This window comes from Camelus dromedarius, chromosome X, assembly GCF_036321535.1.
Source record: "Camelus dromedarius isolate mCamDro1 chromosome X, mCamDro1.pat, whole genome shotgun sequence".
In the NCBI taxonomy this organism is placed as follows: domain Eukaryota; kingdom Metazoa; phylum Chordata; class Mammalia; order Artiodactyla; family Camelidae; genus Camelus; species Camelus dromedarius.
In genome coordinates, this window is record NC_087472.1 from 14,269,857 (window position 1) to 14,330,575 (window position 60,719).

Genomic DNA, 60,719 nt, shown 5'->3' on the forward strand with positions numbered 1-60,719 from the left:
AAACCATTGGAAGACTCTCTCATTCTATGATTTAGAATAGATTCAACCTACCTCTTAAGGCTCATTCGTTGCCAGAAGCAAGCTTTCACATAACTGAGGATGGTTCCTCTTTAGTTTGACTAAAATGTGACACTATGACGCTTTTTCCTTCTTTTTTTTTCTTTTCCTTTTTCTCTCTTTCCCCTCCTTTTCCTCTCTTAATCTGGTTATTGTCTACAAGAGTTTCATTAGTAGATGTTCTAAGGTGACTTGATTGGGCGTATACTGTGTAACATTCTAGCCTTTGAAGAATGATAACTGAGTTAGTGGATCCACCAAGACTGAGTTCTAGTTCCTCTTCATATTTGAGAAATGCTAAAGGTTTATGTTTAAAAATATCTTCAGAATATGAAAGAGTCTTCACATTGCTTGATGGAGCCCAAGGATCTCTAGAAGTGAGGACACAATATGTTGAATTTGCCATCAAGGAAGCAGCAAGGTGGGTGTAAAAGGAACGCTCCGATGTTTTTAAGGAGTTGGGCCCAGTGCAGTGCTGGGGTAGAGGGGTGGGTACAGGCCCTGCCTTATGTTTCTCAGACTGTGGTCCTTCATGAGAGTTAGTGCCATCTTCACAGTTACTTAGGCTGATATTAGCTGCCTGTCTCATTCCTTGAAGCTCAAGGGGACTTCTCTTCACGCCAGAGTTTGATTGGGCCTTCAACCTCGGTTGACTCTCTTTGTATTTACTGGATTGCCTCTTGCCATCAGCACCCATTTTTTAATTCTTTTCTAAAATGAAGCTCCTCTTTCTATTCCCTGCAGCGCTCCTGCATGATGGTTTCTTTGCATGTCTTTCGGTTAATGACTTGTCTCTTTATTTTCAGATTTAAAAGAGCAGACTTAATTAAGCACCTTGAAAAGCTACTAGAACAAAAAGATTCTGAGCGTTTTCTCAACAAAGGTGATTGCACCCCAAAGATATAATCCTGTTATCACCATGATCAATAAGAAATAATGACCAGATTGCTGTCTTCTAGAATGGAATGGAGTGTTGCTAAAGCCTGTTAGCATGTGCTACTTAACAAAATTGTCTCCAGAGGCTAAGTAAAAGCATTAGAACTTTAACGTTATACATTTCTGTTAGTAAAACTGGGCATTTGCCCTAAGCATTTAATTTGTTGTTTGTCTTTCCAGCTGAGGTGGGAGATGTTATTAAGTCATCAGGTAAATACTATTACAGTTCTGGTTTCTTCAGCATGTCACCATGTCTAGCTGGTATTTATTTCTGCATCCTTTTGCTGTCTATTTCTTAGTCCTCCCCCGAGGCAGCAGCTTGGCTGGTTTTGGTGCTTGACCTGAGGCATGACTCCAACCTTAATTTACCGAAGGGCCTGGACCATCAGCTGTCCTCTCTGAATTGAGTTGTTGTTTCTTGTTAACTCTAATCACAAGACATGAGAGTACTAAGAAGAGCCCTAGGTGTTCCACACATATTCCTCCTTGGGCCCTGTGTAGTTGCAACCCAGTTTCCTTTGAAGGTAGGTTCCATCACTCCATACCATAGAGGAACCCCATTTTGACTGAGAGGGATGAGCATCCAGGGTAGTCAGCTGGCAGTTTCAACTTGCATTTCAGTGGAGTCATTGTTTGGTCCCATGTTGAAAACATTTCTCCACTGGCAATGAGGACTGGTAGTCTAGCCTATCCTAAAATTGTGGGGATGGGGAATTTTGTGGGGGACGATTTTGCTACTCAGTACCTAGGAGTAATATTGAGGGGAGGTCTTCACGTTGTCACCATTTCATTGCTGAAGACAAGCGCTGTGGCTACTGTAGAAATAGTTTCACATATCGGACCCTAAGAAAGAACATTGCTACTTCCTAGGTTATGTTGCCCCCACCCCACAAGGCACTGCCACCAGGGTAGGACTGTAACTGAGGTTTCAGAAGATTTCACAGTTCAGTTGAACCAGCCACTTCAGGGTGACTTGTAAAATGAGGACATGATAAGACCAGTGAAATCCATGAGCATGAGCTCTGAGAAATAAGTTCCCTGCTTATAAGCAATGCTGTGTGGATCATGATGTTGGTGAGGCACTTTCTAAGTCCATAAATATTGGTTTTTTAAAGTGTACTGTGGGTGAGAAGGAAAAGCCATATCCAGAATAAGTGTCTATTCCAGTGCAAACCAAGAGCTGCCCTCTCCCTGATTATTTTTGAAGCAGACCAAAATAGTCAAGCTGCCAACTGACCACTCGGGGTTACGGTGCCATATCAGGTGCTCGGTGTTGGTCTGGGCTGCTAGCACATTGAACAGTCAGCTGTTTGTGTAGCAAGATCAGTCTTGGTGAGTGGAAGTTCATGTTTATGGCCCCTGCATTATCTGCATCCCTGCCTCCATGACCGTGATGTAGCATTACTGCTTGGGAAGTGGAGGGGTGCACCTAAGGAGGCATAAGGGTGGTCCTGGGAGCTCAGACTGGGCTCAGCTGAGACAGCAAGCAAATGGGACCTCAGTCCTATAGCCTTAAGAACCTAGACCTGCCAATAACCTGAAAGAGCTTGGAAACAGTTTCTGTCTCTGAGTCTCCAGTCAGTGACCCAGCATAAGCAACACCTTGACTTCAACTTTGTGAGACCTTCTGGAGAGAAACCAATCAAACCTGCCTGGACTTCTGACCTCCAGAACTGTTTGATAATACATTTGTACTGTTTGAAGCTGCTAAATTTATGTAAATTGGTGTGCAGCAATTAGAACTCTAATACACAGGTGGTGCCTGCATATTGTGAAGTAATAACTGAAAACTAAGCACGATGTTCTTTTTTTCCAGTCAAAACTAGACACAGGAACCCCTCCCCCCCCCCGCAACAAGGCCATCGGTACCGAATCAGAGAATTTTCTCTTGTTCTGGGTCCCTCAAGCAAGCAGGTTTCCATGTCACTTGTCAGTGGGCATCGCATGACCGTGAGTTCTATGTTATGATCAGCACCTGAAGTAAGATGTGATGATTTATTGCTGACCTTCCCAGCTGATACTAACTGGTAGGGAAAAAGCACTTGCCCAATCAATACTGCACACCAGGTGGAATGGGGATGCTTTGATTGGTAAAACAGCAAAACCACACGTAGAACAGCAGCTGAAATTCAAATAATCTTGTGGTTAGGATTATTATAATCAACTGTGACTCTCCCAGATCTGTCTGATTCTGTTTGGACAAATAGGTAAGTTGAAAGAGATGTCATAAAATCACCACCCTGCATCTTGCAGATTCTTGATGGCGCCACAATCTCTCCCGCTCCTCCTGAATGAAATGTTGTTTTTGGTTTACTATATTTCTAGGTAGGTGATTCTAGTGGCTTCTCCTTGGCCTTTCCTAAGGCCTATTTCATGACAGCCCTCATTTTACAAGTCAGAGAACCACTGCAGGAGTTTTGTCATTTTTCTGAATATGTCTATACAGTTATGCATTCTGAATCGAAGGAAATAAGCAGAGGGTGGATTCAGGGGCCAAGCACTGAGATGGACATGAGGTAAAACCACATTGATCCCATGACTTCCGTAAGTCCAAACATCGGTGTCAGGTCAGAAGCAGTATCAGATAATCTCTTAGAATTCTGATGACTTAAAGTTCTACCATTACACATCACCCATGTAATTGGTCACAGGTCTGTTTGGAGAGGGCTGGGACAATGATATTTGTTAGTGTAGCATGGCCCTTCCTCAGGGGCAAGCCACAGTCATTTCTGATCAACCACCACAGAGCTCCCCACAGATGCCTGGGCTCCCCTTGGAAAGCAGCGTACCACAGTCTTGGTGAAAGTCATGTTCTCTGGACCTCCCCAGGTGAGTGAACACATATTATGTGATCAGTTCACCCTAATGTTCCAAATTCCTTAAGCCGTTGGACGTCTTCCTCTGCAGTACTGCATTCCTCCTTAAGTCCTTTGGGACTTTTTCAGCCTACTAACTGCAGTGGAATGAGTGTTCATGCACTCCCCAGATAAATGTCAAAACCTTAATGCCCAATATGATATTATTAGGAGGTGGCACCTTTGGGAAGTGATTGGGTCACGAGGGTGGGGCCCTCTTGAATGGAATTAGTGGCCTTATAAATGAGACCCTGGAGAGTGCCCTGCCCCCTTCCAACACATGAGAACATAGTAAGAAGTAGGCCTTCTATGTACCAGAAGCTGGGCTCTCACCAGACACGAAAGCTCCTGCTGCCTTGATCTTGGACTTCCCAGAATTCAGAACTGTGATGAATTAATGTTTGTTGTTTAACTCACCAGCCTATAGTATTTTGTTAGAGCATCTTGAACGGACTAAGGCACCAACCTGGCAAACTCTGAGAGGCTTGTCTAACTCCTTTAATCCAGAGTCTCAGCTTAATGAGCCCCAGTCAAAAATTTGGTCTGATTCAATTATATTTTCCTTTTACCTCCGCACCTCACTGTAAAGAACCATTTCCACATGAATTCCTCAGAATTTGGTCCATACGCATTTAAAAAATTTTGTACTTCCTTTGGTCAATTTTGTGCCTCTGCCAAGGTCATACTTTACTTCATACTTTGTGGCCTGTGGGCATTTGAGGCTTGTTATGGGATTTTGAAGAAAAGAGAGGTGGTGGATGCAGCTTCTGAGGAAGATCAGCAGCGCCCCGCAAGGCTGCTCCTTGAGGCCAGACTATCACTGATTGCTCAGGCAAAGAATAAATAACCCCCTCAGAAGGAAGTTTTGCTTCTACTGGCAAATCACCTCACAGAATTTAGGGGTTCAAAGTACCCAGCTTCATCAGTCCGCATCTGTGTCCCACTTCACTTTTCAGGATCTCGTCATCTCCTAATGAATGCCCTAACATAAGCAGAAGAGATCTTGAGAATTTGAGGATTCCACTTGCGTTGTCGTTCAGCCGATCACAGCATTCGACTTCGGATTTGGCTTTCCCACATCTTGGCCCTGGGGCTACAGGAGATAATAGTAACCAGTTCGTAGAAGCTCTCAGGTCCTTTACGTAGATCTTGAAAAGGGACCTTGTGGACCCGAGCACATGATTTTCTTCCCTCAGTTCTCCAGCAGATTTAGAAGCAGCCAATCATCTCCATTACATTCCTTATTTTGACTAAAATGGTCACAGGTAGCATCACTTGTGCTCACTCATACCCTTGCCTTTTATAGGGACTTGATTAATCATCAGTATCCAAACGTGGGAATTTGAGAAACGCCTTTGCTACTTCTCACAATGGACTACCATTTCCCTTTAAAAATTGGGATAAAAGTCACTAATGGCTTTAAATCTAATCTGATTAAAAAAGGAATTCCAAAACACAGAACAATCTCAGAGAACTCATCTTTAATATTTATTCTCTAGAACCTCTTCCAGTACCAAAATCTATCAGTCAGGCTCCAGCTAGAGAAGGAGAACCAGTAGGAGCTAGGTGTGTCTCTGTACACACACGCGCGCGCACGCGCACACACACACGGATGCACGCACGTGTGCGTGTTGCACAGATGTGTCACAGAGAACCAGCTTTGTGCAATGGTAGGAGCTCATTCAGCCATCTCTGTAAGACTTGTCTCCTCATCTGATGCTGAAGCAGCTCAGACATTCTGGGAGAAAGGATCACAACCAGGCTGCAACCCACATACATGAGCTGGAACCCCCACATAGATATAATTAAAATGTAGCTCTCCTGTGACTACCAAAGTCACGGTACCATCCACTCACTTTCCTCCTCTTCACGTCAACCTCTTTTCAGTGCACTTACATTACCTGATAGGAGCTCTGGTTGGCTGGTGTCTTTGTCTCCCAACTAGAAGGTAAGATCCATGAGAAAGCATTTGGTTCACTGTGATTTCACACCGAGATAAGCGCCTGACACTTTGAAAGTTTCTAATAAACGTTGAGTGAGCTATTTTTATTTTATTTTATTTTATTTTATTTTATTTTATTTTATTTTCAATATATATTTTTATTGAAGTATAGTCAGTTTACAATGTTGTGTCAGTTTCTGGTGTACAGCACAATGCCTCAGTCATACATGAATATACGTATATTCGTTTTCATGTTCTTTTTCACCGTAAGCTACTACAAGGTATCGAATATAGTTCCCTATGCTATATAGAAGAAACTTGTTGTTTATCTATTTTATATATAGTAGTTAGTATCTGCAAATCTCAAACTCCCAATTTATCCCTTCCCAGCCCCTCTCCCCCGGTAACCATAAGTTTGTTTTCTATGTCCGTGAGTCTGTTTCTGTTTTGTAAATAGGTTCGTTTATCTTTTGTTTTTTATGTTTTTAGATTCCACATATAAGTGATACCATATGGTATTTTTCTGGTTTGATAATTTTCTTTTGTATTAGCTTGGTTTCTTTTTGGTTTTTGTGACTCTGTTGTATGCTGAATGAGCTTTTTTTAAATCCTCGCAATGAGCCCAGGAGGTCGATGCTGTCACAACTCTCAGTTGAGAGAAGAGGATGTGGAAAGACTAAGAGGCTAGGGAAGTAGCCCAGGGCACGAGCACATCAGGGCCTACCTGGAGCAAAGACTCACGGCCCGGTCTGTCTTGAAGCCCAGGTTTCTCCCACTCCTCTGGTGCTGCCCTCAGACTCTGCGGCCTTAGGCTCCCCCAGCCCGCAGTCTCCCACTGGTCCCTGTTTGTCACGTGGCCCTGGATCCAGAACATGCTCAACTCATTTGCTCTTCCTGACAGGTCCTCCTAGGTCTCCTCTCAATCTGCCTCAGCTCATCATATTTTTTTAATGTAGCAAACAAAACAAAACAAAAACCCAAAACCCAAAAAACTGTAATGTTAAATTTGCCACGTGACCATCTTCAAGTGTACAGGTCGGTCGCATTTAAGTACATTCACTTTGTTGTGCAACTAATCGCTAGAGCTTTTTCATCTGCCACTCTGAAACCCTATACCCACTAAATGTTAATTCCCTCTGCCCCTCCCCCCAGCCCCTGATAACCACTTTTCTACATTCTGTTTCTAGGATTTTGACTACTTTAAATCCTTCAAATGAGTGGAATCATACAGTGTTTGTCCTTTTGTGAAGAGCTCGTTCAATTTTGCCTAAGGTCTTCGAGGTTCATTCATGTTGTAGCATGTGATACAATTTCCTTCATTTTGCGGCTACATGATACTCCATTGTAGACAGAGAGGTGATATCACCAATTTGGCGATGTAGGGGAGATACCAGCCTCTGTGCCCCGACAGAGATCAACAATTAGACGGCTATCCATGAGTGAAAACAGCTCTGGGGAGTCCACTTAGGACCTTCAGCAACACAGTGGTACAAAAACCCGAGACAATCACAGAGGAAGAGAAGGAAGAACAGCTTCACTGTACTTGCGTCATCCCACACCCCTCACCCCCAGCTGCCATTGCTCAGCACCAAGAGGGAACTTCCCAGCTAGAAAGAGTTCCCTTCACCGGGAAAGGGAGAGTGGGCTGAGGGACCAGCTTCTCCCCCCCCCCCACCTTTCGGGGCAGTGCACAAGGGTCTCAATTTGGTTTCACCCCACCCAAACCCACTCTACTCAGGATGCGGAGAAAAGAGATGAACCTCGAGGGCATTATGGTAAGTGAAATAAGTCAGATGGAGAAACACAAATACTAAAATGATATCACTTTTATGTGGAAACTCAAAAAGCTGAACACATAGGAACAGAGTAGAGTCTTGGTTACTGGGAGCTGGGGGTGGGAGAAATGGGGAGATGCTGGTCAAAGGGTACAAACTTCCAGTTATAAGATGAATAAGTTCTGGGGATGTAATGCACAGCATGGTGACTATAGTTAATAAAACTGTGTTGTTGACTTGAAAGTCGTTAAAAGCATAGATCTGAAGTGTTCTAACCACAAAAAAGGAATAGTAATTATGCGACACGATGGAGGTGTTGGCTAACGCTATGGTGGTCATCATTTTGCAATATATGAGTGGATCAAATCAACATGCTGTACACCTCAAACTTATACAATGTTATATGTCAATTGTATCTCAATAAATTTGGGGCAAAATAGTCCGTTGTATGTCTACACCATTTCCTTTACTCATTCATCCGTCAATGGACGTTTGGTTTGTTTTGATGTCTTGGCTATTGTGAATAACACTGTGATGAACATGGTTGTGCAGACATCTCTTTGATGTCTGTGATTCTCTTTTATTCTTTCTGATTTATACCCAGAAGTGGGATTTCCGGGTCGTATGGTAATTCTTTTGTTTTGTTTTGTTTTGTTTTGTTTTGTTTTAAGGAAACTCCATACTATTTTCCATAATGGCGACACCATTTTACTTTCCCGTCAACAGTGCACAAGGGCTCCAATTCCTCCCATCTTTGCCAACGCTTGTTGTTTTCTGTTCTTTCAGTAGTGGCCATTCTAACGAGTGTGAGGTGATAGGTAATGTGGCTTGGATTTGCATTCCTCTTATGCATCAGAGAACATGCACGTGGAAACTTGTCAACATTACAGGAGTCATTCAGTTACAAATTTGAAAAAAAAAAAATCCAGGTACTGAAAATGGATGAATTCCTATCATTGACATTATTGCCATCAAATCCAGAGCAAACTAAAGAACCTTCTTTGAATTGTGAGGAAAAAAGGAAGGGAAATACTAGGTATTTCAGAAAGTAGTGAAAATGAGTGTGAGAGAGTAAGAAGGGACCGTGTAAAACAAATTGTAAAAATACTCCATTGTTGCTGTCAATTTCAATAAAATAAAAATGATTTACTTAGGATGTTAACCAGACCAAGAACAGCATACAGCTTTTGGAGAATCTATTCCATATGACAATTGAAGATTTTAAATAAGACAAGTGTATAAGAAAATTACATAACGAAGAGTTGATTTATCTCGAGTTTGTGGAAAATTACAACAACTCATTGAAGGCAGGACATCTAATGGCAATGGCCCAGACCTTTCAGCAATCAAGGTTTGACCATCCTTCAAGGCAAAGAACCATGACCAGCTGAGGGGCGGTCTCCGGGCAAAGGGAATAAGAAATGGGTAGTGAAAGAAGGCAGTTATAAATACCGGCTACAACCATGTGACCTGCAGCCAAGACTGTGATATTATTTAGAATGATGAGTTAATAACCTCCCCCTCCTCGGGTAAGAGGACGAACAAACAAAGAAACAACAAGCTATACTTTCACGGGAAATTCTTAGGGCAACAGCCCCGCTTTTACTGACAAGAGAACCATAAAAATGAAAGGCTCCACTGCTTTTTTTTCTTAGCCTCTAGAAGGCAATTTTCTTGACTCCGACATTTTTAGGAAGCTTCAGCAAAATCTCATTCCATCCTGCAGCACAGAAAGTGTGTCTGCTTCTCATCCATCTTTGCAACACAATTATCTGTTTTTCTTGTGATTAACTCCGTTGCCAAGACGGTCGGATTCTACTTTTTCTAGGAACTTCTCAAGTTGCTGAATTAAGACTCCTCTTTTAAACCTGAAAATAAAGAGGCATTTAATTAACCAGAAGATATCTAAAGCCTCGATAATGTGTAAGGCATACTAGTGGGTACAAAACAGAGCTTACGACCTACTTGGGAATAGAAAGTGTATCCTAAGGGGAAGATACGGTCTAACAAAATACCAAGAGTGTCAGCTGAGGGCCAGGCCCGCCCCAGACTGTGGTGAGCTTAGAAGGCTCCATGGGCTTGGCAAAATGAATTAGAGTAAAATAATACCAACCTAAATGCCTATGGAAATAGCGCGAGCTATGACTGAGGGCCAGGGCTTGGGGAAAGCAAGGCCTGTTCCTGCCCCTGTTCAGCACTGGGCACAATTACATTCAAAACAAAATTAGAGAGTTCTTTTTTACACTCACCTTGTAGCTTCCTTGATGGTAAATTCAACAAATTGTTTCTTGACCTCAAGAGGTCCTTGCACTCCTTCAAGCAAAGTGAAAATTCTTTCATACTCTGAAGATATTAAAAAAAAAATCAGCATTTGTAAAAAGATGAGGCTGGTATAGAACTCAATCTTAGCGCATCTACTAGCTCAGTAATTATTCTTCGTGAATGTTGCATCGTGTTTCTGTTTTGAATGCTTAAGTCACAACACCTGCACATCACTACTAAGGAAACTACCATAAACATTAACCACGCCCCCCCCCCAAATTAAGAGGTATATTAGGAATTTTTAGACAAAGTAAAGAAAAACCACCCTAAATTATGTAAAAACCCAATTCTGTCAAAGGATGAGTTTAAAAGGTGGGCTCAGTTTATTCTAAATCATACAAAAAAGAGCGACTTCCCGTGGTTTTATTAATAGACATTCTTTCACTACTTACTTTGTCCAAACCTCCGAACTTCTTTCATTAATTGATATTTTATATCATCATTAATTTTCTGTGCCATAGCAGGACTTATTTGCAATGTATGTGGCACAGTTCCCGTTGAAGGCATTACTGTGGCTTTTGAATCACCTACGGAGACACTGCAGGTTTGGGTTCCTCTTTCAGCTGTATTACTACCAGGTTTGTCAGTTAGGTCATCTTTGCTGAGACTAGTGAAGTCATCAGACACAGAATCAAATTGCTTGGGTGGAAGATCATCTGCTGCCATATTCATAAGCTCTGGTGCAGCAGATTTTGGCAAGAAGCCATTAGGTGGGGTTTGATTATTTTCTGTCTTCTCCTCGTGGACATCGTGAGTGACAGTAGCACCTGGAAACCAAATTAAGAGATTGAACTCTGAGTTAGATGCATTTTATCACCATCACAGAGACATCCCTGTGTTCTGCAGTTCTGAAGAAATTATTTCAGAAAGCACGAGGATGTACCAGGTATCAGATCCCACAAATAAGGCTGAGACAAGATCATACAATAAACCACTTTTTCTCTCTTGGCACTATCAATACATACAGAAATGTAGTTGGATAGTTCAACTAATAAGAATACATTCACAGAGCCCTGATACTTATGACTGAATGTCTCCTCAATGCCCTTTACAAGTTGAAAAGCTAAAAGTCTCATTCGATGTCAAGATGTCTGATATTCACACTCCATCACCAGAAATCCCTGTCAGTACAGGATCCTCCTCGTCCATCTTTTGTGTCTCAGAAGAGTGAAATTCTTTTTACTCCCAAGTCTGGCAGCTCTCCTTCACTTCCTCCTCCTCCTCTGTGCCAGGCACCGTGCCAGGAGCTGGGGAGCAGGAGCCAACAGGACCGAGAGAAACCATCCTCACCCTTCTGGAACCTACATGCTCGTGGGGATGCCAGGCAGTAAGTGTGCCATGATCCCACAGAACAATTACAGTGTGAACTCATGTTAGGGAAGAAGCAGGCAGGCATGGGACAGAGAGGAGGGGAGGGAGCCCCAGAGGACCACGTGGTCGGGGAGGGCCTTCTGATTCTCAGGGGGTGTCCTGTGGGCAGAGCCTGGAGGAGGAGAGAGAGCCAGCCTGTGCACACGCAGAGCAAGAGCTCCGGGCCGCGGCAAGGGCAAGCGCGGGGCCCCGGGGAGGGGACTGGCCAGCGACCAGAGAGTAAAGGACAGAGGCAGAGAGAGCAGGGAGGAGACGACAGGACACGTGTTAGGAGAGGACGGCGGGGCCAGGTCTCGCAGAGCTTGGAGACCAGCGTCGGGAGTTCAGATTGTGCTCTGAGTGCCCAGGAAAGGTGATGATGTGTTTTCCAGATGAACGTGGCATGATCTGATTTCTGTGTCAGCATGATCACTCCAGCTGCAGGGTTAGACAGTGAGGGTCAGACCCCTGGCCAGAATGGGAATCAGACAGATCAGATAAGAAGCTATTATCGTATCTGGGTGAAAGATCATGTCAGAGTGGACTGGAGGGATAGAGAAAAATGGTGAGATTCAGGAATTTTTACAGTAGTACTTACAGGGGAAATGGCAAGGAAAAGCAGAAAAAAAGAATGAAAGGGGGGTTACCGATATGAGAAGAAAGCCAGCAGATCGCGGAGTATGGGAATCCAAGAAAGTTTCCATGAAGGAGGGAGTGAACAACTGTGTCAAACATGGCTGAGACATCAATGGCAACCTCAACCAAAACTGGTGTCCTTGATGAGAACAACTCCCGCAAAGTGGAGGAGGCAGAATCCAGACCCTGCTGGGTAAGGTCATGAAGAGGAGGTGAGAATAGTCATTCTTACTATCTTCCACGGACATGGATAGGGCCCCGGAATGGGATTCTCCCTCTTCGTCCTGTTTCATTGGCAGCAGGCCCATGCTCGGCTTTTCCTCAGATAAAGAGGGACTCTCGGGTTCTCCACAAAGTTCCATTTGGTTTTCAGGCCCTACAGCAAACTCCTCTGCTTCGTCACTCATCACTTCCTGAGAAACATCAATGAACACGTTCCATTCACAGCAAAACTCCATCAATCACAAAATTGCAAATATTTTCTGTATGTCTATACAACCAAGAATTTGAATCGCTAATTTGAGTTTTAACCACGGTCCAAAATTTACCATACTTCAACAAATACTCTCTTCAGGAAAAGCAACTTAATTTTAATCCGTCTATTTTATTATTTTTAAAAAAGAAGCTAACACGCAAGATGTCGTCCAAAGCCAAACATGGTGTAACCATGAGTAACCAGGATTCTTGGGGAACGGGCAACACTCAGCAACAAAAAAGTGGATTACTTCTTTGAAGGAGGAGAAACCAATTTGTGTCAACTCTTTTTTTTGTTTTTAAATATCTTGGGTTTTTTTTAATTGATTTTTCTGGTTTTTTTTTTTTTTTTTGTATTTTCGGGGGGGTGGTGGAAGTTATTAGGTTTATTTATTTAATTTTTTTTTCTGTAATAGAGGTATTGGGGATTGAGCCCAGGGCCTCATGCATGCTAAGCATGGGCTCTACCACTTGAGCTATACCCTTCCCCCCACCCCCAACATTTGTGTCAACTCTTGTTAGGAGAAATAATTCCTTTCCTTGGTCCTCATTTTAAAAGGCCAACATAAACCTGAGAATCTCACAGGGACAGCTGAAGAAAGGACAACTATCGGCCTTTATCCTAACATCTCTCCTGAACTGAGACCCAGTAATCCTAAACCAAAGAGTACTCAAATACAGTAGTATATAAAAGGGATATACATCCTGTCTTGATGAGATACACTGCAGGAAGGCAAGATTGGTTTAAAATTTTAAACTCAATGGTTTAACATTCAGAAATCAATGTAATGCATCACTTAACAACAACGACAACAAACCAAGGGAAAACCTTATGATCACTTTTATAGATGGGTTACATTTCAACAATTAGTCATGAAGAAAACTATCAGCGATTTGGAATAGACAGCAACTTCCTTAATCTGATAAAGTGTATCTACCAAAAAAAAAAAAAAAAACTATAGCAAACATCATACTTAACAGTGAAATAGCAAACATTTTCCCCTGCGTTCGGACAAAACGGCGTCCACTAGCCATTCAGCCATGTACTGATGGTTCTGAAAGTGCAGCAGCACCAGGAAATTATAATCGTTGTAAAGTCTAGCCTGGAAAGGCAAACGTAAAACCGTCATTATTCACAGACGGCGTTACATAGAATATGCAAAAGAAGAAAAAATCATTAGCGTTAATAAGTGAACTTAATCAAGTTATTAGTTATAATAAAAACCGCTTTGTGGCCATCATCATTACCACTTTTCTTTTTCTGCATAACAGCAACAAGTAATTAGAATGCAAAAACGTAAATGCCATTGAAAATAGTATCAAAAACGTCAAATATCTAAATCTAATGAAACAGTGCTAGAGCACAACCCGAAAACTGTAAAACATCACTGAGAGAAATTAAAGACCTCAGTAAACGGGGAGAAATACTTTCTGCATGGATTGAAAGATTTGTTATTGAGTCATTATTGTCACTTCTCCCCCAAATGATCTCTACTAATCCCATTTAAAATCCCACTATGTTACATTTTTTGTGAAAATTGACAAGCTGGTGGTAAAAACAAACAAACAAACAAAAAAAACAACAAAAAAAAGTGCATGGAAATTAAAGGGCTTAGGATAGCCAAGATGGTCTTTAAGGAAAAGAACAAAGCTGGAGGACATATACTACCAAATTTGAAGATTTACTCCAAAAGCATTCTAAATAAAACAGTGTGGAAATGGAGCAAGGATGGGCAAATACACCAATGGAAGAGGACAGAGAATCTAGAAACAAATCTGGAAATAGGGAAACAGCTGGATTTATGACACAAGGTCCCCTGCAAACCACTGTGGAGAAGATAGTGGTTTTAATAAGTCCACTTGATATGTACACAGGAAAAAAATAAACCTTGCTTCTTACCTCACCCCATTCCACAAAAATTTATTAGAGATGAATGGGAGATCTGTTAGAAAACTTAGGATATTACCCTCATGGCTTTAAGATAGGCAAAGTTGTTTTTTTTGTTTGTTTGTTTGTTTGTTTTTTGAGGGTAAAAAAGCACTAACCAAAAAATCACAGATTGTCTAATTAGACCTAATTACATTTGAAACTTCTGTTTATCAAAAAGACACTATTAAGAGGGTGAAAAAGCAAAACAGGTATGTAGAAGATACTCAGAACGTTATAGGTATGTAAATTGTATCAACATTTATATATTTAATTATTCATATACTCATATATATCTATATATGATTAATATACATGATGTGTATAAATACTTGTGCATACTTATCTATGTATACACGTATCTCCAAAAATCAGTGGACTCCAGAATATATGCAGAACTATAAGCCAGTTTTAAAATTCCAGTATAACTGAATCACTATGCTGTACACCAGAAACTAACACAACATCGAAAAGCAACTATACTTCAATAAAAGTTACACACATCCTAGTAAAATAAGAGCAAGAGACCTGAAAAGGCACTTCATGTAAGACATACTCAAATGGCCAATTCATATCTTCATTAATCAGCAGAGAAATGCAAGTTTCGTCATAATGAGAGGTCCCTGCACACCCGCCAGAGCGGCTGAAACGACAGGCTGCCTGTACAGCAAGTGTGTGTATGTGGTACAACTGGAACACTCACCCACTGCAGGTTGAACCCAGATCTCCACCCAGAAGCTCAAGGACGTAGCTGAAAAGTTGGCTAGAAATCTCTCAAGGCTGAGATAAAGAAATCAAGAAAACACACACACACAAACTGAGCAATCTGGTTTGAGCTGAAGCTACGCAATTCTTGGAGCTATAGGAAGCATGAACTAATGGGGCGTTTCTTTAAGGTGCTGCTGTTTCAACAGCTCAGCCTTGACTTCTCTCTGCAAAGAGTGTAAACTGCCCTTGTTTGTGTCACGAGGGGCACAGTTTCAGTATGACCCTGTGCAGGGGAGGAGGCACGTTCCCCCAAAAGGTAACAACAGACCAAAACAACAGACATCAACCTTGCTAGGGAAGAAAAAGCACATCCCCATGTATTGGTTGGCTATGGCTACTTCTCCTTTACTGAACTACTGAACTGCTTCTTCTTTAAATGCTCCTGACTTTCTCAACTACTATGTTCCTCTCATATTTAGTTATATCTTTTTATAGATTGAGAACATATACCCCCTATCTTTAATATTCATTGTAAATCCTTCCCCCAGCTTGCTGCAAGCTACTTGGTATTCTTCTTAAAAATTAGTTTTTGCTTGTGTCAGCCAGGGCCTGTTTAAGACAGTTGGAATGAAATAAACCTAACACAGGAAGTAAGGAAAGAAGTTAAAAGTAAGGCAAGACAACACACCTTTCCCTATGAATGTTAAAATTAAATGATAGTTAGGAGTTATTATGGTCAAGATGACAAGAAAACGTGCCTTCATACACACTTCTAAAATTGCTGCAATTTTTCTGGAGATGACTAGTTCATGATTTCTTCCCATGTGATACTATTTCTACTAATAGAAATGAATTTCATAAATGCTTATATATAAATATTATATTATATATAAGGATTTATAAAATTGAAAATCACAAATAAATTGAATGCTTAACAACACAGAAGTGAATAAATATCATTATATAGCTATATGATTAAATACTTTGCAACCATTTAAACACAAGATTTAGAATAACATCAACTAGAGAAAAGGCTTCTGACATAAGTTACCAAAAAAGGTAACAACTTCTAAGATAAGTAGTATGATTTCAATTAGGGGTAAGAAGCATATTTTTGCGTGTAAAAAAAACTGCTGAATGCCCAGCAGTTTCAGTCCTGGGTATATATCTTAAGAAAAAGCAAAAACACTAATTTGAAAAGATACATGCACTCCAATGTTAAGAGCAGCATTATTTACAAGTGCCAAGATACGGAAGCAACCTCGGTTCATCAACAGATGAATGGATAAATGAGGTGTGTGTGTGTGTGTGTGTGTGTGTGTGTGTGTGTGTGTGTGTGTGTGATGGAATACTACTCAGTCACAAAGAAGGAAATCTTGCCACTTGCAGCAACATGGATGGACCTGGAGGGTATTATGCTAAGTGAAATAGCTCAGACAAAGACAAATACTGTGTGATATCACTTATATGTGCAATGTAAAAACTACAACAAACTAGTAAATTGAGAAGAAAAAAAAAACAGATTCATTGATGACGAGAACAAACTAGTGGTTACCAGTGGGGAGGGGGAAGGGGGAGGAGCAATATAGGGGTAGGGGGTTAAGTGGTACAGACTATTATGTATAAAATAAGCTACAACGATATATTGTATGACACAAGAAACATAGCCAATATTCTATAACAACTGTAAATGGAGTATAATCTTTAAAAACCATGAGTCACTATATTGTATACCTGTAACATACATAATATTGTACGTCAACTATATGCAAATCTTTTTAAAAGCAGAGATAAAAACCAAACTGCTAAAAGGAAAGATAACAATAGGTGGAATGTTTTATGGTTTTCCATTTGTAATTACGAAATTTTATTTTTTTCACAGTACAGAAAAGTTTTATTTTAAAAATCAGAATAAAATTATGTAACTAAAAGAAAAAGAAAATACTCAGAGAAGTCTAAGATAAAAAAACCTCACTACCCCGAGGCTGAGGCAGAGCATCCAAGAAACAGCACCCCCTCCCCTGCCAGCAATATGCCTTAGAACTCCCAACTAAGACACCCCCTAAAGGCTGGGACGGACAACACCAAGAAGAATCCACCCCCTAAGGTGGACACAGAGCCCAAAGAAGCGTCCTCAGCCATGGCTTAGATAGAGGACCCAAGAACCAGGAGCCACCCCTACATAAGCAGGCTAAAGTGCCCAAGAAAACGTCCCCATCTCGGACTAAGAAAGAGCACTCAAGACAGAATCTCTGTCCTGGGCAGGGACCAATTTCCCAAGGAACAGTATCAGCTGCCCCAGATCACAGAGGGAGCCTCAACAAAGAGCTCAAACCTCCAGTGCTGAGAAAGCACCCAGAGGAAAGTTCTCTCCCCTGACAGCTGAGCCAGACCATCCCAAGGTCCACCTCGCCTCACAGCATCCGAGGAACAGCACCCCCTCGGGGGCGACAGCACCAATTCTAAGTCCTCTGAGGACAGAGACAGCGCTGCCACTAAGAGTCCCCACTCACGACGAGTGCATCACCAGAAAAGCTGCCCCATCAGAATGGAGACAGAGGGTCCAAGGACAAGTGCCCCCCGCCCCATGCTGAGCTGGGCGCCCGGGAGAGGCTCTCACAGCTGAGGGAGAGCCCTCAAGGGAGAGGCACCTGCAGCCCTGGGGTAACGCACCCAGGAAATGTCCCCTCCCAGGGCTCCGATGGACGCCAAGAAGCACCCCTCACCCTCAAGCCTGCGATGCGCCCCCACCCCCACCCCCACCCCCACCCCCCCCCGAGGAAGTGACCCGTCACCGGTGGGGGAAGAATCACACAGGAAAACCCTCCCAGACCTGAGCTGGAGCACCAAGGGCAGTCTGTCCCCAACACGGCTGAGGTAAGGCAGCCGAGGAACGGCCACCCCTGGGCTGGGACCAGCCCCCAAGGCAGCGTCTCCTCAGAGCTGAGGGGTCCCTCAGGACGGGCTCCACCCTGGGTGGAGAACACCCGGGGACAGACCCCTTCCAGGGCAGCGAGGCAGCCCGGGGAAGAGATCCACGCTCCAAGGGTCAACCCTGACCCTGATGGAGGAGCCTGGAAGAAACTCACGAAATGGTGGTAAACACATGCTGCTCCACACGTGGATCCTTCTAGAATGTGCCCTGGGCAGCTGCTGGAAATATGCCTTCTAGGGAGCCTGGGAGTGAACTATACGGCGAAGTGTCTCACCACAAGCTGATGTTTCACTGCCCGAGAAGGCTCCAAGGAAGCCGCTGGCCACAGCTGCCGCCGGCACCCACCCTGCGCCACCGGGCACTGGAGACGCTGCAGCCTAGACAGGCTTCCGCCTCTGGAGCCTCTGGGCCAGCCCCCCAGAGCCCGGAGCCCGCTTCCCCCAGCACTGCCTCTGGCGCCCTCTACAGGCTGACTCCTGTGCCCACTTCTGCAAGAAGAAAAAAAAATTAAAGGGACCAGAACAATTCTCACAGATCAGGCCAAAAGGGTGACTTTGAAGCTGAGAGCTAAAAAATCCGAAACTGGCTCACTATATTGACAGCCAAAGAGGGAATTTATAGCATCAAAAGTGCAACAGATACTCATGTGGAGAAAGTAAAAGCATTTGTTAAGACAGGTGTCTACCAGAAACCTACAGTGCACATTATTCCTACGGGAGAAACATTAGACGTATTCCATGTAAAATCGCAGCAAGACAAGATTGCCACTGTCACCCCTTCTCTTCAACACTGCACCACAGGATTCCTGCCTTGTACCCTGAGGTAGTGAATAGGGCTGTTCACACACAGTGAGCTCTCAGACTGTTGAAATATGGACAAGCCGTGAGAATAGTGCATTTCAAGGAGTTGCCAAGCGTGTTAAATGTGACAATTGTCTGGGCATAGAGATCACTGGAGAGCTTCAGTCAGTTCTGTCCCCACCACTGGCTGACAGGCTGCTGGTGTTCCCAGCTACTCCAGATGTGAGGTCATGGGTTTCGAGGCTACCATGGAGCTGAGGCTGGGGGAAGGGGGGGATAGTGAAAGTTACATCCTCCCAGAACTCACTGGTCCTATTGTGGTCTGGCCACTGTTTTTGAATAAATGCTCTTCACGTTGTTGCAAAACTTTTGATAACTTACAGAGTTTGCAAAATATTTTTTTGTCACAATATGTGCCCGTGTCCTCATCGTTCTTCTGCAAGAGGGGATTTTCACAGGCCCTGACTTCAATCCAGAAGTGCCTCTTCATATATGCTCTGTTTTAAACTGAGTGTACATCCAATGAATCAGACTGTGTAAATCGTGCATACTGTTTCTCTTTTTGTTCTGGAAGCTGATATAGGCATTTCCTGCGTACTGTGAAGGCAGCCTGTCATCCAGGCCTCATGTGTTGCTTCTCTAGCCAACTGGATATAGTGAAATCCAGTGACGATGTGGGTGCAGACTCAGAAGGTGTATGTGTTTTTTATTTCGTGCAACAAATAACCCCAAATTTAGTGGCTTAAAAGTTACCCCAAATTCAGTGGCTTAAAGCAACACCCATCTCTTATTTCACAGTTCTATAGCTCAGAATCTGGATGGCTTTGACTCAGTTCTATGCTTCAGGTCTTCAGAGGTCAAAATCAAGATTTTAGCCAAGTTGTGTTCTTACACAAGCAGATGGAAAGATTGGTTCTCGGACTGGAAGAATTAGTATTATTGAAACGACCATACTAGTCAAGGCAATCTACAGATTCAATGCAATCTCTGTCAAAATACCAATGGCATTTTTCACAGAGCTAGGACAAATAATTTTAAAATTTGTATGGAAATACAAAAGACCCCAAATAGCCAAACCAATCTTGAAAAAGAAGAACAGAGCTGGAGGAATCATGCTTCCTGACTTCAGGCTATACTACAAAGCTACAGTAATCAAAACGGTATGATACTGGCACAAAAACAGACACCGAGATCAATGCAACAGAATAGAAAGCCCAGAACTAAAGCCATGCACTTATGGTCAATTAATCTAGGACAAAGGAGGCAAGAATATACAATGGACAAAAGATGGTCTCTTCAATAAGTGGTGCTGGGAAAACTGGACAGCTACATGTAAATGAATGAAATGAGAACATTCTCTAGCATCATGTACAGAAATAAACTCAAAATGGTTTAAAGACCTAAAATGTAAGACTGGAAACCATAAAACTCATAGAGGAAAACATAGGCAGAACACTCTTTGACATAAGTTGTAGCAGTATATTTTTCTGGATCTGTCTCCTAAAGCAAAGGAAACAAAAGCAAAAATACACAAAGGGCCCTCTTTAAACTTAAAAGGTTTTGCACAACAAAGTAAACCACCGACAAAACGAGAAGACAACTTACTGAATGGCAGAAAATATTTGCAAATGATATGAGGCATTCATATCCAAAATATATAAACAGTTCATACAACTCAGATTCCAAAAAAAAAAAAAAAAAATCCAATTAAAAACTGGGCAGAAGACCTGAGTGGACATTCTTCCAAAGACTACATGCAGATGACCAATAGGCACATGAAAAGAAGCTCAGCATCACTAATCATCAGGGAAATGCAAATCAAAACTACAATGAGATATCGCCTCACACCTGTCAGAATGGCTATCATCAAAAAGAACACAAATAACAAGTGTTGTGAGGATGTGGAAAAAAGAGGACCCTGGTACACTGCTGGTGGGAATGTAAATTAATGCAGCCACTGTGGAAAACAGTACAGAGGCTTCTCAAAAAACTAAAACTACAACTACCATATGACCCAGCAACTCCACTCTTGGGTATATACCTGAAAAAAAAAACGTTATTAAAAAAAAATGCACCTCAACATTCATAGAATCATTATTTACGATTGCCAAGATATGGAAGCAACTTCTGTCCATCGACAGATGAATGGATAAAGAAGATGTGGTGTGTATATGCAAGGGATATATTGTATATACGCACATGTACCCAGCCATAAAAAAGAATGAAACAATGCCATTTGCAACAACATGGATGGACTTGAAGGGTATAATGCTAAGTGGAGTAAGTCAGACAGAGAAAGACAAATACTGTATGATATCACTTATATGTGGAATCAAAAAATACAACCAACTAGTGACTATTACAAAAAAGAAGCAGGCTCACAGTTATAAAGAACAAAGTAGTGTTTACCAGTGGGGAGAAGGAAGAGGGGAGGCGTAATATAGGGGTAGGGGAGTGGGAGTTACAAACTCTTGGGTATAGTATTGGGTGTACGATTGTACAACACAAGGAATATAGCCAATGGTCTATAGTAACTATAAGTGGATTATGACCTTTAAAACTTGTGAATCACTATATTGTACACCTGTAACTTATATATCATAGTACGTCAACTATACTTCAATTTAAATAAGTATAATCTGCAAAAAGAAAAAAAAGAAAAAGAAAAAGATTGTAGCCAAGCCGTGGGCTCACCTGGAAGATCTGGGGTGGGATGCTCTTTCCAATTCATTCGGATTGTCAGCAGAACCCAAGTGCTTGCCGGATAGGACTGAAGTCCCGGGTTTCCCTCAACTCTAGAGGCCACTCTCAGGCCCTTTCCAGGCGGTCCTCTCCACCTCCAAGCCAGCAGTGGCACAGCGACTTCTCCGAGCACTTCCTCGCTGCCTCATCCGCCTGTGCTAACAGCTGGAGAAAACTCAGCTTTAAAGGCTCATGAGAGGAGGTTTGGCGCCCCCATTAATCCCACTTTGTGAAGGTCGAATGGTTAGGAATCTTAGTTACATCAGCAAACTCACTTTTGTCCTGTAATATGATGGGGGTAACACCATAGGGCTAAGGTCATGGGAACCTTTAATCTTAAAACTCTCGCAAGCAAGAGGGAGAAATTAACGGAGCAGGAGCCAGAGCCATGGGTGTGGAGCCAATTCCTCATGCAGAGTACCTGTGGCTTCAGGGCCTGCTTGAGTCCAGTCTCGTCCATACCAGCTCCGTTGGACAGGAGGTGCTTCTGCACATACCCTCCGCTGTGACTTGGTGGATCAGAAAACACTCAGGTTAGGACCGGCAGCTCAGGTGGCATGGCGACTGGGTGCCCCAAGGTCCAGCATTCAGTCTGTACGAAGGCCCAGCCATAAGCCAAGTGTTTCTCAAAAGAACCAGAATGACATTTATGTCTCTAGGAATGAGTACCAGTTCAGAGTGGGGTCCTATCATCGTAGAGAAATAGGATTATTTCTCTTCCCCACTGTACAGCCACCCTCATAAAAAGTTACATGCCCCTTTGGGTAAGAATGGGAGAAAGATTAACAATATAATTTTTCAGTGTAGAAGTGACCATCCTCAAGAAGCCTCCTCTTCACACATGAGTTCTTGGATCTCTAATCAAGGCAAGCCTGGGATTTGATTGTTTCAGGGACTCTGAGCCACAGTGCAAGATAGGAGTGTGTCTGAAATTCAGGAGCTCCTGTAGGTGACCTCTCGGTACTCCCATGTCCGCTGATTAAAGTCAGTGGAAACTACCACTACACCAATCTGACTGGTTCGGGGCTACTAGTGGCCATGAACCCCAAGAGTGAAAGGTTGGGCCACCCCGTCAGGAAAAGGACAATCACCAGGGAAACGGCTTGTGAGGGTTAGAGGATGTGGAAGGGGTAGCGGAAGAAGCAACCACATAACCATATGCAGAAACAAGGACTGTAATGATTACGAGTATTAGTTCTTTATTTTTGTACGAATTGATTCACAGATAGATTTACCAAATCATTTTGGTTTTGATACCCTCTCAGCCCCTTATTTTCCAACACAAGATGTGTTATTAGTTAACTTTATTTTTTGGTATTTAAGATACAGGATATTAAACTGGGTTATGAATCAGGTAGAAGAATGAACAAGACTTAAGGAAATATAGGACTTTGTGCTCCCTTTCAGAGGAGGGTTAGTGTTTTTTGGTTGTAGGTGGGAGAGATGGACCATGCTGGGCAGAATGATGACTTTGGTATTGTCTCTATTTAGTGATTAAGGATGGTTTAAAGAGATGATCATGGGTGACTCACATTATGGACGCTGGCACTTCCTGCGTGTTTCTGGTCAGAAGGTGCCACAGGGAGATTCTGGGAGGCTGGAGAGTTTGGTGGAAGAGATGCAGCCACCATTTTGCAGCTCCCACACGCTGTCGCTAATCTGCAAATCCACCTTTTGGCATGAAGCAGCAGCTGGGCCTACAATTTCTCTACTTTCTCCTGGATTATCCCTCAAGTTCTCTATTTTTTGGGCCAGTTGTTTATATTTAGCTCCAGGAAGTAAGGCCTCGGTTTCTGCAGATATGCTTGTCAACAAGATCAGACGCAGCAAGAATTGGGATGTATTTGTCTGTCCTTATCAGGTTCCAGGTCATGTTTGTGGGTTTTAGTCCGTTAGCTTTCTTGCCTACCTCAGTTGAGGTGACAGCACACTTATGGAGACTTCTTAACCACGTTCCACAGTCACAGAACGAAGGCCAGTTTCTTGTAACAGCAGCAGTGGCAACAACATATACATCACTTACTTTGTCTGCATCTCTAGTTGACTGGTATAGGCAGGAGGATGACTAAACCTTATTAAGCCTCATCATACCAACTACTTCTAGAATTTGGTACTTTCCCCCGTGCTGATATATTGTAGATAGGAACTCTTGATTTCTGTCTTTTATAACGTCCTTCTTGTTCAGTTCAACATTTCCAAATCAAGCATAAATACCATCACTGATTGCCAGCATCTCAGTCAGTTCCATCAGCTATAACAGAATACCATAGACTCAGGGACTTAAAAACAACAGGAATTTATTTCTCACAGTTCTGGAGGGTGGAAGTCTGAGATCAGGGTGCCAGCAGGGTTGAGTTCTGGTGAGGACCCTATTCCAGATTAGACTGCTCACTTGTTGGATCTTCACATGGCAAAAAGAGCATGAGAGGACTTTCTGGGGCCTCTTTTATAAGGGCACTAATCTCATTCATGAGGGCTCCACCCTCGTGACCTAATCACTTTCAAAAGGCCACATCTCCTAACACCATCTCATTGGGGTTTAGGATTTCAACTTCAATTTTGGGGCCACACAAACATTCAGTCTACTGCAGGAAGTGAATTTTTTAGACTTTATATTTTCAGAACAGTTTTCAGTTCACAGCAAAATTGAGAAGGTACAGAGATTTCCCATATATTCCTTGCTCCCCACATGCATAGCCTCCACCACAGAGTGGCACATTTGTTACAACTGGTGAACCTACATTAACACATATACTTTATCAATTTCAAAAAAAAAAAAGCCCAGCTGGGATTTTGTAGTAATTGTATTATATCTGTAGATCAATTGCAAGAGTATTGCCAACTTAACAACTTTTCCAATCAATGAACATGGGAATTTTTCCCGTTTGTCTTCTTTACATTTTTTCTGTAATGTGTAGTTTTCAGTGTACATGCTTTGTACTTCTTTTGATAAATTTGTTTACAACTAAATTTTATGTTTTTAAATGCCATTGTAAATGAGATTGTTTTTAAATTTAATTTTCTGACTGATTATTGCCAGTAATTTGTGAATATCGTATCCTGCATCTTTGCTGAGCTTGTTTATTAGTTTGGATATATTTTTAGTGGATTCCTTAGGATTGGCTTGTACAAAATCATGTTATGTGTAAATAATGATAGTGATTATTCTTCCTTTCTAAAATGGATGCATTTTATTATGATTTCCTGGCTAATTTTCCCTGCTAGAACTTTCAGTGCAATATTGAATTGAAGTGTTGAGAACAGACTCCTTGCCTTACTTTCCAATGAGGGGGAAAGCATACAGTCTTTCATATCATAGTTTACATATTTCATACCAATGTTGGTCTGGGGGCTTTGTAGCTGCCTGTTACCAGGTTGAGGAAGTACCCTTTTATTCCAAGTTTATTGAGTATTTTTATCATGAAAAGATTTTGATTTTGTCAAATGCTTCTTCTGTATCCATTGACATAATAATATGATTTTTTCTTGTCCTTTCTTTTGGTAATATGATATATTAGATTAATTAATTTTCAGATAATAATTCAAACTTTCATTCCTGGGATAAATCCTTCTTGGTTTTGGTACATAATCCTTTTATTTCTTTACAACCCTTTTAATATGTAGCTGGATTTGGTTTGTAAATATTGTGTTAAATTTTTTTCATCTATATTCAAATGTTTATAAAACATCTTTACTCCATTTTGTTGATTTTAAGTGGGATCATCTGTCTATTAACTTGAGAAGATTTCAGGGCTGGACGCAGACCTGAAATTATATACCAAGTTTTGTGTGTAAGGTGGCTTTCTTGGGAAGAAAGTTTGTAGATTTAATCAAATTATCCAAAGAGGTTAATGTCCACTACCTAAAGTTCTCTGAGAAGAGAATACTATGGAGTCTAGACTCTTCCAAGTAGGGAACAAGTATGGTATTTTAGTTGGAATGGTGCTATAAGGGCGGTCAGCCCATTCTCAAACCTGGCTTGAGGCATAAGGGAGTCGTTCTAGACCTAGTGGTTTGAGCCTATAGGCAGTAGTGATGATGAACTGAGAAATGATTTGATGAAGGCAGATGATTCTAGATCTTAGAACATGATATAGATCCTACATACGAGATTCTAAACTCTATTTGGTGCCATGGTATATGTTGCTAACATAGTCTGTGATCATGTCCTCCCTAGAGGATCATACATTTGAGCTGTATAGCATCAGTTTCTTTTCCAGTGATTCTCCATTTTCTCATCAGAATGTTCTACTCACACAAATAGTTACCCATGAGGAATATCTGAAGACGTTGGCTTCTCTACCTCAAGAGATTAATCCAGGTCAACATAGAAGGATTTATACTGTTAACTATCTGTTTAAAAATGATAAGGAGGTAGGACAACTACTTCTATTCCTGCCCAAACTGTGATATTTTTAGCATAATTATTTTCTTCTTCAAAGGGTGAATATAAATCTCAGGCTTTACTTTTAAAAGGTAAAAAGATGTATTTAAAAGATAAAATATGACATAGAGATTCTTGTGTAAGCAGAAAGTGGGAGCCTCCTGATTCAAGAATGTGTTAGTTGAACAGAGATAATAGTTGTTGTTTGTTGGACGAGGATTTGGTGTTTAAAATGATCACATTTAATGCTCACAACTGTTTCATGGATGAGTATTACTATCTGTCCTTTAATAAGAAGAAATCAAGGCTGACAGGGGCCAAATGCTTTGCCCTGGGTGACACAGCTGATAAGAGATAGAGCCAGGACTTGAATCCACATCTTCCTGGCTTCAGAGTCTTTATTCTACTCCACTCTGTCCAGTAACACCCTTAATATCGAGATTACAGTCTCACCCTCTGTTTCTGTTATTCAAGCCACTAGTGCCCTATCTAAACAATGACTGTTTCTCTTGAAAAGTGAAGTAGTAGGTGATGTTGCCATAATTGGATTGTCCTCATGGACATCCTATGTGAGAGTGTGTTGTGTGTGAGACACATACTGACTTGACCATTAAGTCATGAAGACAAAGGGTGTTATGTCTGCACTCATGGAGATCATTGGGATAAAGACGCTGAACATGCAACAATCTCTTCTGTAACAAAACTGGACTTAGAGTTATTCCACTTCACTCCAAAACTCTTCAATTAATTGGAGTTTTTCTTGATTTTCTATGCCTTAGTTTCCTCATTTTTAACAATGGAGATAATAATCACACCTAACTCATAAGGATTAGTGAAGGATTGAGTTAATACATGTAAAGAATTTAAAACAGTACCTGGGGCAGGGGATATAGCTCAGTGGTAGAGCACATGCTGAGCATGCTTGAGGTCCTGAGTTAAATGTCCCACACCTCCATTTAAAAAAAAGACGTGAAACAAAAAGGGAAAAACTACCAAAAAAAAAAAAAAGTACCTGGTAGAGAGTAAATGCTCAATGGCAAAGTTTCTGCCCATTCTGGACTCCTCTCTTATGGGAAATGCAAATGGTTTGGGAAAATATTTATCACAACTGCATTCAGACAATGCATAAGCATATTCTTGGGTTATCCTTTAATGAAAACCACCTTTAGCTAACCTATTACACCCTTCAACTTAATGTTTTATCTGCCACCAACACTGAAAAGAATTTCCTACACCTGCCTAGCTCCAAAGATGGTATGTCTGAATCTCCATAAGGTTAGGGGTAGATTTAAAGCACAAAATGACAAAAAAAAAAAAAAAAAAGATGTTTCCTTTCTTTTCCTCCCCTAACAAGGGCTGAAGCAAAATGATGTGTATTTCTCCAAAGAGATAACCATGTGTTTACCACTTTGGTTAATGAGAACTACTCACTCCCCAGATTTCTTAGTAATCAGGGTTGTACCTTATTTGGCTTTGGATAACACCTTGTATTTTACCTTCTCCTTATTTCACTTAGACTTGATTTAAATTGGACTGCATTTTCTGAGTACAGAGTGTGTGTTGAGTGATGGTAAATCTTCGACCCATGATTAAGACGTCTTTTAATGATATAAATGTATGGCTGTATATGCATAGGAAGACTGTGATTTTTCCAATGATTTGACTTTGTCTTTAATGGGATATGTTCACTGATGTTTTTCAGCAAACAAGCAATGATGGAGCAGGTCAGTCTGCAGCAGGGCATCAAAAACAAATGAAACATCCTGGAGAGCCCAAGAGCTGCTCATCACCTAAGAGAAGGCGAAGTATGTCACCATGGTTAAGCAAACAGGAAGGGGAGGGGGAACCCCATCTCTAGGGTTCAGCCATGTCAAAGGAAGCTTATAGTTATGCCCTTGAAGGATGGACAGATGTGAGCATGTTTCCAAGTAGAGGGGCAAGGCTCTATTTAGGTCCAATCATTCGGAGTTGCTGCAAGAGTCCAAATAAAAAGGTTCCTAAGGCAGAAGGAGATGATGGGCTCAACAAGACGATGGGTCGGCTCCCATCCTGCCTGTCTTCACACTCTGTTCGTGCTCTAGCCCAGCGCAGGCTGGCTGCTTCTCATTGTACTTCAGTGAGCCTGTTAGCGTCAAGGTGACCAGTATTTGCTGCACTTTGGCATTAATTTCTCAGCAGCATGTGATACAGCTGTTTCACTTCCTCTTTGATGGAAAACTTTTAGGGTCCCGAGACACCACATTCTCCTGGATTCCTGGCCCCTTGCTAGTGACTCATTTTCTGTCTCCCTTTTCTGTTCTTTTGTTTTGTTTTGTTTTTTCCTTTTCTTTCCTGCTTCTAGGTATTGCAGGGACCCAAAGCTGGATATTGGGCCCTTTTCTCTTCAATCCACTATCTCTCAAGATGATCCCATGCAGTCTTAGGGCTTTAACTATGATTCACACTACCAGAACTCTCACCTTTATACCTCTAGACCGCAACATGCTCCTGAACTTCAGATTCACATACAACTGCTTACATGGTATCTCCAATGGGTATCTACTACTTATCTAAAATTCCACTGGTTCTACATGTTTGATCTTCTGACATTTCCCTCTCCAAAGATGCTCTACTTTCAGCCTTCTCGATCTCAGCTAGTAACACCATCCATCAGGTGTAACATACATAAGGGTGTAATAACTTGCTGTCCACGGGGGGACATGGGAAGCTTTAGAAGCCCCAGTACTTAAAGTCTGCAGATACGTATAGTATAAGTTGTCTCACCATGACCTAATTCAAGGTACCAGTGTGACGTCACTGAAACAGAATCAGGAAAGGTTGGTCACAATCCATTCTTGCAAGCAGTGGCCTAGTACCTGCACACACTTGGTACTATTACCTGCCCAGTAGTTCAGGTTAAGACACCCAGATTCATTCGTGATTCCTCATATTTTCCTTTTGTTATTGTCTGACTTCCCATCCCTTAGCAAGTCCAGCTATTTGATGCCCCATATAAAACCTGCATCCCACCATTTCTCTCCATTACTCTATCATCATGTCACAAAGTTACTACTATAGCTTCTTAGCTTACATCTCTATTTTCCCACTTGTCCCGGTCTAGCCCATTTTCTGCCCTGTAGTCAGAGTGATGAAGTTGACACAGAAATCAGATCATGCCACGTTCATCTGGAAAACACATCATCACCTTTCCTGGGCACTCAGAGCACAATCTGAACTCCCGACGCTGGTCTCCAAGCTCTGCGAGACCTGGCCCCGCCGTCCTCTCCTAACACGTGTCCTGTCGTCTCCTCCCTGCTCTCTCTGCCTCTGTCCTTTACTCTCTGGTCGCTGGCCAGTCCCCTCCCCGGGGCCCCGCGCTTGCCCTTGCCGCGGCCCGGAGCTCTTGCTCTGCGTGTGCACAGGCTGGCTCTCTCTCCTCCTCCAGGCTCTGCCCACAGGACACCCCCTGAGAATCAGAAGGCCCTCCCCGACCACGTGGTCCTCTGGGGCTCCCTCCCCTCCTCTCTGTCCCATGCCTGCCTGCTTCTTCCCTAACATGAGTTCACACTGTAATTGTTCTGTGGGATCATGGCACACTTACTGCCTGGCATCCCCACGAGCATGTAGGTTCCAGAAGGGTGAGGATGGTTTCTCTCGGTCCTGTTGGCTCCTGCTCCCCAGCTCCTGGCACGGTGCCTGGCACAGAGGAGGAGGAGGAAGTGAAGGAGAGCTGCCAGACTTGGGAGTGAAAAGAATTTCACTCTTCTGAGACACAAAAGATGGACGAGGAGGATCCTGTACTGACAGGGATTTCTGGTGATGGAGTGTGAATATCAGACATCTTGACATCGAATGAGACTTTTAGCTTTTCAACTTGTAAAGGGCATTGAGGAGACATTCAGTCATAAGTATCAGGGCTCTGTGAATGTATTCTTATTAGTTGAACTATCCAACTACATTTCTGTATGTATTGATAGTGCCAAGAGAGAAAAAGTGGTTTATTGTATGATCTTGTCTCAGCCTTATTTGTGGGATCTGATACCTGGTACATCCTTGTGCTTTCTGAAATAATTTCTTCAGAACTGCAGAACACAGGGATGTCTCTGTGATGGTGATAAAATGCATCTAACTCAGAGTTCAATCTCTTAATTTGGTTTCCAGGTGCTACTGTCACTCACGATGTCCACGAGGAGAAGACAGAAAATAATCAAACCCCACCTAATGGCTTCTTGCCAAAATCTGCTGCACCAGAGCTTATGAATATGGCAGCAGATGATCTTCCACCCAAGCAATTTGATTCTGTGTCTGATGACTTCACTAGTCTCAGCAAAGATGACCTAACTGACAAACCTGGTAGTAATACAGCTGAAAGAGGAACCCAAACCTGCAGTGTCTCCGTAGGTGATTCAAAAGCCACAGTAATGTCTTCAACGGGAACTGTGCCACATACATTGCAAATAAGTCCTGCTATGGCACAGAAAATTAATGATGATATAAAATATCAATTAATGAAAGAAGTTCGGAGGTTTGGACGAAGTAAGTAGTGAAAGAATGTCTATTAATAAAACCACGGGAAGTCGCTCTTTTTTGTATGATTTAGAATAAACTGAGCCCACCTTTTAAACTCATCCTTTGACAGAATTGGGTTTTTATATAATTTAGGGTGGTTTTTCTTTACTTTGTCTAAAAATTCCTAATATACCTCTTAATTTGGGGGGGGGCGTGGTTAATGTTTATGGCAGTTTCCTTAGTAGTGATGTGCAGGTGTTGTGACTTAAGCATTCAAAACAGAAACACGATGCAACATTCACGAAGAATAATTACTGAGCTAGTAGATGCGCTAAGATTGAGTTCTATACCAGCCTCATCTTTTTACAAATGCTGATTTTTTTTTAATATCTTCAGAGTATGAAAGAATTTTCACTTTGCTTGAAGGAGTGCAAGGACCTCTTGAGGTCAAGAAACAATTTGTTGAATTTACCATCAAGGAAGCTACAAGGTGAGTGTAAAAAAGAACTCTCTAATTTTGTTTTGAATGTAATTGTGCCCAGTGCTGAACAGGGGCAGGAACAGGCCTTGCTTTCCCCAAGCCCTGGCCCTCAGTCATAGCTCGCGCTATTTCCATAGGCATTTAGGTTGGTATTATTTTACTCTAATTCATTTTGCCAAGCCCATGGAGCCTTCTAAGCTCACCACAGTCTGGGGCGGGCCTGGCCCTCAGCTGACACTCTTGGTATTTTGTTAGACCGTATCTTCCCCTTAGGATACACTTTCTATTCCCAAGTAGGTCGTAAGCTCTGTTTTGTACCCACTAGTATGCCTTACACATTATCGAGGCTTTAGATATCTTCTGGTTAATTAAATGCCTCTTTATTTTCAGGTTTAAAAGAGGAGTCTTAATTCAGCAACTTGAGAAGTTCCTAGAAAAAGTAGAATCCGACCGTCTTGGCAACGGAGTTAATCACAAGAAAAACAGATAATTGTGTTGCAAAGATGGATGAGAAGCAGACACACTTTCTGTGCTGCAGGATGGAATGAGATTTTGCTGAAGCTTCCTAAAAATGTCGGAGTCAAGAAAATTGCCTTCTAGAGGCTAAGAAAAAAAAGCAGTGGAGCCTTTCATTTTTATGGTTCTCTTGTCAGTAAAAGCGGGGCTGTTGCCCTAAGAATTTCCCGTGAAAGTATAGCTTGTTGTTTCTTTGTTTGTTCGTCCTCTTACCCGAGGAGGGGGAGGTTATTAACTCATCATTCTAAATAATATCACAGTCTTGGCTGCAGGTCACATGGTTGTAGCCGGTATTTATAACTGCCTTCTTTCACTACCCATTTCTTATTCCCTTTGCCCGGAGACCGCCCCTCAGCTGGTCATGGTTCTTTGCCTTGAAGGATGGTCAAACCTTGATTGCTGAAAGGTCTGGGCCATTGCCATTAGATGTCCTGCCTTCAATGAGTTGTTGTAATTTTCCACAAACTCGAGATAAATCAACTCTTCGTTATGTAATTTTCTTATACACTTGTCTTATTTAAAATCTTCAATTGTCATATGGAATAGATTCTCCAAAAGCTGTATGCTGTTCTTGGTCTGGTTAACATCCTAAGTAAATCATTTTTATTTTATTGAAATTGACAGCAACAATGGAGTATTTTTACAATTTGTTTTACACGGTCCCTTCTTACTCTCTCACACTCATTTTCACTACTTTCTGAAATACCTAGTATTTCCCTTCCTTTTTTCCTCACAATTCAAAGAAGGTTCTTTAGTTTGCTCTGGATTTGATGGCAATAATGTCAATGATAGGAATTCATCCATTTTCAGTACCTGGATTTTTTTTTTTTCAAATTTGTAACTGAATGACTCCTGTAATGTTGACAAGTTTCCACGTGCATGTTCTCTGATGCATAAGAGGAATGCAAATCCAAGCCACATTACCTATCACCTCACACTCGTTAGAATGGCCACTACTGAAAGAACAGAAAACAACAAGCGTTGGCAAAGATGGGAGGAATTGGAGCCCTTGTGCACTGTTGACGGGAAAGTAAAATGGTGTCGCCATTATGGAAAATAGTATGGAGTTTCCTTAAAACAAAACAAAACAAAACAAAACAAAACAAAAGAATTACCATACGACCCGGAAATCCCACTTCTGGGTATAAATCAGAAAGAATAAAAGAGAATCACAGACATCAAAGAGATGTCTGCACAACCATGTTCATCACAGTGTTATTCACAATAGCCAAGACATCAAAACAAACCAAACGTCCATTGACGGATGAATGAGTAAAGGAAATGGTGTAGACATACAACGGACTATTTTGCCCCAAATTTATTGAGATACAATTGACATATAACATTGTATAAGTTTGAGGTGTACAGCATGTTGATTTGATCCACTCATATATTGCAAAATGATGACCACCATAGCGTTAGCCAACACCTCCATCGTGTCGCATAATTACTATTCCTTTTTTGTGGTTAGAACACTTCAGATCTATGCTTTTAACGACTTTCAAGTCAACAACACAGTTTTATTAACTATAGTCACCATGCTGTGCATTACATCCCCAGAACTTATTCATCTTATAACTGGAAGTTTGTACCCTTTGACCAGCATCTCCCCATTTCTCCCACCCCCAGCTCCCAGTAACCAAGACTCTACTCTGTTCCTATGTGTTCAGCTTTTTGAGTTTCCACATAAAAGTGATATCATTTTAGTATTTGTGTTTCTCCATCTGACTTATTTCACTTACCATAATGCCCTCGAGGTTCATCTCTTTTCTCCGCATCCTGAGTAGAGTGGGTTTGGGTGGGGTGAAACCAAATTGAGACCCTTGTGCACTGCCCCGAAAGGTGGGGGGGGGGGGGAGAAGCTGGTCCCTCAGCCCACTCTCCCTTTCCCGGTGAAGGGAACTCTTTCTAGCTGGGAAGTTCCCTCTTGGTGCTGAGCAATGGCAGCTGGGGGTGAGGGGTGTGGGATGACGCAAGTACAGTGAAGCTGTTCTTCCTTCTCTTCCTCTGTGATTGTCTCGGGTTTTTGTACCACTGTGTTGCTGAAGGTCCTAAGTGGACTCCCCAGAGCTGTTTTCACTCATGGATAGCCGTCTAATTGTTGATCTCTGTCGGGGCACAGAGGCTGGTATCTCCCCTACATCGCCAAATTGGTGATATCACCTCTCTGTCTACAATGGAGTATCATGTAGCCGCAAAATGAAGGAAATTGTATCACATGCTACAACATGAATGAACCTCGAAGACCTTAGGCAAAATTGAACGAGCTCTTCACAAAAGGACAAACACTGTATGATTCCACTCATTTGAAGGATTTAAAGTAGTCAAAATCCTAGAAACAGAATGTAGAAAAGTGGTTATCAGGGGCTGGGGGGAAGGGCAGAGGGAATTAACATTTAGTGGGTATAGGGTTTCAGAGTGGCAGATGAAAAAGCTCTAGCGATTAGTTGCACAACAAAGTGAATGTACTTAAATGCGACCGACCTGTACACTTGAAGATGGTCACGTGGCAAATTTAACATTACAGTTTTTTGGGTTTTGGGTTTTTGTTTTGTTTTGTTTGCTACATTAAAAAAATATGATGAGCTGAGGCAGATTGAGAGGAGACCTAGGAGGACCTGTCAGGAAGAGCAAATGAGTTGAGCATGTTCTGGATCCAGGGCCACATGACAAACAGGGACCAGTGGGAGACTGCGGGCTGGGGGAGCCTAAGGCCGCAGAGTCTGAGGGCAGCACCAGAGGAGTGGGAGAAACCTGGGCTTCAAGACAGACCGGGCCGTGAGTCTTTGCTCCAGGTAGGCCCTGATGTGCTCGTGCCCTGGGCTACTTCCCTAGCCTCTTAGTCTTTCCACATCCTCTTCTCTCAACTGAGAGTTGTGACAGCATCGACCTCCTGGGCTCATTGCGAGGATTTAAAAAAAGCTCATTCAGCATACAACAGAGTCACAAAAACCAAAAAGAAACCAAGCTAATACAAAAGAAAATTATCAAACCAGAAAAATACCATACGGTATCACTTATATGTGGAATCTAAAAACATAAAAAACAAAAGATAAACGAACCTATTTACAAAACAGAAACAGACTCACGGACATAGAAAACAAACTTATGGTTACCGGGGGAGAGGGGCTGGGAAGGGATAAATTGGGAGTTTGAGATGTGCAGATACTAACTACTATATATAAAATAGATAAACAACAAGTTTCTTCTATATAGCATAGGGAACTATATTCGATACGATACCTTGTAGTAGCTTACGGTGAAAAAGAACATGAAAACGAATATACGTATATTCATGTATGACTGAGGCATTGTGCTGTACACCAGAAACTGACACAACATTGTAAACTGACTATACTTCAATAAAAATATATATTGAAAATAAAATAAAATAAAAATAGCTCACTCAACGTTTATTAGAAACTTTCAAAGTGTCAGGCGCTTATCTCGGTGTGAAATCACAGTGAACCAAATGCTTTCTCATGGATCTTACCTTCTAGTTGGGAGACAAAGACACCAGCCAACCAGAGCTCCTATCAGGTAATGTAAGTGCACTGAAAAGAGGTTGACGTGAAGAGGAGGAAAGTGAGTGGATGGTACCGTGACTTTGGTAGTCACAGGAGAGCTACATTTTAATTATATCTATGTGGGGGTTCCAGCTCATGTATGTGGGTTGCAGCCTGGTTGTGATCCTTTCTCCCAGAATGTCTGAGCTGCTTCAGCATCAGATGAGGAGACAAGTCTTACAGAGATGGCTGAATGAGCTCCTACCATTGCACAAAGCCGGTTCTCTGTGACACATCCGTGCAACACGCACACGTGCGTGCATCCGTGTGTGTGTGCGCGTGCGCGCGCGTGTGTGTACAGAGACACACCTAGCTCCTACTGGTTCTCCTTCTCTAGCTGGAGCCTGACTGATAGATTTTGGTACTGGAAGAGGTTCTAGAGAATAAATATTAAAGATGAGTTCTCTGAGATTGTTCTGTGTTTTGGAATTCCTTTTTTAATCAGATTAGATTTAAAGCCATTAGTGACTTTTATCCCAATTTTTAAAGGGAAATGGTAGTCCATTGTGAGAAGTAGCAAAGGCGTTTCTCAAATTCCCACGTTTGGATACTGATGATTAATCAAGTCCCTATAAAAGGCAAGGGTATGAGTGAGCACAAGTGATGCTACCTGTGACCATTTTAGTCAAAATAAGGAATGTAATGGAGATGATTGGCTGCTTCTAAATCTGCTGGAGAACTGAGGGAAGAAAATCATGTGCTCGGGTCCACAAGGTCCCTTTTCAAGATCTACGTAAAGGACCTGAGAGCTTCTACGAACTGGTTACTATTATCTCCTGTAGCCCCAGGGCCAAGATGTGGGAAAGCCAAATCCGAAGTCGAATGCTGTGATCGGCTGAACGACAACGCAAGTGGAATCCTCAAATTCTCAAGATCTCTTCTGCTTATGTTAGGGCACTCATTAGGAGATGACGAGATCCTGAAAAGTGAAGTGGGACACAGATGCGGACTGATGAAGCTGGGTACTTTGAACCCCTAAATTCTGTGAGGTGATTTGCCAGTAGAAGCAAAACTTCCTTCTGAGGGGGTTATTTATTCTTTGCCTGAGCAATCAGTGATAGTCTGGCCTCAAGGAGCAGCCTTGCGGGGCGCTGCTGATCTTCCTCAGAAGCTGCATCCACCACCTCTCTTTTCTTCAAAATCCCATAACAAGCCTCAAATGCCCACAGGCCACAAAGTATGAAGTAAAGTATGACCTTGGCAGAGGCACAAAATTGACCAAAGGAAGTACAAAATTTTTTAAATGCGTATGGACCAAATTCTGAGGAATTCATGTGGAAATGGTTCTTTACAGTGAGGTGCGGAGGTAAAAGGAAAATATAATTGAATCAGACCAAATTTTTGACTGGGGCTCATTAAGCTGAGACTCTGGATTAAAGGAGTTAGACAAGCCTCTCAGAGTTTGCCAGGTTGGTGCCTTAGTCCGTTCAAGATGCTCTAACAAAATACTATAGGCTGGTGAGTTAAACAACAAACATTAATTCATCACAGTTCTGAATTCTGGGAAGTCCAAGATCAAGGCAGCAGGAGCTTTCGTGTCTGGTGAGAGCCCAGCTTCTGGTACATAGAAGGCCTACTTCTTACTATGTTCTCATGTGTTGGAAGGGGGCAGGGCACTCTCCAGGGTCTCATTTATAAGGCCACTAATTCCATTCAAGAGGGCCCCACCCTCGTGACCCAATCACTTCCCAAAGGTGCCACCTCCTAATAATATCATATTGGGCATTAAGGTTTTGACATTTATCTGGGGAGTGCATGAACACTCATTCCACTGCAGTTAGTAGGCTGAAAAAGTCCCAAAGGACTTAAGGAGGAATGCAGTACTGCAGAGGAAGACGTCCAACGGCTTAAGGAATTTGGAACATTAGGGTGAACTGATCACATAATATGTGTTCACTCACCTGGGGAGGTCCAGAGAACATGACTTTCACCAAGACTGTGGTACGCTGCTTTCCAAGGGGAGCCCAGGCATCTGTGGGGAGCTCTGTGGTGGTTGATCAGAAATGACTGTGGCTTGCCCCTGAGGAAGGGCCATGCTACACTAACAAATATCATTGTCCCAGCCCTCTCCAAACAGACCTGTGACCAATTACATGGGTGATGTGTAATGGTAGAACTTTAAGTCATCAGAATTCTAAGAGATTATCTGATACTGCTTCTGACCTGACACCGATGTTTGGACTTACGGAAGTCATGGGATCAATGTGGTTTTACCTCATGTCCATCTCAGTGCTTGGCCCCTGAATCCACCCTCTGCTTATTTCCTTCGATTCAGAATGCATAACTGTATAGACATATTCAGAAAAATGACAAAACTCCTGCAGTGGTTCTCTGACTTGTAAAATGAGGGCTGTCATGAAATAGGCCTTAGGAAAGGCCAAGGAGAAGCCACTAGAATCACCTACCTAGAAATATAGTAAACCAAAAACAACATTTCATTCAGGAGGAGCGGGAGAGATTGTGGCGCCATCAAGAATCTGCAAGATGCAGGGTGGTGATTTTATGACATCTCTTTCAACTTACCTATTTGTCCAAACAGAATCAGACAGATCTGGGAGAGTCACAGTTGATTATAATAATCCTAACCACAAGATTATTTGAATTTCAGCTGCTGTTCTACGTGTGGTTTTGCTGTTTTACCAATCAAAGCATCCCCATTCCACCTGGTGTGCAGTATTGATTGGGCAAGTGCTTTTTCCCTACCAGTTAGTATCAGCTGGGAAGGTCAGCAATAAATCATCACATCTTACTTCAGGTGCTGATCATAACATAGAACTCACGGTCATGCGATGCCCACTGACAAGTGACATGGAAACCTGCTTGCTTGAGGGACCCAGAACAAGAGAAAATTCTCTGATTCGGTACCGATGGCCTTGTTGCGGGGGGGGGGAGGGGTTCCTGTGTCTAGTTTTGACTGGAAAAAAAGAACATCGTGCTTAGTTTTCAGTTATTACTTCACAATATGCAGGCACCACCTGTGTATTAGAGTTCTAATTGCTGCACACCAATTTACATAAATTTAGCAGCTTCAAACAGTACAAATGTATTATCAAACAGTTCTGGAGGTCAGAAGTCCAGGCAGGTTTGATTGGTTTCTCTCCAGAAGGTCTCACAAAGTTGAAGTCAAGGTGTTGCTTATGCTGGGTCACTGACTGGAGACTCAGAGACAGAAACTGTTTCCAAGCTCTTTCAGGTTATTGGCAGGTCTAGGTTCTTAAGGCTATAGGACTGAGGTCCCATTTGCTTGCTGTCTCAGCTGAGCCCAGTCTGAGCTCCCAGGACCACCCTTATGCCTCCTTAGGTGCACCCCTCCACTTCCCAAGCAGTAATGCTACATCACGGTCATGGAGGCAGGGATGCAGATAATGCAGGGGCCATAAACATGAACTTCCACTCACCAAGACTGATCTTGCTACACAAACAGCTGACTGTTCAATGTGCTAGCAGCCCAGACCAACACCGAGCACCTGATATGGCACCGTAACCCCGAGTGGTCAGTTGGCAGCTTGACTATTTTGGTCTGCTTCAAAAATAATCAGGGAGAGGGCAGCTCTTGGTTTGCACTGGAATAGACACTTATTCTGGATATGGCTTTTCCTTCTCACCCACAGTACACTTTAAAAAACCAATATTTATGGACTTAGAAAGTGCCTCACCAACATCATGATCCACACAGCATTGCTTATAAGCAGGGAACTTATTTCTCAGAGCTCATGCTCATGGATTTCACTGGTCTTATCATGTCCTCATTTTACAAGTCACCCTGAAGTGGCTGGTTCAACTGAACTGTGAAATCTTCTGAAACCTCAGTTACAGTCCTACCCTGGTGGCAGTGCCTTGTGGGGTGGGGGCAACATAACCTAGGAAGTAGCAATGTTCTTTCTTAGGGTCCGATATGTGAAACTATTTCTACAGTAGCCACAGCGCTTGTCTTCAGCAATGAAATGGTGACAACGTGAAGACCTCCCCTCAATATTACTCCTAGGTACTGAGTAGCAAAATCGTCCCCCACAAAATTCCCCATCCCCACAATTTTAGGATAGGCTAGACTACCAGTCCTCATTGCCAGTGGAGAAATGTTTTCAACATGGGACCAAACAATGACTCCACTGAAATGCAAGTTGAAACTGCCAGCTGACTACCCTGGATGCTCATCCCTCTCAGTCAAAATGGGGTTCCTCTATGGTATGGAGTGATGGAACCTACCTTCAAAGGAAACTGGGTTGCAACTACACAGGGCCCAAGGAGGAATATGTGTGGAACACCTAGGGCTCTTCTTAGTACTCTCATGTCTTGTGATTAGAGTTAACAAGAAACAACAACTCAATTCAGAGAGGACAGCTGATGGTCCAGGCCCTTCGGTAAATTAAGGTTGGAGTCATGCCTCAGGTCAAGCACCAAAACCAGCCAAGCTGCTGCCTCGGGGGAGGACTAAGAAATAGACAGCAAAAGGATGCAGAAATAAATACCAGCTAGACATGGTGACATGCTGAAGAAACCAGAACTGTAATAGTATTTACCTGATGACTTAATAACATCTCCCACCTCAGCTGGAAAGACAAACAACAAATTAAATGCTTAGGGCAAATGCCCAGTTTTACTAACAGAAATGTATAACGTTAAAGTTCTAATGCTTTTACTTAGCCTCTGGAGACAATTTTGTTAAGTAGCACATGCTAACAGGCTTTAGCAACACTCCATTCCATTCTAGAAGACAGCAATCTGGTCATTATTTCTTATTGATCATGGTGATAACAGGATTATATCTTTGGGGTGCAATCACCTTTGTTGAGAAAACGCTCAGAATCTTTTTGTTCTAGTAGCTTTTCAAGGTGCTTAATTAAGTCTGCTCTTTTAAATCTGAAAATAAAGAGACAAGTCATTAACCGAAAGACATGCAAAGAAACCATCATGCAGGAGCGCTGCAGGGAATAGAAAGAGGAGCTTCATTTTAGAAAAGAATTAAAAAATGGGTGCTGATGGCAAGAGGCAATCCAGTAAATACAAAGAGAGTCAACCGAGGTTGAAGGCCCAATCAAACTCTGGCGTGAAGAGAAGTCCCCTTGAGCTTCAAGGAATGAGACAGGCAGCTAATATCAGCCTAAGTAACTGTGAAGATGGCACTAACTCTCATGAAGGACCACAGTCTGAGAAACATAAGGCAGGGCCTGTACCCACCCCTCTACCCCAGCACTGCACTGGGCCCAACTCCTTAAAAACATCGGAGCGTTCCTTTTACACCCACCTTGCTGCTTCCTTGATGGCAAATTCAACATATTGTGTCCTCACTTCTAGAGATCCTTGGGCTCCATCAAGCAATGTGAAGACTCTTTCATATTCTGAAGATATTTTTAAACATAAACCTTTAGCATTTCTCAAATATGAAGAGGAACTAGAACTCAGTCTTGGTGGATCCACTAACTCAGTTATCATTCTTCAAAGGCTAGAATGTTACACAGTATACGCCCAATCAAGTCACCTTAGAACATCTACTAATGAAACTCTTGTAGACAATAACCAGATTAAGAGAGGAAAAGGAGGGGAAAGAGAGAAAAAGGAAAAGAAAAAAAAAGAAGGAAAAAGCGTCATAGTGTCACATTTTAGTCAAACTAAAGAGGAACCATCCTCAGTTATGTGAAAGCTTGCTTCTGGCAACGAATGAGCCTTAAGAGGTAGGTTGAATCTATTCTAAATCATAGAATGAGAGAGTCTTCCAATGGTTTAATTGATGGAAATTGTTATTCTGCTTACTTCGTCCAAACTGTCGAATTTCCTTCATTAACTGATGTTTTATATCAGCATTCATTTCCACTGGACGTAATGGCAGTTTTTTTGGCATCATTCCCAGCACAGACGTTGCCATGACTTTTGGGTCATCTGCAGAGAGATAGCTCGTAATGATTACTCCTACAAGGGCATTACTGCCAGCTTTTGAATCACTCCATCCTTGCCAAGGCTGCTTAAGTCACTGGACAGAGAATCCAATTGGTCAGGTGGAATACCATCTCCTGCCATATTCATAAGCTCTGGTGGAGCAGATTTTCATAAGAAGGACTCACATGGGGTGTGACCAATTTCCTTCCTCTCCTCATGGATATTGTGAATGACAGGGCCTTCTGGGAACCTACTCTAGAGATTGAGCTGCAATTAGGTATCTTACATCAAGCCTACATGGACATCCTCAGTTTCTAAAGCCGTTTATTTCATAGTAGGAGGATATGCCAGAGAGAACCCTCAGAATTGAAAATTTCTCAGGGGGAGTCAGAGAATAGGTGGAAAATGGGCAAACGAAATACTTAACAATTTGAATTCGTATTGAGAAAGAAGTAAGCGGGCATGGGACAGAGAGGAGGGGAGGGAGCCCCAGAGGACCACGTGGTCGGGGAGGGCCTTCTGATTCTCAGGGGGTGTCCTGTGGGCAGAGCCTGGAGGAGGAGAGAGAGCCAGCCTGTGCACACGCAGAGCAAGAGCTCCGGGCCGCGGCAAGGGCAAGCGCGGGGCCCCGGGGAGGGGACTGGCCAGCGACCAGAGAGTAAAGGACAGAGGCAGAGAGAGCAGGGAGGAGACGACAGGACACGTGTTAGGAGAGGACGGCGGGGCCAGGTCTCGCAGAGCTTGGAGACCAGCGTCGGGAGTTCAGATTGTGCTCTGAGTGCCCAGGAAAGGTGATGATGTGTTTTCCAGATGAACGTGGCATGATCTGATTTCTGTGTCAGCATGATCACTCCAGCTGCAGGGTTAGACAGTGAGGGTCAGACCCCTGGCCAGAATGGGAATCAGACAGATCAGATAAGAAGCTATTATCGTATCTGGGTGAAAGATCATGTCAGAGTGGACTGGAGGGATAGAGAAAAATGGTGAGATTCAGGAATTTTTACAGTAGTACTTACAGGGGAAATGGCAAGGAAAAGCAGAAAAAAAGAATGAAAGGGGGGTTACCGATATGAGAAGAAAGCCAGCAGATCGCGGAGTATGGGAATCCAAGAAAGTTTCCATGAAGGAGGGAGTGAACAACTGTGTCAAACATGGCTGAGACATCAATGGCAACCTCAACCAAAACTGGTGTCCTTGATGAGAACAACTCCCGCAAAGTGGAGGAGGCAGAATCCAGACCCTGCTGGGTAAGGTCATGAAGAGGAGGTGAGAATAGTCATTCTTACTATCTTCCACGGACATGGATAGGGCCCCGGAATGGGATTCTCCCTCTTCGTCCTGTTTCATTGGCAGCAGGCCCATGCTCGGCTTTTCCTCAGATAAAGAGGGACTCTCGGGTTCTCCACAAAGTTCCATTTGGTTTTCAGGCCCTACAGCAAACTCCTCTGCTTCGTCACTCATCACTTCCTGAGAAACATCAATGAACACGTTCCATTCACAGCAAAACTCCATCAATCACAAAATTGCAAATATTTTCTGTATGTCTATACAACCAAGAATTTGAATCGCTAATTTGAGTTTTAACCACGGTCCAAAATTTACCATACTTCAACAAATACTCTCTTCAGGAAAAGCAACTTAATTTTAATCCGTCTATTTTATTATTTTTAAAAAAGAAGCTAACACGCAAGATGTCGTCCAAAGCCAAACATGGTGTAACCATGAGTAACCAGGATTCTTGGGGAACGGGCAACACTCAGCAACAAAAAAGTGGATTACTTCTTTGAAGGAGGAGAAACCAATTTGTGTCAACTCTTTTTTTTGTTTTTAAATATCTTGGGTTTTTTTTAATTGATTTTTCTGGTTTTTTTTTTTTTTTTTGTATTTTCGGGGGGGTGGTGGAAGTTATTAGGTTTATTTATTTAATTTTTTTTTCTGTAATAGAGGTATTGGGGATTGAGCCCAGGGCCTCATGCATGCTAAGCATGGGCTCTACCACTTGAGCTATACCCTTCCCCCCACCCCCAACATTTGTGTCAACTCTTGTTAGGAGAAATAATTCCTTTCCTTGGTCCTCATTTTAAAAGGCCAACATAAACCTGAGAATCTCACAGGGACAGCTGAAGAAAGGACAACTATCGGCCTTTATCCTAACATCTCTCCTGAACTGAGACCCAGTAATCCTAAACCAAAGAGTACTCAAATACAGTAGTATATAAAAGGGATATACATCCTGTCTTGATGAGATACACTGCAGGAAGGCAAGATTGGTTTAAAATTTTAAACTCAATGGTTTAACATTCAGAAATCAATGTAATGCATCACTTAACAACAACGACAACAAACCAAGGGAAAACCTTATGATCACTTTTATAGATGGGTTACATTTCAACAATTAGTCATGAAGAAAACTATCAGCGATTTGGAATAGACAGCAACTTCCTTAATCTGATAAAGTGTATCTACCAAAAAAAAAAAAAAAAACTATAGCAAACATCATACTTAACAGTGAAACAGCAAACATTTTCCCCTGCGTTCGGACAAAACGGCGTCCACTAGCCATTCAGCCATGTACTGATGGTTCTGAAAGTGCAGCAGCACCAGGAAATTATAATCGTTGTAAAGTCTAGCCTGGAAAGGCAAACGTAAAACCGTCATTATTCACAGACGGCGTTACATAGAATATGCAAAAGAAGAAAAAATCATTAGCGTTAATAAGTGAACTTAATCAAGTTATTAGTTATAATAAAAACCGCTTTGTGGCCATCATCATTACCACTTTTCTTTTTCTGCATAACAGCAACAAGTAATTAGAATGCAAAAACGTAAATGCCATTGAAAATAGTATCAAAAACGTCAAATATCTAAATCTAATGAAACAGTGCTAGAGCACAACCCGAAAACTGTAAAACATCACTGAGAGAAATTAAAGACCTCAGTAAACGGGGAGAAATACTTTCTGCATGGATTGAAAGATTTGTTATTGAGTCATTATTGTCACTTCTCCCCCAAATGATCTCTACTAATCCCATTTAAAATCCCACTATGTTACATTTTTTGTGAAAATTGACAAGCTGGTGGTAAAAACAAACAAACAAACAAAAAAAAAAAACAACAAAAAAAAGTGCATGGAAATTAAAGGGCTTAGGATAGCCAAGACGGTCTTTAAGGAAAAGAACAAAGCTGGAGGACATATACTACCAAATTTGAAGATTTACTCCAAAAGCATTCTAAATAAAACAGTGTGGAAATGGAGCAAGGATGGGCAAATACACCAATGGAAGAGGACAGAGAATCTAGAAACAAATCTGGAAATAGGGAAACAGCTGGATTTATGACACAAGGTCCCCTGCAAACCACTGTGGAGAAGATAGTGGTTTTAATAAGTCCACTTGATATGTACACAGGAAAAAAATAAACCTTGCTTCTTACCTCACCCCATTCCACAAAAATTTATTAGAGATGAATGGGAGATCTGTTAGAAAACTTAGGATATTACCCTCATGGCTTTAAGATAGGCAAAGTTGTTTTTTTTGTTTGTTTGTTTGTTTGTTTTTTGAGGGTAAAAAAGCACTAACCAAAAAATCACAGATTGTCTAATTAGACCTAATTACATTTGAAACTTCTGTTTATCAAAAAGACACTATTAAGAGGGTGAAAAAGCAAAACAGGTATGTAGAAGATACTCAGAACGTTATAGGTATGTAAATTGTATCAACATTTATATATTTAATTATTCATATACTCATATATATCTATATATGATTAATATACATGATGTGTATAAATACTTGTGCATACTTATCTATGTATACACGTATCTCCAAAAATCAGTGGACTCCAGAATATATGCAGAACTATAAGCCAGTTTTAAAATTCCAGTATAACTGAATCACTATGCTGTACACCAGAAACTAACACAACATCGAAAAGCAACTATACTTCAATAAAAGTTACACACATCCTAGTAAAATAAGAGCAAGAGACCTGAAAAGGCACTTCATGTAAGACATACTCAAATGGCCAATTCATATCTTCATTAATCAGCAGAGAAATGCAAGTTTCGTCATAATGAGAGGTCCCTGCACACCCGCCAGAGCGGCTGAAACGACAGGCTGCCTGTACAGCAAGTGTGTGTATGTGGTACAACTGGAACACTCACCCACTGCAGGTTGAACCCAGATCTCCACCCAGAAGCTCAAGGACGTAGCTGAAAAGTTGGCTAGAAATCTCTCAAGGCTGAGATAAAGAAATCAAGAAAACACACACACACAAACTGAGCAATCTGGTTTGAGCTGAAGCTACGCAATTCTTGGAGCTATAGGAAGCATGAACTAATGGGGCGTTTCTTTAAGGTGCTGCTGTTTCAACAGCTCAGCCTTGACTTCTCTCTGCAAAGAGTGTAAACTGCCCTTGTTTGTGTCACGAGGGGCACAGTTTCAGTATGACCCTGTGCAGGGGAGGAGGCACGTTCCCCCAAAAGGTAACAACAGACCAAAACAACAGACATCAACCTTGCTAGGGAAGAAAAAGCACATCCCCATGTATTGGTTGGCTATGGCTACTTCTCCTTTACTGAACTACTGAACTGCTTCTTCTTTAAATGCTCCTGACTTTCTCAACTACTATGTTCCTCTCATATTTAGTTATATCTTTTTATAGATTGAGAACATATACCCCCTATCTTTAATATTCATTGTAAATCCTTCCCCCAGCTTGCTGCAAGCTACTTGGTATTCTTCTTAAAAATTAGTTTTTGCTTGTGTCAGCCAGGGCCTGTTTAAGACAGTTGGAATGAAATAAACCTAACACAGGAAGTAAGGAAAGAAGTTAAAAGTAAGGCAAGACAACACACCTTTCCCTATGGATGTTAAAATTAAATGATAGTTAGGAGTTATTATGGTCAAGATGACAAGAAAACGTGCCTTCATACACACTTCTAAAATTGCTGCAATTTTTCTGGAGATGACTAGTTCATGATTTCTTCCCATGCGATACTATTTCTACTAATAGAAATGAATTTCATAAATGCTTATATATAAATATTATATTATATATAAGGATTTATAAAATTGAAAATCACAAATAAATTGAATGCTTAACAACACAGAAGTGAATAAATATCATTATATAGCTATATGATTAAATACTTTGCAACCATTTAAACACAAGATTTAGAATAACATCAACTAGAGAAAAGGCTTCTGACATAAGTTACCAAAAAAGGTAACAACTTCTAAGATAAGTAGTATGATTTCAATTAGGGGTAAGAAGCATATTTTTGCGTGTAAAAAAAACTGCTGAATGCCCAGCAGTTTCAGTCCTGGGTATATATCTTAAGAAAAAGCAAAAACACTAATTTGAAAAGATACATGCACTCCAATGTTAAGAGCAGCATTATTTACAAGTGCCAAGATACGGAAGCAACCTCGGTTCATCAACAGATGAATGGATAAATGAGGTGTGTGTGTGTGTGTGTGTGTGTGTGTGTGATGGAATACTACTCAGTCACAAAGAAGGAAATCTTGCCACTTGCAGCAACATGGATGGACCTGGAGGGTATTATGCTAAGTGAAATAGCTCAGACAAAGACAAATACTGTGTGATATCACTTATATGTGCAATGTAAAAACTACAACAAACTAGTAAATTGAGAAGAAAAAAAAAACAGATTCATTGATGACGAGAACAAACTAGTGGTTACCAGTGGGGAGGGGGAAGGGGGAGGAGCAATATAGGGGTAGGGGGTTAAGTGGTACAGACTATTATGTATAAAATAAGCTACAACGATATATTGTATGACACAAGAAACATAGCCAATATTCTATAACAACTGTAAATGGAGTATAATCTTTAAAAACCATGAGTCACTATATTGTATACCTGTAACATACATAATATTGTACGTCAACTATATGCAAATCTTTTTAAAAGCAGAGATAAAAACCAAACTGCTAAAAGGAAAGATAACAATAGGTGGAATGTTTTATGGTTTTCCATTTGTAATTACGAAATTTTATTTTTTTCACAGTACAGAAAAGTTTTATTTTAAAAATCAGAATAAAATTATGTAACTAAAAGAAAAAGAAAATACTCAGAGAAGTCTAAGATAAAAAAACCTCACTACCCCGAGGCTGAGGCAGAGCATCCAAGAAACAGCACCCCCTCCCCTGCCAGCAATATGCCTTAGAACTCCCAACTAAGACACCCCCTAAAGGCTGGGACGGACAACACCAAGAAGAATCCACCCCCTAAGGTGGACACAGAGCCCAAAGAAGCGTCCTCAGCCATGGCTTAGATAGAGGACCCAAGAACCAGGAGCCACCCCTACATAAGCAGGCTAAAGTGCCCAAGAAAACGTCCCCATCTCGGACTAAGAAAGAGCACTCAAGACAGAATCTCTGTCCTGGGCAGGGACCAATTTCCCAAGGAACAGTATCAGCTGCCCCAGATCACAGAGGGAGCCTCAACAAAGAGCTCAAACCTCCAGTGCTGAGAAAGCACCCAGAGGAAAGTTCTCTCCCCTGACAGCTGAGCCAGACCATCCCAAGGTCCACCTCGCCTCACAGCATCCGAGGAACAGCACCCCCTCGGGGGCGACAGCACCAATTCTAAGTCCTCTGAGGACAGAGACAGCGCTGCCACTAAGAGTCCCCACTCACGACGAGTGCATCACCAGAAAAGCTGCCCCATCAGAATGGAGACAGAGGGTCCAAGGACAAGTGCCCCCCGCCCCATGCTGAGCTGGGCGCCCGGGAGAGGCTCTCACAGCTGAGGGAGAGCCCTCAAGGGAGAGGCACCTGCAGCCCTGGGGTAACGCACCCAGGAAATGTCCCCTCCCAGGGCTCCGATGGACGCCAAGAAGCACCCCTCACCCTCAAGCCTGCGATGCGCCCCCACCCCCACCCCCACCCCCACCCCCCCCCGAGGAAGTGACCCGTCACCGGTGGGGGAAGAATCACACAGGAAAACCCTCCCAGACCTGAGCTGGAGCACCAAGGGCAGTCTGTCCCCAACACGGCTGAGGTAAGGCAGCCGAGGAACGGCCACCCCTGGGCTGGGACCAGCCCCCAAGGCAGCGTCTCCTCAGAGCTGAGGGGTCCCTCAGGACGGGCTCCACCCTGGGTGGAGAACACCCGGGGACAGACCCCTTCCAGGGCAGCGAGGCAGCCCGGGGAAGAGATCCACGCTCCAAGGGTCAACCCTGACCCTGATGGAGGAGCCTGGAAGAAACTCACGAAATGGTGGTAAACACATGCTGCTCCACACGTGGATCCTTCTAGAATGTGCCCTGGGCAGCTGCTGGAAATATGCCTTCTAGGGAGCCTGGGAGTGAACTATACGGCGAAGTGTCTCACCACAAGCTGATGTTTCACTGCCCGAGAAGGCTCCAAGGAAGCCGCTGGCCACAGCTGCCGCCGGCACCCACCCTGCGCCACCGGGCACTGGAGACGCTGCAGCCTAGACAGGCTTCCGCCTCTGGAGCCTCTGGGCCAGCCCCCCAGAGCCCGGAGCCCGCTTCCCCCAGCACTGCCTCTGGCGCCCTCTACAGGCTGACTCCTGTGCCCACTTCTGCAAGAAGAAAAAAAAATTAAAGGGACCAGAACAATTCTCACAGATCAGGCCAAAAGGGTGACTTTGAAGCTGAGAGCTAAAAAATCCGAAACTGGCTCACTATATTGACAGCCAAAGAGGGAATTTATAGCATCAAAAGTGCAACAGATACTCATGTGGAGAAAGTAAAAGCATTTGTTAAGACAGGTGTCTACCAGAAACCTACAGTGCACATTATTCCTACGGGAGAAACATTAGACGTATTCCATGTAAAATCGCAGCAAGACAAGATTGCCACTGTCACCCCTTCTCTTCAACACTGCACCACAGGATTCCTGCCTTGTACCCTGAGGTAGTGAATAGGGCTGTTCACACACAGTGAGCTCTCAGACTGTTGAAATATGGACAAGCCGTGAGAATAGTGCATTTCAAGGAGTTGCCAAGCGTGTTAAATGTGACAATTGTCTGGGCATAGAGATCACTGGAGAGCTTCAGTCAGTTCTGTCCCCACCACTGGCTGACAGGCTGCTGGTGTTCCCAGCTACTCCAGATGTGAGGTCATGGGTTTCGAGGCTACCATGGAGCTGAGGCTGGGGGAAGGGGGGGATAGTGAAAGTTACATCCTCCCAGAACTCACTGGTCCTATTGTGGTCTGGCCACTGTTTTTGAATAAATGCTCTTCACGTTGTTGCAAAACTTTTGATAACTTACAGAGTTTGCAAAATATTTTTTTGTCACAATATGTGCCCGTGTCCTCATCGTTCTTCTGCAAGAGGGGATTTTCACAGGCCCTGACTTCAATCCAGAAGTGCCTCTTCATATATGCTCTGTTTTAAACTGAGTGTACATCCAATGAATCAGACTGTGTAAATCGTGCATACTGTTTCTCTTTTTGTTCTGGAAGCTGATATAGGCATTTCCTGCGTACTGTGAAGGCAGCCTGTCATCCAGGCCTCATGTGTTGCTTCTCTAGCCAACTGGATATAGTGAAATCCAGTGACGATGTGGGTGCAGACTCAGAAGGTGTATGTGTTTTTTATTTCGTGCAACAAATAACCCCAAATTTAGTGGCTTAAAAGTTACCCCAAATTCAGTGGCTTAAAGCAACACCCATCTCTTATTTCACAGTTCTATAGCTCAGAATCTGGATGGCTTTGACTCAGTTCTATGCTTCAGGTCTTCAGAGGTCAAAATCAAGATTTTAGCCAAGTTGTGTTCTTACACAAGCAGATGGAAAGATTGGTTCTCGGACTGGAAGAATTAGTATTATTGAAACGACCATACTAGTCAAGGCAATCTACAGATTCAATGCAATCTCTGTCAAAATACCAATGGCATTTTTCACAGAGCTAGGACAAATAATTTTAAAATTTGTATGGAAATACAAAAGACCCCAAATAGCCAAACCAATCTTGAAAAAGAAGAACAGAGCTGGAGGAATCATGCTTCCTGACTTCAGGCTATACTACAAAGCTACAGTAATCAAAACGGTATGATACTGGCACAAAAACAGACACCGAGATCAATGCAACAGAATAGAAAGCCCAGAACTAAAGCCATGCACTTATGGTCAATTAATCTAGGACAAAGGAGGCAAGAATATACAATGGACAAAAGATGGTCTCTTCAATAAGTGGTGCTGGGAAAACTGGACAGCTACATGTAAATGAATGAAATGAGAACATTCTCTAGCATCATGTACAGAAATAAACTCAAAATGGTTTAAAGACCTAAAATGTAAGACTGGAAACCATAAAACTCATAGAGGAAAACATAGGCAGAACACTCTTTGACATAAGTTGTAGCAGTATATTTTTCTGGATCTGTCTCCTAAAGCAAAGGAAACAAAAGCAAAAATACACAAAGGGCCCTCTTTAAACTTAAAAGGTTTTGCACAACAAAGTAAACCACCGACAAAACGAGAAGACAACTTACTGAATGGCAGAAAATATTTGCAAATGATATGAGGCATTCATATCCAAAATATATAAACAGTTCATACAACTCAGATTCCAAAAAAAAAAAAAAAATCCAATTAAAAACTGGGCAGAAGACCTGAGTGGACATTCTTCCAAAGACTACATGCAGATGACCAATAGGCACATGAAAAGAAGCTCAGCATCACTAATCATCAGGGAAATGCAAATCAAAACCACAATGAGATATCGCCTCACACCTGTCAGAATGGCTATCATCAAAAAGAACACAAATAACAAGTGTTGTGAGGATGTGGAAAAAAGAGGACCCTGGTACACTGCTGGTGGGAATGTAAATTAATGCAGCCACTGTGGAAAACAGTACAGAGGCTTCTCAAAAAACTAAAACTACAACTACCATATGACCCAGCAACTCCACTCTTGGGTATATACCTGAAAAAAAAAAACGTTATTAAAAAAAAATGCACCTCAACATTCATAGAATCATTATTTACGATTGCCAAGATATGGAAGCAACTTCTGTCCATCGACAGATGAATGGATAAAGGAGATGTGGTGTGTATATGCAAGGGATATATTGTATATACGCACATGTACCCAGCCATAAAAAAGAATGAAACAATGCCATTTGCAACAACATGGATGGACTTGAAGGGTATAATGCTAAGTGGAGTAAGTCAGACAGAGAAAGATAAATACTGTATGATATCACTTATATGTGGAATCAAAAAATACAACCAACTAGTGACTATTACAAAAAAGAAGCAGGCTCACAGTTATAAAGAACAAAGTAGTGTTTACCAGTGGGGAGAAGGAAGAGGGGAGGCGTAATATAGGGGTAGGGGAGTGGGAGTTACAAACTCTTGGGTATAGTATTGGGTGTACGATTGTACAACACAAGGAATATAGCCAATGGTCTATAGTAACTATAAGTGGATTATGACCTTTAAAACTTGTGAATCACTATATTGTACACCTGTAACTTATATATAGTAGTACATCAACTATACTTCAATTTGAATAAGTATAATCTGCAAAAAAAAAAAAAAAAGATTGTAGCCAAGTCGTGGGCTCGTCTGGAAGATCTAGGGTGGGATGCTCTTCCCAATTTATTCCGATTGTTTTGGTAATTGTATAGCACCTGTATCCTTTATTATAGTTTCATACATATTATTTTCCCTGCCCTAAAAGTGCTCTGTGCTCCTCCTATTCATCTCTCTTATGTTTCTCCAACTTCTAGCAGACATAGATCTTTTTATTGTCTCCATAGTCTTGCCTTTTCCAAAATAACATATGGTTGGAATCATGCAGTATATAGCCTTTTCATATTAGCTTCCTTTACTTAATAATATGCAATTAGGTTTCCTCCATGTCTTTCCATGGCTTGCCAGTCCATTTATTTTTTGCACTGGGTAATATTCCATTGTCTGGATGTACCAGTTTATTTATCCATTCACCTACTGAAGAACATTGTGGTTACTTCTAATTCTTGGCAATTATGGATAAAGATGGTATAAACATCCATGTGGAGGTTTTTGTGTGAACATACGTTTTCAACTACTTTGGATAAATACCAGTGAGAGCAATTGCTGAATCGTATGGCAAGAGTATGTTTAGTTTTGTAAGAAACTGCCAAATTGTCTTCCAAAGTGGCTATACCATTTTGTTTTCACACAAGGGATAAGTGAGAGTTCCTGTGCTCAACATCCCCAACAGTATTTGGTGTTGTCGGAGTTCTGGGCTTTCGGCATTCTGCTAGAAGTGAAGTAGTATCTCAGGTGGAGTTTATATCTCGGTGGTAGAGCACATGCTTTATATGAATGAGGTCCTGGGTTCAATCCTCAGTACAGCCTGTAAAAATAAATAAATAAACCTAATTACCCCATCCCCCCCCCGAAAAAAAAACCCCAGAAGAACTTAAAAGTAAAAGGAAAAAACGTAAAATAAACAAAAATTTTTTATAAGTTCAGTACTATCTCAGTGTTGTTTTAATGTGCATTTCCTTGATGATATGATGTGAAACATCTTGTCATATGCTTATTTGCTATCTGTATATCATCTTTGTTGAGATGTCTATTACCTTTGGCCCATTGTTTAGTCAGGTTGTTTTCTTATTTGAGGTTGAGTTCTAAGAGTTTCTTTGTATTTTGGAGAATAGTCCTTTATCACATGTCTCTTGCAAATATTTATTTCCAACCCATGGCTTGACTTCCCATTCTCTTGACATTGTCTTTTACAGAGCAGAAGTTTTTAAATTTAGTGAGGTCCAGCTTGCCAATTTTTCTTTCTTGGACTGTGCCTTTGGTGTTGTACCTAAAAATTCATTGTCATACCAAAGGTACTCTAGGTTTTCACCTGTGTAGTTTGAATTTTACATTTAGATCTATGATCCATTTTATGTTAATTTTTGTGAAGGGTGTAAAGTCTGTGTCTAATTCTTTCTTTCTTTTTTTTTTTTTTGCATGTGGATGTCCACTTCCAGTACCATTTGTTGAAAAGACTATCTTTGTTCCATTGGAGTGCCTTTGCTCCTTTGTCAAAGATCAGTTGACTATTTTATGTGGGTCTATTTCTGAGTTCTCTATTTTGTTCCACTGATCTATCTATTCTTTTGTCAATACCACACTGTCTTGATTACTGTAGCTTTATAGTAAGTCTTGAAGTCAGGTTGTTCAGTCCTCCAACTTTGTTCTTTTCCTTCAACTGTGTTGGCTGTTCTAAATTTTTTGCTTTTCCACATAAACTTTATTTTTAATGTATTTTTAATTGAAGTATAGTCATGTTTACAATGTTGTGTCAATTTCTGGCATACAGCATAATGTTTCAGTCATACATCGTATAAATTTTAGAATCAGTTTATTGATATCCACAAGATAATTTGTTGGGATTTTGACTGGGATTGCACTGAATCTATAAATCAAGTTGTAAAGAACTGACAGCTGACAACCAAAAGCTGGAGTTTTTAACTCTCAAACTTATCCATGCTGAGCATCTAGCAATTTCTCAATTGTAATTTGGATTTTCCTATCCCAGTACAGGTTCTCATGATAGTTTTCAGTCATAAATCTCTGCTCCAGTAAGCCATGATTCCATTATTTGCATGTATCTCTCACCAGTATTGGGGTTTTGCCCTGTGTCCTCCCACTGTTATGGATTCAAGAATTGTTGATTTTTCAGTCTGTTCAGCCTTTTACTTGTTGGGATGGAACGGCAAATTCCAAGCTCTTTTTATGAGGAACTGGAAACCAGAAGTCAGTGATTAAAAAAAAAATTACTACATCTCATAATTTTGTATGTCAGGAATCCAAGCAGGGCTGAGATTGGCAATCATTCTCCTCCATATGGTATCAAGTGGCATCAGATGGCAGCTGGGCTGTTCTGGAGCATTTTGTTGTTGCTGTTGTTGTAATTTACACATAAAATTTACCATTTAAAAATGTACAACTCAGTGGCATAATGTACATTCACAATGTTGTGTAACCATCACAGAACTATTTGGTTCTAAAACTTTTTCACTATCCTAAAAGGAAACTCCATCAGCAATCACTCCCCATCCAGCCCCCACCCTGCCCCCAGCCCCTCACAACCAGTCGTCTACTTTCTGTCTCTATGGATTTGCCAGTTCTTGGTACTTCTTATAAGTGGAATCGTACACTATGTGCCCTGTTTTGTCTGGCGTTTTCACTTAGCATAGTGCTTTCAGTGTTCATCCATGCTGGAGCATGTGTTAGTCCTCCATTCCAATTTCTCCGCACCCTCCACACTTGTTCTTTTTCTTTTTGATTATGATCATCCTAGGAGGTGTGAAGTGTTAGCATCGTGGTTTTGATTTACATGTCCCTAAGGACTAGTGATGTTGAGTATCTTTTCATGGGCTTGTTGGCCATTTGTATATGTTCTTTGGAGATATGTCTTTTCAAATTCTTTGACTATTTGTTCCTTAGATTGTCTTTTTGTTGTTCAGTTGAAAGAATTCTTTTTATATAATGGATACTGGACCCTTATCAGCTGTGTGCTTTGCAAATATTTCCCTGTATCTTATGAGCTCCCCTTTTACTCCCTTGATAGAGCCCTTTGATGCACTAGAGCTTTTAAATTTGACGAAGTCAAATTACCCACATTTTTCTTTTGTTGCTTGTGTGGTGTCTTATTTAAGAAACCATTGCCAAATCCAAGGTCATGAAGTATTACTCCAAAATTACCTTTTAAGAATTTTGTGGTTTTAACTTTTATAGTTAGATGTTAGTTCATTTTTAGTGAATTTTTGTATATGGTATGAGGTGAGGGTCCAACTTCTGTTACTGATTTCTAGTTTGACTCCATTATGGCAAAGAAGATCGTTTGTATGATTTCAATTTTATAAAATTTATTAAGACTTGTTTTGTGGCTTAATCTATGGTCAATCCTGGAGAACTCTCCATGCACACTTGAGAAAAATATGTACTCTGCCATGGTGGTGTGGTTTTTAAACCTGACTACTATCTCACTCCAAAATATTTTTAGCACCCCAAATGAAACCCCATAAATATTACCCATTCTGCCAACCCTGAATCTTGGCAATCACTAATCTGCTTTCTGTATTTGACTGTGATGGATATGACTATGACTTCCTGATTTGACGATAATGGATCTTTTATATATATGGGATCGTATCATGTTTAGCTTTCTGTGATGGCTTTTTCATTTAGCATGTTTTCAAGGTTCATTCAGTTGAAGCATGTATCAGTAGTTTATTCCTATTTTTTAACTGAGTTGTTTGTCTTTTTCTGGATTTATAAGAATTATTTCAATATACTGCATAGTAGACACCAATTTGATATATGCTTCGTAAATATTTTTTCCCATTAAATGTGCTATCTTTTCAATTTCTTGAAATGTCCTTTAATGAACAAATGTCTTTACTTTTGATGGTATCCATTTTATCTATTTTTTCTTTTGTCACCTGTGTTTTTGATCTCATATTTGAAATCATTGCCTAATTGAAAGTTATAAAGGTTTACATCTGTTTTTTCCTTGTAAAAATTTCATAGTTTAGCCCTTACATTTAGGTCTTTCATCCATTTTGAATTGATTTTTTGATATTGTATGAGCTAGATGTCCATATTCACTCTTTGCGTGTGGATGTCCAGTCGACCTAGCCCCACTCATTGAAAAGACTGTTCTTTTCACATTAAATGGTTATGGCACCCTTGTGAAAAATTGTTTGATCATAGGTGTATGGGCTTAATTCTGAATCTTCAATTCTATTCCATCGACCATTTGTCTAGCCTAAGTCCACTACTACACTGGTTTTATTACTGTAGATTTGTATTAAGTTTTTTTTTAAACATTTTTTATTGATTTATAATCATTTTACAATGTTGTGCCAAATTCCAGTGTAGAGCACAATTTTTCAGTTATACATGAACATATATATATTCATTGTCACATTTTTTTCTCTGTGAGCTACCATAAGATCTTGTGTATATTTCCCTGTGTTATACAGTATGATCTTGTTTATCTATTCTACAATTTTGAAATCCCGTCTATCCCTTCCCACCCTCCGCCCCCTTGGCAACCACAAGTTTGTATTCTATGTCTATGAGTCTATCTATTTCTGTTTTGTATTTATGCTCTGTGTTTTTGTTTTTTAGATTCCACATATTAGTGATCTCATATGGTATTTTTCTTTCTCTTTCTGGCTTACTTCACTTAGAATGACATTCTCCAGGAGCATCCATGTTGCTGCAGATGGCATTATGTTGTCGGTTTTTATGGCTGAGTAGTATTCCATTGTATAAATATACCACTTCTTCTTTATCCAGTCATCCATTGATGGACATTTAGGCTGTTTCCATGTCTTGGCTATTGTAAATACTGCTGCTATGAACATTGGGGTGCAGGTGTCATCCTGAAGTAGGGTTCCTTCTGGATATAAGCCCAGGGGTGGGATTCCTGGGTCATATGGTAAGTCTATTCCTAGTCTTTTGAGGAATCTCCACACTGTTTTCCATAGTGGCTGCACCAAACTGCATTCCCACCAGAAGTGTAGGAAGGTACCCCTTTCTCCACAGCCTCTCCAGCATTTGTCATTTGTGGATTTTTGAATGACGGCCATTCTGACTGGTGTGAGGTGATACCTCATTGTAGTTTTGATTTGCATTTCTCTGATAATTAGTGATATTGAGCATTTTTTCATGTGCTTTTTGATCATTTGTATGTCTTCCTTGGAGAATTGCTTGTTTAGGTCTTCTGCCCATTTTTGGATTGGGTTGTTTATTTTTTTCTTATTGAGTCGTATGAGCTGCTTATATATTCTGGAGATCAAGCCTTTGTCGGTTTCATTTGCAAAAAATTTTTTCCCATTCCGTAGGTTGTCTTTTTGTTTTACTCATGGTTTCCTTTGCTGTGCAGAAGCTTGTAAGTTTCATTAGGTCCCATTTGTTTATTCTTGCTTTTATTTCTTCTAGGAGAAAATTTTTGAGATGTTTGTCAGATAATGTTTTGCCTATATTTTCCTCTAGGAGGTTTATTGTTTCTTGTCTGTTTAAGTCTTTGATCCATTTTGAGTTGATTTTTGTGTGTGGTGTAAGGGAGTGTTCTAGCTTCATTGCTTTACATGCTGCTGTCCAGTTTTCCCAACACCATTTGCTGAAGAGACTGTCTTTATTCCATTGTATATTCTTGCCTCCTTTGTCGAAGATGAGTTGACCAAAAGTTTGTGGGTTCATTTCTGGGCTCTCTATTCTGTTCCACTGGTCTATATGTCTGTTTTTGTACCAATATCATGCTGTCTTGATGACTGTAGCTCTATAGTATTGTCTGAAGTCTGGGAGAGTTATTCCTCCAGCCTCTTTCTTTCTCTTCAGTAATGCTTTGGCATTACTCTAGGTCTTTGATGGTTCCATAAAAATTTTATTATGATTTGTTCTAGTTCTGTGAAATATGTCCTGGGTAATTTGATAGGGATTGCATTAAATCTGTAGATTGCCTTGGGCAGTGTGACCATTTTAACAATATTGATTCTTCCAATCCAAGAGTATGGGATATCTTTCCATTTTTTAAAGTCTTCTTTAATTTCCTTCATCAATGGTTTATAGTTTTCTGTGTATAATTCTTTCACCTCCTTGGTTAGATTTATTCCTAGGTATTTTATTACTTTGGGTGCTATTTTAAAGGGGATTGTTTCTTTACTTTCTTTTTCTGTTGATTCATCATTAGTGTAAAGAAATGCAACTGATTTTTGAACGTTAATCTTGTAAACTGCTACCTTGCTGAATTCTTCGATCAGCTTTAGTAGTTTTCGTGTGGACCTTTTAGGGTTTTCTATATATAGTAACATGTCGTCGGCATATAATGACACTTTTACCTCTTCTTTTCCAATTTGGATCCCTTTTATTTCTCTCTCTTGCCGGATTGCTGTGGCTAGGACTTCCAAGACTATGTTGAATAGGAGTGGTGATAGTGGGCATCCTTGTCCCAGATTTTAGTGGGAAGCTTTTGAGTTTTTCACCGTTGAGTACTATGCTGGCTGTAGGTTTGTCATATATAGCTTTTATTATGTTGACATATGTTCCCTCTATACCCACTTTGGTGAGAGTTTTTATCATAAATGGGTGTTGAATTTTATCAAGTGCTTTTTCTGCATCTATTGAGATGATCATGTGGTTTTTGTCCTTTCTCTTGTTGATGTGATGTATTACATTGATTGATTTGCGTATGTTGAACCACCCTTGCGTCCCTGGGATGAACCCCACTTGGCCATGATGTATAATCTTTTTTTATGTGTTGTTGGATTCTATTTGCTAATATTTGGTGAGGATTTTGGCGTCTATGTTCATCAGTGATATTGGCCTATAATTCTCTTTTTTGGTAATGTCTTTGCCTGGTTTTGGTATCAGGGTGATGGTGGCTTCATAGAATGAGTTTGGGAGTATTCCCTCCTTTTCAGTCTTCTGGAAGAGTTTGAGAAGGGCTGGTATGAGTTCTTTGTATGTTTAGTAGAATTCCCCGGTGAAGCTGTCCGGTCCTGGACTTTTATTTGTAGGGAGGTTTTTTATTGCTATTTCACTTTCATTTCTAGTAATCGGTTTGTTCAAGTTGTCAGTTTCTTCTTGATTCAGTCTTGGTGGACAGTATGTTTCCAGAAACTTGTCCATCTCCTCTAGGTTATCCAGTTTGGTTCCATATAGTTTTTCATAATATTCTCGTATGATATTCTGTATTTCTATGTTATTTGCTGTAATTTCTCCATTCTCCTTTCTTATTTTGCTAATTTGTGCTCTCTCTTTTTTCTTCTTTGTGAGTTTGGACAGAGGTTTGTCGATTTTATTTACTTTTTCAAAAAACCAGCTTTTGGTTTGATTGATTTTTTCTATGGTCTTTTTAATCTGTATTTTATTTATTTCCTCCCTAATCTTTATAATTTCCTCCCTTCTGATGCCTTTTGGGGGTTTTTGTTCTTCTTTTTCTAGTTCATTCAGCTGGTGGGTTAAATTGTTTATTTGAGATTGTTCTTCTTTTTTGAGGAAGGCCTGTATCGCTATAAATTTCCCTCTTAGCACTGCCTTTGCTGTGTCCCATAAATTTTGTGTGGTTGTGCTTTCATTTTCATTTGTCTCAAGGTATTTTTTAATTTCAGCTTTGATTTCCTCATTGACCCATTGGTTTTTTAATGATATATTGTTTAATCTCCATGCTTTCCTTTTGTTCTCCTTTGTTTCTCTATTGTTGATTTCTAGTTTCATGGCATTGTGGTCAGTAAAGATGCTTGAGATAATTTCTATATTCTTAAAATTGCTGAGGTTTCTTTTGTGCCCAAGTACATGTTCAGTCCTGGAAAATGTTCCATGTGCACTTGAAAAGAATGTATATCCGATTTTTTGGGGGTGTAATGCTCTGAAAATATACACCAAATCTAATTTCTTTTGTATTATTTAATTTCTCTGTTGCCTTATTTATTTTCTGTCTGGAAGATCTGTCTAGTGATGTTAATGCAGTGTTAAAATCTCCAACTATGATTGTATTCCCATCAATATCCCCCTTTATCTCTGTTAGTAATTGTTTTATGGACCTAGGTACTCCTATGTTGGGTGCGTATATATTAATGAGTGTAATATCCTCATCTTGTATCACTCCTTTAATCATTATAAAATGTGCTTCTTTATCTTTCTTTATGGCCTTTGTTTTAAAGTCTATTTTGTCTGAAATCAGTACTGCAACACCTGCTTTTTTGGCTTTTCCAGTTGCATGAAATATCCTTTTCCATCCTTTCACTCTCAATCTATATATGTCCTTCTCCCCAAAGTGGGTCTCTTGTATGCAGCATATTGAAGGTTCTTGCTTTATTATCCAGTCTGCCACTCTATGTCTTTTGACTGGAGCATTTAGTCCATCAACATTTATAGTAATTAATGATAGATGTGTGTTTATTGCCATTTTGAACTTATCTTTGCAGTTGACTTGGTATTTCCTCCTTGTTCCTTTCTTCTTCCTTTTGTGGTTTGGTAATCTTCCTTTGTATTATCACAGATTTTATTTAGTTTTGTGACTCCCTTGTAAGTTTTTGGCTTGTGGTTACCCTTTTTTGTAAGTCTATTAGCCCATTACTATAACTGTTTTTATTAAACTGATAGTAACATGATCTCAAACCCATCCTACTGAGAACAAAAAATTTTAAAAAGAAAGAAAGAAAGAAAAATTCTCTATTTTCCTGCCTCCCTCTCCCACTCTCAATGATTTGTATGTCTTCTTTTATAATTTTGTATTTATTTTATTTGTAATTCATGAGTTATCAGCTTTCCAGTTGCGAGTTTCTCATTTCTGTAGCATCCTGCTGCTTTTCTATTTAGAGTAGACCTTTCAGTATTTCTTTTAGTGTGGGTTTAGTGTTGCTAAACTCTTGTAGCTTTTTCTTGTCTGTGAAATTCTTTATGTTTCCTTCTATCCTAAAGGATAGCCTTGCTGGATAAAGTATCCTAGGCTGCATCTTTTTTTCATTCAGGACTTTGAATATATCTTGCCACTCCCTTCTGGCCTGTAGTGTTTGTGTAGAGAAGTCAGCTGAGAGCCTTATAGGGGTTCCCTTGTAACTCACTCTTTGCATTTCTCTTGCTTCCTTTAGGATCATTTCTTTATCCTTGACTCTGGCCATCTTGATTATGATATGTCTTGGTGTGGGTCTATTTGGGTTCTTTCTGTTTGGGACCCTCTGAGCTTCCTGTACTTGAATATCTGATTCCTTCTTTAAGTTTGGGAAGTTTTCAGTCATGATTTCTTGAAAAACCTTTTCAATCCCCTTTGATCTTTCTTCCCCTTCTGGGACCCCTATTATGTGAAGATTGGCACGCTTTATATTATCCGATAGGTCCCTTATGTTGCTTTCATTTGTTTTTTATTTGTTTGTCTTGTAGCGGTTCTGATTGGGTGCTTTCTATTGTCCTGTCTTCTAGGTCACTAATTCGTTCCTCTGCATTATCTAG

General features: G+C 41.2%; 2 protein-coding genes across 2 annotated transcripts; one reads left to right on the forward strand and one right to left on the reverse strand.

The window, feature by feature from the left end:
* Window positions 1-9,309: 9,309 nt before the first annotated feature.
* On the reverse strand, window positions 9,310-12,331 carry LOC105104288 (integrator complex subunit 6-like). Its single transcript, XM_064482940.1, has 4 exons — window positions 12,106-12,331; window positions 10,280-10,654; window positions 9,815-9,908; window positions 9,310-9,433 (listed from the first exon to the last, which is right to left on the reverse strand). Exons 1-4 carry the CDS (start codon window positions 12,329-12,331, stop codon window positions 9,334-9,336), a joined length of 795 nt encoding a protein of 264 aa, XP_064339010.1. The 3' UTR covers window positions 9,310-9,333.
* Window positions 12,332-21,847: 9,516 nt separating this feature from the next.
* LOC135320205 (integrator complex subunit 6-like) lies at window positions 21,848-31,326 on the forward strand. The gene is made up of 4 exons (XM_064482941.1): window positions 21,848-21,992; window positions 29,984-30,358; window positions 30,728-30,821; window positions 31,203-31,326. Exons 1-4 carry the CDS (start codon window positions 21,848-21,850, stop codon window positions 31,300-31,302), a joined length of 714 nt encoding a protein of 237 aa, XP_064339011.1. The 3' UTR covers window positions 31,303-31,326.
* Window positions 31,327-60,719: the final 29,393 nt, after the last annotated feature.

Excerpts from the sequence above, each read along its gene's own strand:
- LOC105104288 (XM_064482940.1), bottom strand. The coding sequence starts at position 12,331 with ATGGAGTTTTGCTGTGAATGGAACGTGTTCATTGATGTTTCTCAGGAA. Across the intron at positions 10,655-12,105 it reads ATCCATGTCCGTGGAAGATA|GTGCTACTGTCACTCACGAT; the intron begins GTAAGAATGACT and ends TTTGGTTTCCAG. Across the intron at positions 9,434-9,814 it reads ACCATCAAGGAAGCTACAAG|GTTTAAAAGAGGAGTCTTAA; the intron begins GTGAGTGTAAAA and ends CTTTATTTTCAG.
- LOC135320205 (XM_064482941.1), top strand. The coding sequence starts at position 21,848 with ATGGGTGTGGAGCCAATTCCTCATGCAGAGTACCTGTGGCTTCAGGGC. Across the intron at positions 21,993-29,983 it reads GTGGATCAGAAAACACTCAG|GTGCTACTGTCACTCACGAT; the intron begins GTTAGGACCGGC and ends TTTGGTTTCCAG. Across the intron at positions 30,359-30,727 it reads AGTTCGGAGGTTTGGACGAA|AGTATGAAAGAATTTTCACT; the intron begins GTAAGTAGTGAA and ends TAATATCTTCAG.